Source organism: Zalophus californianus, chromosome 9, assembly GCF_009762305.2.
Source record: "Zalophus californianus isolate mZalCal1 chromosome 9, mZalCal1.pri.v2, whole genome shotgun sequence".
NCBI classification, from domain to species: Eukaryota; Metazoa; Chordata; class Mammalia; order Carnivora; family Otariidae; genus Zalophus; species Zalophus californianus.
In genome coordinates this window covers 94,400,383-94,472,471 of record NC_045603.1, presented here as the reverse complement: position 1 = coordinate 94,472,471, position 72,089 = coordinate 94,400,383, and the positions used below count along the sequence as shown (strand labels likewise).

The 72,089-nt window shown below is 36.9% G+C and overlaps 4 protein-coding genes, 1 non-coding gene and 1 pseudogene across 5 annotated transcripts; all 6 read right to left on the bottom strand.

Moving 5' to 3' along the window:
* Positions 1–12,682: 12,682 nt before the first annotated feature.
* Positions 12,683–13,621, bottom strand: TAS2R7 (taste 2 receptor member 7). Its single transcript, XM_027595681.1, has one exon. It carries the CDS (start codon positions 13,619–13,621, stop codon positions 12,683–12,685), a length of 939 nt encoding a protein of 312 aa, XP_027451482.1.
* A 3,655-nt stretch (positions 13,622–17,276) lies between these two features.
* Positions 17,277–18,203, bottom strand: TAS2R8 (taste 2 receptor member 8). Its single transcript, XM_027595386.1, has one exon. The coding sequence runs from the start codon at positions 18,201–18,203 to the stop codon at positions 17,277–17,279; it is 927 nt and encodes a 308-aa protein (XP_027451187.1).
* A 1,893-nt stretch (positions 18,204–20,096) lies between these two features.
* TAS2R9 (taste 2 receptor member 9) lies at positions 20,097–32,811 on the bottom strand. Its single transcript, XM_027594243.1, is given in 3 exon segments — positions 20,097–20,913; positions 20,915–21,086; positions 32,694–32,811. Coding segments are annotated over 3 exon segments (1,107 nt in total).
* Positions 32,812–33,454: 643 nt separating this feature from the next.
* TAS2R10 (taste 2 receptor member 10) lies at positions 33,455–34,425 on the bottom strand. Its single transcript, XM_027591874.2, is given in 2 exon segments — positions 33,455–34,074; positions 34,077–34,425. Coding segments are annotated over 2 exon segments (969 nt in total).
* A 16,693-nt stretch (positions 34,426–51,118) lies between these two features.
* LOC113922280 lies at positions 51,119–54,137 on the bottom strand (annotated as a pseudogene).
* LOC113923244 lies at positions 52,296–52,399 on the bottom strand. Its single transcript, XR_003520245.1, has one exon. It is a non-coding gene; the product is annotated as a U6 spliceosomal RNA (small nuclear RNA).
* Positions 54,138–72,089: the final 17,952 nt, after the last annotated feature.

Genomic DNA, 72,089 nt, shown 5'->3' with positions numbered 1-72,089 from the left:
TTCCTTTTTGAATCTCATGTGGCTAGCATCACAATATTAAATGGGGTCTGAGTCTTTCCACAGTATTTTTCTTTAAGATTTATTTATTTATTTTAGACAGAGACGGAGACAGAGAGCACATTAGCAAGCGGGAGCTGCAGAGGGAGAGGGAGAGAATCTGAAGCTGACTCCCAGCTGAGCCCAGAGCCCTACAAGGAGGCTTGATCCCATGACCCTGAGACCACTACCTGAGCTGAAATCAAGAGTCAGACACTTAACCATTCATACACCTCAGATGCTCCCACAGTACTTTTTAAAACAGGACTCCCTTATTTGTAATAAGGAAGTCTAAACAACCTTAGGCTTCATTCAAGTCTTCTGTGTTGAAAGATGTATCCCCAGCAGGAACCCCAAACCTTTGAACTCTATATTACTCTGTTTGTCAATGTTACTTCCTACAAGTGAAATTCTTTAGGCCCATGATTCCTGTCCCCTAGAGGAGGCTTCTTTCTTGTCCCCAAGGTTACTTCTGCTAGAGAATTATTCTTACCTTATGCTTTTAATTACCTTTTTTATTGTTGTTTGGGGAATAATTTGTATACAGTATAGTGCATAGATCTTATAATTCTATAGCTTGATAAAATTTTACATATGAATAGACATGTATAACTACCTCCCCAATCAAGCTAAAGAACTCATCAGTTGATTCTTGAATTAAGCTCTTGATATTTTGGGAGCAAAGTCAGTGCCCTCAGGTCTAGGTGAGAAAGAGTAGATCCCTTTCTATAAGCCTCTCCTTTCCCCAGACAAGTTTTCTAGCTTCTGACCTTTTCAGGCCCTGAGTAAATTGTACTACATCAGAAGCAGCAGAAAGATTTCTGTTCCAACTCCCATCCTGAAGAAGTGGACTAGGTGTCTAGTGTTCTGTTTTCTTTTTCTTTTTTTTCAGATATTCCTCTATATTTTTTCCCCTGAGCATATATAACTTAATAATTTTAATTGCATTTCCATTATGGTTAATGAAGATGAGTAGCCTTTCTTATGTTATGGGCCATGTGGGTTTATTTTTTTGTGAAGTGTCTGTTCAAATCCTTTACCTATTATTATATGGGGTCTTTCACTTTTCTTACTGAGTTGAAGGAGTTTTCTCTAACTTCTGGATACAAGCCCTTCTCAAAGACTTGCATAGCCAATATCTTTATTTTTTGTGTTATGATTAGCACTTGTGGCCCTGTCAATTGATGTTTTCTGATTTATAGGTACCATTTCACAATTTTTTTCTGTATACAGTATCCAAAAGTCTGCCTACAATTCCCAAAGGGCTGTGATGGTCACTTAGCCGTTTTAAATGAGAGACAGAGCACAGTTAATCAGGCTTTGTATTCAAGGAAGCACTCAGATAGGGCAAAAGACCCCCAAGTTCTTTAGTGACACCTATTGCATATTGTCCTAAATCGATATGGCACATAGAAAGAAAGCATTCTTGGGAGTTAAGACCCAAGTTTTACTGCTCCTTTTTCTTCTATAGTGAGTTATATGAATGTGGAAGAATCATTAAAACACTCTGGACTTCACTTTCTTCATATTAAAAATAAAAATTCTAGAAAAATTATTCTCTGATATTAATTTTAACTTCATTTTATGACAAAATTTAGATTGATAAAGTTGATATAAAGATTTATGTTCTAAAGGAGACAACAAAAGAACTACATCTTATTAGGGATAACTGGTTTTATTATGTTATAGGTACATGTATTGATATACATGAGAATCAGTATTGTTTTATGAACACAACACAAGTGGTAGAAATCAGTTTAGAAAACACACCTTTGATTATCCATGGATGAAGCACGGTGTTCTTTCTCAAATTTGCACACCAGATGGTACCCTTGGAGGAGATGCATTTCAGGAGATGAAACTTTGAGGATTCACATTTGAAATGGAAGATTCCCATCCTCACAGATGTTCCCATTCCTACCACCCCCCCCCCCGCTACCCCCGCCGCTCCCCCCCCCCCCGCCCCGCTCTGGAAAGGTTTCCTTGTACTTAAGGGCTCTTCTAAATTGGTTTTGGATGAACGGGGTGTTAAGCCAGGCTGCTCATTTCCCCCTCCTTCTATTCCTACTAGTTCTACAAATTCCCTTTAAATGCTTGGTTGTTAACTAACAGCCCTTATAATTTTCTAAAATAAAATTCCAATAATCTTTTTATTCAAATTCTGTCAGATTCAGGGCAAAGAAACACAGCCCAGTTATTGAGTCTTTTCTTTCAGAAACATGGGGTGGAGAGCGCCTGGCTGGCTCAGTCCTAAGAGCATGTGACTCTTGATCCTGGGTGGTGAGTTTGAGCCTCACATTGGCTCTATTACCTAAATAAATAAATAAATAAATAAATAAATAAATAAATAAATAAACTTACTTTAAAAAAAAGAGTGAGGTGGATACTTTGAAATATCTCTTAAAGCTGTGGAGATTTAGATAGGAAGAGAAGGAAGGTTTGGGTTTGGTTTTGTTTTTTTTTTTAAGTTATATTTATTTGGGTTAGACAGAGAGAAAGAGCATGAGTAGAAGAGGGTCAGAGGGAGAAGCTGACTCCCTGTTGAGCAGGGATCCCAATACCAGACTCCATCCAGGGACTCCAGGATCATGACTGAGCCAAAGACAATCGCTGAACCAACTGAGCCACCCATGTGCTGTGGAGGAGAAGGAAGATGGTTGTTTTTTTTTTTTTTTCAGGAGGAGAAGGAAGTTTAACAAAGCACAAGTATCTTGGATTTTTCTTTTCTTTTTTACTGTAGTGATTATCATATATGTTTGGATAACTCTGAGCTTCAGTTTCCTAACCCATTAATGGGGAATATTTCACCAACCTTTGTGATTTTTACAAGTCTTAAGTGAGATAGCAGGGCTCACACATAGTAGTTACTTAAGAAATGCTAGTTTTATTTCCTTTACTATTTTCCAGCTTTTCTTACATTCATTGTTAAGTAATTCACGTACTCAGTACAACCAGATTAAGAGCTAAGATGCTTAAGGTTTTGAAATTAATGCCTGAGTCCTATAAATCCTTAGCTGTGCGACCTTTGACAAGTCTTAGTGTTCTTATTTGCAAAATGAGAACAATAATAGTACATACTTATGATATTTTGGTAAGGATTGAACAAGACAAGCTTATACCGTCCTTTGCACAGTGCATGCCCCATGTAAATGCTTAATAAATGTGGCCATTTGAAACAGCAAAGAAAATGGAAAGGTTGAAATAGATACTTGTATTAAGCTTTAGAAAATCCATAGGAGGGGCGCCTGGGTGGCTCAGTCCTTAGGCATCTACCTTTGGCTCAGGTCATGATCCCAGGGTCCTGGGATCGAGTCCCACATCGGGCTCCCTGCTTGGCGGGAGGCCTGCTTCTCCCTCTCCCACTCCCCCTGCTTGTGTTCCTGCTCTCACAGTCTCTCTCTCTCTGTCAAATAAATAAATAAAATCTTAAAAAAAAAAAAAAGAAAATCCATAGGCATTCACGTAAAGGGCCACATCAATATAAGAATGCAGAATTTAACAAAAGACAGTAATGAAACCGCAATGGGGAATTGGTCCATGTTTACAATCACTGTTGTTCAGTTACCTGCTGGGCCTCCTTTTGTGAGAGTTTAAAGATACCATAATGTTCATATGGTCACTGATCTCCAAAGCTCCTTGGGTCACCCCAGCAGTTGCCCCTGTGTCCTACCACCAGCTTCCCACCTCACCCCAATACTATACTGTTCTCAACACACTTCTTGACATGGACTATCCTGTTTAATAATTTCTGCCCTTACCTTATATAAAAGTTAGAAATAGAAGGACAGTTGGCTGTGTAGGGACCAAGGGCAGGCCACCCCAAGATGAAAATCATTGGTATGAAGATTATTTTTGAGTTAAAAAGCAACCAAAACTCAGCTGATTCAGGGAAATCTCATTACCTCCCCTTCAACAGTCTAAGAAAAAATTAGCTAGAGGACTTACTCCATGAAGAGAGTCATCACCAAAGATACCTACATAACTAAGTATGGAAGACACAGAAAAACCTAACAAGGCCTGTTTGATCAAAGTCCTCCGTGTCCCATTGTTTGTTTGTTTGTTTGTTTGTTTGTTTTGACAGAGAGAGAGAGAGCACAAGCAGGTTTCCTGCGGAGCAGGGAGCCCAATGCGGGGCTCGATCCCAGGACCCTGGGATCATGACCTGAGCGGAAGGCAGATGCTTAAAGACTGAGCCACCCAGGCGCTCCCCCCATTGTTTCTGAAAGGCTCAAACATTTGTTGACCAAACAGTTACTCTTTTTCATCTTCTGTAAATTGAATTCTGTCCCTTTGAAGTTTCAGATGCCTACTCCCTTCTTCCTAGTTCAGAATGGAATCTATATCTCATTTTGCCTGTGTTTGTAATTCTCATGTCTGTGTAAATTCCCCATGTGTAGAAAATAAAACTTTATTTTCTCCTGTTAATCTGTCTCATACTGATAGAGGACTTTACCACGATTTTGGCCTTAATCTGTACTTTCTAACTGATTAAATTTTTCTTTACAATTTATCTTTTAATTCAGGCAAAGGACCCTTTAGGCAAAGCATCCTGTGATGTGAACAGAAACTACCCCCTCAAATGATAAGGACTTCCCTGATGCCAGCAAGACCCTGTATGACTGACCCCAAGACAATGAATGGCCTCACCTTTCCTGCCCACATGCAGGTCCACCGACCTTTGTCCCACATTTGCCTCATAAACCAAGAAGCAGTTTTAGCACTTTGGAGATAGTTTTTGAGATTTTAGTATGTATCTTCCTAGTGTTGGCCTCACTGAAATAATTCCTTTCTTGTTTTGTCCCCACTCATTTCTTTGTGTTTGGGTTTTATCAGTGGCGAGCATCCGGAACTGATCTGTTCAGGACCCCTGTAGGCAGGTGCTCTTCACCCTTGGGTCCTGGTGACAATCTCAATTTGATTCTTAGTTCAGCTAGAAGGACGTTGAAGGGCAGAAGAAATCTTCCTCCCCAACAGCTGCCGTGTTCCCTCCTTGAGGAGGTAGCTCTGATTCTCCTTGGCCAATACCCCCAACCTCAACACATTGTCTTTATTGCCTTGACTCACATCTTTGTTTCAACTTTCTCCTTGACTCTCTGACCACCTCAACTCCCCACGCACCCATCCCCACCCCACACATACCTTATATACTCGTAGAGGCTCAGTATATGGGAAGTCATCCTCTTTCATCCAGCTGTTAACACCCAAAGAAAGAATTCATAGGTTCTAAGAAATAGCATGTCAGTATCATCATTCCTCATCACTAATGTTTATTGAACATTTCTGGAAGACCAGGATAAGCACTTTATATGGATTATCTTCCTCAAGTCTCACAAAAACGTTATAAGCTAATTACTCCTATTTTTCTTTTATAGACAAAAAGAATGAGGCTTATAGAGATTAACTATTTTGCCCAGATTACACTCTAATAAGTGATGAAGACAGATTTTGAAACCACATCTGACCAGGACACAAATTTAGCCCCTATATTTTGCTCCTTAGAACCAAAGGAGTTTCCTTTTTTAGGTGTATTCATCCAATCAAGCATTTCCATAGTTCATACAAAATAGGTTGGGTTTAGGATTTGTGGTGGGTTTTTTTTTTGTAATTTTCCATAGACAATTGATAAAATAGCAATTTCTATCCTTAGAACCTCTGTTAACACTCTCAGCACGTGATACATCGCCAGAGAGCATTTTGTTTAGCTCTTTAGGTTCTCTGGGTTTTTTGTTTTTGTTTTTGTTTTTGTTTTTTTTACTAGCCCTTCTAAAGACCTACCAGTCCCTTTCAATGTCTTTCCCTGGAGGATGCCTCCTTGATCCTCCTTTGAGCTCTGCCTATGCATTCTCTGCCTGGGTTCCCCCATTAAACAGCACGTTTTCAGCTAACGGATCTCTATAAAAAGACTCCAAAACAGTCATTCCCAGGCTCAAATTCTTGCCTGAATTCTGGTCTAGCATTCATTCATTCATTCATTCATTCATAAGACATTTATGGACCCCCTATGCTATGCCAGGCCCTGCCCTAGGCATCGGGCAAATAATAAGACAGATACAGTCGACTCTCACCGAACCTCCATCCCAGCTGTACTAGTGTTTTGTTTTTTTTTTAATAATTTTTTATTGTTATGTTAATCACCATACATTACATCATTAGTTTTTGATGTAGTGTTCCATGATTCATTGTTTGTGCATAACACCCAGTGCTCCACGCAGAATGTGCCCTCTTTAATACCCATCACCTCTCTGGTTTTTTTTTTTTAAAGATTTTCAGAATATTTTTAACTGGGATTGTTATGTTGACATTTGTTTCTCATTCCACCTCATCAACTGTTTAGGTTTTAATGCTCAATTTCAAAGAGAGAATAAATGGAGGAGTCAAGTCCTAAGTTCACGGAAATCACTGGAGTTGACATTTCATGTTTGTGCAAGAAAGCCAACTTTTATTTATTTATTTTTTACCTCCCTAATCCTCTTCCATGGAGGTTAGTTTGTCTTAAATTCCCTTCCAAGGTGCTGGGGAAAGTGCCATGCCCCATCAAATGATTCACTGGACCCTCTTTACAATGTCCAACTTCCCCTTTCCAACATTTTTGCTAAGGGAATCTGATGTCATACATTATCTTTACTTATTAATTCTAGTGCCTTTGGGTGCCTGGGTGGCCCAGTTGGTTAAGCGACTGCCTTTGGCTCAGGTCATGATCCTGGAGTCCCGGGATAGAGTCCCACATCGGGCTTCCCGCTCAGCGGGGAGTCTGCTTCTCCCTCTGACCCTCTTCCCTCTCGTGCTTTCTATCTGTCATTCTCTCTCTCTCAAATAAATAAATAAAATCTTTAAAAAAATAAAAACGGTAAGTGCCTTTAATTTAATTTAATAATTTAATGGTAAGTGCCTCTTCCTCCTCCTTCCCATCCTCCCCTTCTTCCTCCTCCTCCCGCTTTTTCTTCTTCTTCTTCTTCTTTACCTTCTTAAGCTATCCTGCTGGCTCTCAGCAAAGCCCAGCAAAAGGCATAAGGTCAAGATTGGTAAGTCTGATATAACAGGTATGGTAAAGTTCTGATAAGCAGACATTTTAGCAAGTAGACTGTCTCTCAGTCATTCTGTTTTATTTTAAGATTTTATTCATTTCTTTGAGAGAGAGAGAGAGACTGAGAGCAGGGTCAGGGGAAGAGGGACAAGCAGAAGCAGACTCCCTGCGGAGCACGGATCCTGACATGAGACTCAATCCCAGGACCCGGAGATCATGACCCAAGCCAAAAGCAGACACTTAACTGACTGAGCCACCCAGGTGCCCCTCTCAGTCATTATTTTTGCTTTCCTTTTTCCTAGAGCAAACAGGAACAAGAAGTGTCGGAATTAGATTAATAGCTCAGCCCCAACTCCAAAACAGCTACTGACAAGGAATAATTTACTCAGCAGATAATCTGTTTAACCATGATTTCACTTCATCTTTGTTCTGTAAGTCTCTTGATGCTTCTATCAATTTTATAGAATGTCAATTATTCTAATCACTAGGAAAGACTGAGTTCTGAACTTACTCTCATTGCCTCTCAAGAGTTGTGTTCTGGGCGCCTGGGTGGTTCAGTTGGTTAAGCGACTGCCTTCAGCTCAGGTCATGATCCTGGGGTCCCCAGATCGAGTCCCGCATCGGGCTCCCTGCTCAGCAAGGAGTCTGCTTCTCCCTCTGACCCTCCCCCCTCTCATGCTCTCTCTCTCTCTCTCTCTCTCATTCTCTCTCTCAAATAAATAAATAAAATCTTTTTAAAAAAGAGTTATATCCTATTACTTTAGTTATATGCTATTGAGATTTTAAGGAGCAATTTGTTTTATTTTGAATAGTATTTCTAATAAGTCATTGAAGTCATCAATCAAAGACAAGAGTTCTTATTGCTATACTTGTGACATTGGTCAAAAAAATAAATTTTTGCAATTTTAATAATTAATTTGATGAAAGAGTTTTTTTTAAAATATAATTTTAGAAATCCAGCCATCTTCAATCTTTAGCTTCATTTTTTTTTAAGATTTTATTTATTTATTTGACACAGACAGAGAGGGAGTGATCAGGCAGAGCTGCAGGCAGAGGGAAGGGGAGAAGCAGGCTCCCTGCTGAGCAGAGAGCCTGACATGGGACTTGATCCCAGGACCCTGGAATCATGACCTGAGCCAAAGGTGATGTTTGACTGACTGAGCCACCCAGGCACCCCAATCTAGTAGCTTTAAATTGAAGATGTGTTTATACAGAGGATACAAAAGAAATATGCGATGGAGCTTATTGCCCTCAAGGAAGAGACAATCTTCATTGGCGAGTAAGGCTTGATTATATACTTAGTAAAGTAGTGTATAATGAAGTACTAAATTCAACATTGTACCTCATGACTATCTGATATAAATAAGTGACACACATCCTATGGACCTGGAGTATTGAGGCAATGATTGGGTTGCTAGAATTAAATAAAAAGAGATTTAAAAAGGGCAAGAAGAGATGAGCAAAAATGGAGTATACATGATTGAATGACTCTCCCACAGCTAGGTTTGCAGTTACTCTAATATGTGTGCTATCAGAATGAATATGTAAAAAGAAGAATTGGATCCGATGGATAATAGCTCTTACAGTATCGTATTTGAACTTCTTAATCCTTGCGAATTCCATTATTTTCAAAACTGGTACTTCGTTTTTTTTTAAGATTTTATTTATTTATTTGACAGAGAGATAGAGAGAGAGCACAAGTAGGCAGAGTGGCAGGCAGAGGGAGAGGGAGAAGCAGGGAACCAGACGTGAGACCCAATCCCAAGACCCCAGGATCATGACCTGAGCCGAAGGCAACCGCTCAACCAACTGAGCCACCCGGGCGCCCCAAAACTGGTACTTCTTTTTAACAGAGAAAGAATATAACACATAATTTAAAAGATAATTTACTTACAAGTTGCCCTCATGGTGTGTTACAAAGAATTCAACTGAATTTTCAAATTTTATGTTTAGGTTTAGGTCTTGTAACCCATTTTTTTTATTTTTTTTTTTTTCATGTTCAAAATCGCTTTTATTTTGCTTTCATGCCCTGATAGAGGTTGAACACCTGGTCTTGGGATACCATGTAACTATGATACCCCAGCAGCTGGTTGATTGATTTTTTTTAATTTAATTTAATTTTATTTTATTTTTTAGTTTTATTTTATTTTGTTATGTATCTCTTATTTCAATCCTTAGTAAAAGATTCATATACTCAGTTATTTAGTTGTCATTTTCACTTGGTTATTTCATAGTTCTTCTTGCCTAATATGTTAAAAAATAGAATTTTTGATTTTTGTTCTCCCGTCCTTCATCAACGTTTGCCACTCAATCTTAGGTAGTAGTGTAGCCTCAATTGTTAAAGTATAAATGATCTAAAAGCTTTTGAATCTTCTTTTTCTTCAATTCCTTCCCTTTATCTAGTTGAGTAATAAGACCTATCAGCTTTATCTATACAACATATAGAATTCATCTTTTTAAAAATATCAGAACTCTAGAGCTGCCTGAGTGATTCAGTCGGTTAAGCGTCTGGTTCTTGGTTTTGGCTCAGGTCATGATTTTGTGAGGTGGAGCCCTGCTACATGCTCTATGTTCAGCAGAAGTCCGCTTGGATATTCTCTCCTTCTGCCCCCTCCCCCCAATAAATAAATAAATCTTTAAAAAAAAAGTCCTAACTTAATTACCACCATCCAAGTTGAGCCGCTATGATTTCTCATAGGGACCACTTACTATACTATAACTTATTAGCTGGTCCCCTTAATTGTACTCTTGCCCATTTCAACACAACTACATAGTACATCCATTGTTCTTATAACCAAAGTAAACCTAAATCTTCATATAAATCAAATTATGTTACATGTGGTTTCAATTCCTTTGATGTCTTCCCATTGCACTTAAACCTAAATTCTCTCTTGTGACTTGTAAGGCTTTTTCATGATCTTGCCAGTCACCCCTTGCTCAACATGCTTTGGTCACTCAAATCTCATTGCTCTTCTTCAAACACTTGCTCCTCAGGGTAGGGGCACTTGCAGTGCCATCTTTTGGGGAGATTATTTGTCCTGGATGGCACATGGCTGGATTATATCTGTGATTCAAGTGTCAGTTTGAAATCTCAGTTTCTCAAGTAGGTCTATTCTGACTACCCTCTATAAAGCTCTTCTTCTTCTCCAGTTATTCTCAGTTGTATCAATCATGATTTGTAACTCTGAGTTTGTTTACTTGATTAATATCTGTCTTCCATAATGTTTTCCATGACTGTGCATTACACAAGAGCACAGACTTTGTCACATTTTATCTGTATTTACAGCATATAGGATCATGTATAATGCTCAGATATTCAGTGTATGAGTGGATATGTACTTATTAAACAAGGAATAAAAACAAGAAGGAATTTGCTTGCATTTTCTGTAAACTGTTTGCTTCATTCTCTTAGAGTAAGCTTGAAAAACTCTACTCCCAACACTGGGAATAAAAGAAATAGTACAGGTCTTCCTTCAACCCTGAGTTTTTATCACTGTTGCCTTATTTCTCAGAATTAATATAATCTCAGAAGATAAAACACTTGCTTTGGTTACATCACTTTCATCCTAGATATGCCACTAAGTAGAATTATGTGCAGTAAGAGATTTCTAATATGGCTTCTGTTTCCACCTTAGTATTCTTTGCCTGGCTACTCTTCACAGAGAAATTGAATGTTGAGGTGTTAATGTTTCTAATGTAAGTAGATGATCAAATTTCTCAGGTCCACAACATAAAGACATCAAACATGGAGTTTCCAAGATCTCCCTTAGCTCTCAGGGGTTTTTTTTGTTCCCATGCTTAATAAATTCAAATATATTGGTCTCCCCATAGGTGGGAGGTGGGAGAAGGTATTCTTTAAGACCATATCAAAAAGAATGTAAGCTTCAGTGTATGCATCTAATTTTCTGTTGTTTCTTTAACTTACAAAGCACTCAATATAAATCTTTTTAAATTTATCAATTTAATCAATGTGTATCTTGCACTGTCAGATTTGAGAAGAAAAGTAACATATGAAACTAATGTAGAATTAATTTTTATTTTTGCCAAACTTATTGATGAGAATATTTGCAAACATTTTCTTTTCTACACACAAAATTTATAGCTATTCTGAGCTGGTTAGAAACAGAGTCAATCACTCCAAAATATCCTTTCTGCAACATAAATGATTTGCTTTTGTTGGAATTTCCCAAAGAGATATTTCATAGATAACATATATATAATCCAAATAGTATTCTCCTGGCATGTAGTGATGATCTGTATTGAATCATTATCTCCTTTGATAGTTTTGACATTTTAACATCTCAATACATAAGGTTTTGATTGAAGGTCTCATCTTATAAGGATATCTTGACATTCAATTATGCAGCCATCAAAAAAAATGAAATCTTGCCATTTGCAACGACATGGATGGAACTAGAGGGTATTATGCTAAGGGAAATAAGTCAATCAGAGAAAGATAAGTATCATATGATCTCACTGATATGAGGATTTTGAGAAACAAGACAGAGAATCATACGGGAAGGGAGGGAAAAATGAAACAAGACAAAAGAGGAGAGGGAGACAAACCATAAAAGACTCTTAATCTCAGGAAGAAAACTGAGGGTTGCTGGAGTGCAGGGGGTTGGGAGGAATGGGGTGGCTGGTGATGGACATTGAAGAGGGTATGTGCTATGGAGAGCCCTGTGAATTGTGTAAGACTGATAAATCACAGACCTGTACCCCTGAAACAAATAATACATTATATGTTAATTAAAAAAATAAATAAACAAACAAATAAATAAAAGGATATCTTGACATTCGGTGCCTGTTTCCTAGTCCACTAAAAGCAAACGTACACGTGTCTTTTGTGGAGAAATGTACTTCAGTAAGCAATCAATTATTCTTTTTTTTTCAGTTCTATTCTTTTTTCTATTCTTCTATTTCGTTCTATTCTTTTTATTCGTTTTATAGAAACATTCTATATAAACTCTCCTTCTCTCACACTTACAGAGTATCTTTCTTTCATTGATCTATAGTCCTAAAATAATTTTTGAACCTGTTGTGACAATATTTACTTTAATCACAATATATACCTTAACTGTGATTATAATCAGCATTAATTTCTGCCACATTCACAGAATTGCATAACATTTGATTAAGAACTGTCACCATATTGAGCTTTTTCCAAAGACGGAGTCTAGTTGGATGATCTGAGAAAAAAATCTAGGATTGTGGAGATGAGTGAGCTGCTTTTCATAGGGATGCAAATAATAGCTAGATACTATTACAGTTGTTCTGAACTAGTCGTACAATTTTGCATCTAGAGAAATGATTTAGAACTATGAAATACTCTCTCTTCTGACAGTTAATATTAAGATATTAACTTTTATATGTTCCAAAACATGTTAAAAAAAAACAACACTCTGAAGGGAAGGAGAGAGAGAGAAGAGAGAGACAGAGAGAAAGAGGCAAAATCAGCTCTACATGAGATTTCCTAGATTACATTATAGATATACTAAATACATTTAAGAGTAATTAACCATATGAAACCAACATTAATGCAAGAACTGAAGACAACTAAGAAACATCATGTCTTGCTTTGTCCTAGTAAATGATAGTTAGCCTTCAGATCTGTTTATGGTGTTAGAAATTTCTCCTGTTTAGGATATACTTTACTTTCCATAGCACCCTTAGGGATGCCTGTCTTAATTTATTGCTCCCCAGAATTAAGATAAATGAATGGCTTGAGGGATAGATTAAAGCTATCAACTCACCGATGATCACAGCTAATTCAGTCTCTGGCATAAAGTAGCTAGAGGTGGCTACGAGAAAGGCCAAACAGTAGGCAATGAAAAGGAGGAGAAAGGAGATGACAGCTTTCATGGCTCCCACGTGGGCTTCTATGCTGAAGTCTCTGCACCCTGTGGCACTGAGTTTCATCTGCCTCGTATGTCTCCAGAGGGAGAGGATCAAGAGGAGAAATGAGATCAGAGACACAGAAAAGGGGAATAGCGTTAACAGGTTGAGGCAAATCTTGATAGAAGCATATTGAGCTTTATTTACTCTGCATCTCACAGTTAAGTTTGTTTTCTTCTTTGTCTTAACACAATACCTGAAATCATCATTCAAATTCTCAGTGACAAAAAAGCTAATAAACACAGAGAGGACCAAGCACCCCAGCAGGATCCTAGGAATCACACTGTCAATTCTCTTCTTCATCCAGAGGAAAAGCGGATGGAAGAAATTCGCAATCTTGAGGAAATAGAAAATGCTGAGACAGGTGGCAAACCAGACACTTAAATGGTTGGTTAGTGTCCAGAAAAAGTCAATGATTCTCATTTGTTTACCGGTAGCATACACGTCTGGATACAGCACCAATATAAAACAATCTAATAGTATTATACATAATAGACAAATTCTGGATATGGCCAGACTTGTGAGGATTAAATCAATGGAGGCGATCTTCCTATTCTTGATCCAACCCATGCAGTTCACCAATCCAATGAATGCATTTCCTAAAATCCCCATTGAAAACTCTCCAGCTGCCATGAGCATTAAGGCGGTCTCCACTTTATCCGGCATGTTAAAATACAGAAATATCCAATTTGTTTCTAGTTGAACTGATATAGTTTGATAGGTACATCTACTTCTTAGATTTTGCTATAATTTTCTTTGCCTCTCTTATTGTAGTCTGTCTTAGGGTAGAGACTGGAGTGAGAAACGAAGACTATAACTATCATCATTAAATCCTAATTAGTCTTGAGAAGCAAATGTGGTTGGCAATCCCTGGCCTGGCCACTGCATGTATCACCTGTATGTAAAACCCGTATCAGCAGGCTTTATTTTTCCACATATGGTTAATTTAGGCTAAGCTGCATTTTAGTATGCAAATTAGACCTGTTCCCTTTCACGGTCCTGCACTGTCTATGTTTTGCAAGGCTTTGTTTTGCAAGTTTTGGATTCATTAATCTGCAACATATACTAGTAACCTCAATAAGGCTGCTAGATTTAACAAATAAAAATACAGGACACCCAGTTAAACTTGAATTTCAAATAAACAATGAATGATTTTTTATTTTTTTAGTGTATGTCCCAAATTGCATGAGATTAGCACTCCCATGAAGTACTAAAATTCAAATTTAATTGAGTGTCCTGTATTTTATCTCACAAATTTAAATTCCAGGGATTTTCTAGCAATTAGAAAACAGGCCAAAATTGAAATTTGTAGAGCAATCTTCATTTTGCTAAATGATAATATTGATTATTGCTAAAAATCCAGAGTTTGGGTTAACGTTGAGAACTATACATTTTCAAGGATTTAAAAAGTTAACACTAAATATAGCTTATTTGGGTCTAAAAAAATATTTTAGCTCATTTGTCTTGTTGTTCAGATGAAGAGTTACATGCACAAGGTCTCTTAAAATAATGCATTGTTTTCTTAGTCAAGTCAACTTAATGGCCATTTAGTTTGTGATGCTATATATGATAAGATGAAGGAGCCCTAATGGAGTATTGATTACCTTTATATTTTCCCTTTACATTTAAAATGTTCTCGAGTCCAGTTGTACATACGAGAGAAGAGATTAAAATCCTGTGTTTTGATCTACTCTCCACCTTCCACCATGCCAAACTGCATCTGAGAATCTAGATCCTTAGCCTTTCTAGACTATCAGGCAAGAGACTGATGATTAAGTTTACCTCACTCTTACAGGCTACTCTTATTTTGAAGTAGCTTCTCTAATTTAGAGTTACTGAGAAACACTTTGCTACATAGTATTTCCATGGAATAATTCTGCTTGCTGATACTTTCTTTGGGAACACATATCTTCCCATCCTTCCGTAAAGGACAAGCCTCCTAAAATGCAACCCTGATTTTTGGACACACTATCTCATTTTGCAGCCATGTTCAGAGATGACTGCTTTCTTCTGATCCTAGAAATGATCCCTGACCCAAGCACATCATTTTCTTCTCCACAGTGCCCTGGTAAATAAAGGGCCTCAGTAACTATTAAATACCTCTACCCAAATAAATTTTTATACATCTTTGTTTTTTGGGTTTTTTGCAGGTAAGTATAGATTTTCTGCATACTTGTATAGCGTGTAAGTTATAGTGCAGCTACTATGGAAACAGGATGAAAGTTCCTCAAAAGATTAAAAATACAGCTACCACATGATCCAGGATCCCCAAACCTGGGTATTTCTCTAAAAGAATTGAAATCAGGATCTCAAAGTGATATTAGCACTCATGTTTATTGCAGATATTAGCACAACAGCTAAATGTAGAAACACTATAATTGCCCATTGACATGTGAATGAATAAAGAGAATGTGTTACATACAGACAATGGAACATCATTCAGTCTTAAAGAGAAGAAAATTTTGCAATATACAAAAACCTGGGTGGACTTGGAGGACATTATGCTAAGTTAAATGAACTAGTTACAAAGGACAAATATTGCCCGATTCCACTTATATAGGTATCTAGAATAGTCAGGTAATAAAAGCAAAGAGTAAAATAGTAGTTGCCAGACCCTGAGGGGAGATAAGAATGCAGAGTTGCTATTCAATGAGTATCAAGTTTCAGTTACTCAAGATGAATAAATTCTAGAGAGATATGCTCTACGATATTGTGCCTATCATTAACAACACTATATTGTACACTTAAAAATTTGTCAAAAGCATAGATCTCATATTGAATGCCCTACTACAATAAAAAAATATAGAAAAGAAAACAGAAATAAAAATTGCAAGAGAGCATTTTGTCACCAGCTTACTACTTTGAACCCTTACTACTTTGAACCATTTTGAACTTTGGTGGTCAGTGGAGGTACTTCAAACACTGAAGATACAGAAAACTAAACATGGAAGGAAGGACTTCACACTAATGGAGGGAAACTTTCCCAGAAGTACTAAGCTTACAAAACATTTATTTCATCTAAACTTGCAGAAGAATGTAAAGTTCATTCCAGCATAGGATTAACAGGTATTTTGTAGAATATACTAATATAATCCATCAAAAGAATATCAATTCTCCTGTCTTATACAACAAATGGCAACTTAAATGCTAGGATATTAGAAATATAGTTGATGAAGTTTATGTAAGACTATAACTATTGGGACTTCCCAGAGTGAATTTTACATCACCATATGCAGAAAAGTGGATAATCTTCAGGTAATTAATATTTTAGTTATAACAAAACAAAATGAGTAGATTGAAATAGACCAGAATTTGACATAGCCCATCATAGGACCTGATATGCACAGCCATATCAGAACAGACGAATTTAGACGTTCCAGATCAAGTGTTTCAACACTACTCTAGTGAAGAAGGATTTGATGTTCACAGTAGAACAACAATTTAGTAGTGACTCTTATTTTTTATTATTTTTTGTATTTTACTCTATATGTGTTATGGCATACATTGCTTTTTTAGTGATAGCATGTAGTTATTCCATAATGTATGTTAATTTCTTCCCAATCAATTGCTTTTCTAAAGTCCTGAGTAAAAAGAACCCCTGCAGGTCTTATTAAGAAAGGAGCCTGAGTAGAGCAGTCTGACTGAAATTAATTGCCCCATCCTTTTATCCAGATTGTGAAAAGCACTTAGAAATGTCCGTAGAGAGAGATACTTGAATGGGATCTATTTCCATCCTATTGCTGCCTGAACAGCAAGTTGTTTGTAAGGAAATTTAATTTCAGGGAAATGAATAGGAGGTGCCAGAATAAAGTCAACCAGGAAATATTATCGAGAGCACCTAAAGCATCACTCATCTGGGAGGAGACAGATACATAACTGGGACACTGAACCAGAGATGGGACAGGGGAGATCTGAGTTCCTAGTTAATAAGCCAAATGAGAGTGACCCAACAGAGCCATGAAGGGAGCAAAATATAGGGTCGGCTATGAAAAAATGTATGATAGGAAAGAAATGAAAAAACAGTGCAGTTCAGTGCTCTTTATCATGGGCCTAACTAAAACCTTAAAGGAACTTAACTAGGCAGTACATGCCTAACATCTGCAGTAAGAAGGCAAAAAGGGAAGTGTGAGCTCTCAAACTCTTGGAGGAAAGGATGTGTGAAGATGAGAATCTGGAGTGTACACAGACAAAAGGGATATATACATTCACGTGCTAATAGGTCTTAAGAACACTTAAAGATGTTACCCAAAATAAACAGGATAACTGGAAAAAATGAGAATGTATTTTTTTATTAGCAAAGTCCATTTATAAAGCTAAGATTTTACATCATACAGACTGTTGTCTCGTAACTCAGCATCCTGATATATGTCTGCCTCAGCTTGTAATTTCTAATAATTAAAATAAGTGAATGACCAGAAGGATAGAGAATTGCTATAATTTCTCCTAACATCACAGCTAACTTGCTTTCTTTCATAAGATAGTTAAAAGTCGCCAAAAGAGAAGCCCCATAGTATACAAAAAGGAGGAAGAGAAATGAAGTCATAGTTTTCATGGCTCTCACATGGGCCTCTGTGCTAGGGTCTCCACAGCCTGCAACACTGAGTTTCACTTGCTTGATATGTCTCCATAGGGACATAATTAAAAGGAAAAATGAGATCAATGGTACAGTACATGGGACAATTGCCAACAGGTTAAAGAGAGTCAAAGGGTTGAAGTATTGACTTTTACTCACATGGAACATTTCAGTGCAGTTTCTTTTATGATTTATAATTTTATGAAACTCATAATCATAATTTGGTGTTGTTGCTAGTATAAGGCTGATCAAAGAGGAAATGGCCAAACAACCCAGCAGAATCCAGTGAATCACTCTGTCAATTCTCTTTAGCCAGAGAAAAAGCAGATGGGAGAAATTGGCTATCTTGAGCAAATAGAAGACATTGAGGCAGGTGGCAAACCATGTACTTAAGTAGTTGGTGAGTGTCCAGAAGATATTAATGACTGCCTGTAGTTTATCATTTTCATAAAAATCTGGGTAGCATACCATTATGATGCCATTTAGTATCAGTACACAGAGCAAACAAATTCTGGAGATGGCTAGACTGGTGAGGATATAGTCAATTGAGGAGATCTTTTTCTTCTTAATCCAGTCAATCCAGTTTACTAGTCCAATGTATACATTCCCTAACATTCCTATTATGAATTCTCTGGTTATAATGATCACAAAGATGTTGTCTTCCGTACTGAGCATGTTCGTAGGGAGAACACCCTGATCTCTAATATCACTGCAGATGAGCTAATTTACAGACTCTCAGTTGGAGCATGGTAAATAAGTTCTTCAAATCATGGAATAATATTTTCATCTCATCCACTATTTTGACTTTAATATAATTCCAGAAGTACCGAGCTCTCTTTTGAAATAGAATTGCTTCTCCATTCACGAGGACTAAACCAACTGCTTGCTCCAAACAGTTTGACTAGCTTTGAGCCAGGGCAAATTATAATCATCACCCTTTAGTGAGTGATAAGGGAAATGTTTGGTTGAAACTGCTCTCATACAAATTAAAAGAGATTATATTTCATGAATTTGCAACAGGCTTCTTGCTGTTAAGTTCTGTGTCTTTTGACCTGTCAAATTGAATTTCAAATACAGAGCCACAGAAAGCAAACAAAAACATGTATTCCATAAAAATCACAGTGTGTAAATGAAAGTCCATTTTCTTCACCATAAATTATAAATTAATCAAAAGTTTCCTAGTGGAAATGAATTTTAATTTTGGAAATGATCAGTACAATAAGTTGTAGAAAATTAACTTTCAGTCAGAGGATAATAATTTTGTTTTCATATAAATGGTTAATTAGAGAAAGGTATGACACAAATCTAATTATAAATGACGAATTATTAGGCAGGCACATGGCAATATTTACTAAAATTTCTTTCTCTATGGAGTTTTTTTTTTAATAGAAGTGAAAGATGCTAGATAAAGATTTGCTATGTTTGGTTTTATTTAATATGGGAAATGCTGTCCATGACAATTCATTTCCTGAAATGTTGTCTCTTGGATAATGAGTCTTTTCATATAAAATTAAGAAAACATACTTTATACTATTTACAATCAATGCCTTTTATAAGATTTATAATCTCGCATTCGACATTGTAGTCCTTTCTCTAGATGGGGCAATTTAAGAAATATTTAAGAAAATATTTACTGAATTATATTTCCAGGGAATAGGACTAAGTCTACTGTTAAATTGATTTATTCTTTCTTGGGAGACCTAGCCCACAAATCTAGGTAATACAAATCACATAAACTCGAGTTCTTCTAATTTTATTTAAGAAACATATCTAGTTTTTTCCTATTTCTTATGTGTGCATAGTATGTAATAGGAATGCATGAAGTTAATAATTTAAGGGAAACTAGTTATCTGTAAAATGTTATCAGAAACAGAATAGAAAAGAGAGTGATGCTAAAAAACAAACAAACAAACAAACAAACAAAAAAATACATGTCAAAGATTCTTGAATCTAGAAGGGTAAGAAAACCTTCCAAAGAATCTTTGAGAACTGACTCCTAAAACTGGCATCACCAGCTAGGGTGGTTTTGATATGCATATTTCTAACCGTACACCCCTTATCCCCTTTCCTAGTTAAACCTTTTCTTGAGATCACCCCTCTTTTCTTGCATTATATTTCACCCTAGGGAGGATCTCATCAGTGTTTTTTCTCCATCCTTATGAGGACGAGCCATTCTAGAAATGGAGAGGACAGGGCAGAAAATGTAAGTACTGACTTCCAAATCAAAGTAGATAGTTTTTTACATGACTGAATTTATAGGAAGGACAAATATGTTTTAAAATCTCTTCCCCAAAGTCTGTTTGCTTAAGATTCTTCTACTTTTTGAGTTCAAGGCCTTTCCAGATATGACAGAAATAAGTAGAATTTCTTTGCATTTAGGCAATGATATGAAATGTTAGCATGGGATTTGGATTCATTTTCTCCTGCAAAGACAAAGAAATATATGTGGTTCAATAACATTTCATTTAAAGTTAAACAGAACAGAAACGTTAAGGAACACAAAGGAAAATTTAGGATAATGATAGATATTAATGATTTCTAATAGCATGTATAAAAAAATGAATGTAATCAATTGGGAGAAGAGCAAAGGTCTTTTGTTGATTTCTTTCTCCTTGTATTCAGGATTCTCTGTGGAACGAAAGGTTTCCTTCTTTTGTGGAAACACTTCACAATCCTTAGCACTTTAAGAAAAGCCTCCCTCAGTTTGCTGTTCCCCATTATCAGGATGAACAAATGGCTTGATGGGAAAATGACAGCTATCATACCACCAAACATCACCACTAATTTTCCCTGAGGAATCAGTAAGCTAGAGGTTACTACAAGAAAGGCTGCATAGTACATAATGAAGAGAAGCAGAAAGATGATCACTGCCTTTATGGCCCTCATGTGGGCCTCTGTGCTGGGGTCTCTGGACCCTGTGGCATAAAGTTTCATCTGCTTGGTGTGTTTAAATAGGAAGAAAAGTAACAAGAGAAATGAGGTTAGGCAAAGAACAAAGGGAATGATAGCCCCCAGGTTCAGGATAACCAGTTTGAAAGCACTTGGGATTTTACTCACTTTGAATTCCCAAGTTATGTTTTCCTTATGATTGCCTTTGAAGGGATCCCAGAAGTCCTCATTCAATGAAACACTAATAATTATACAGGTAAGGAAGGACATCAGAAAAATCCCCAGGACGACTTTGTTAATCTTTAGTTTCAACCAGAGGAAAAACGGGTGGGATATATTGGCTATCTTCAGTAAATAGAAGATGCTGAGGCAAGAAGTAAACCAGACACTTGAATGATTGCTAAGTGTCCAGAAAACATCCACAATGCTCATCAGCTTGCTACCGGCATATTTATCCCGGGAGATACATATAATAACGCCATCTAAAGATATCACACAACAAACAGATTCTGGAGATGGCTAAGCTCACCAAGATAATGTCAGTCATGGAGGTATCTCTCCTTTTGAGCCAGCCAGTGCAATTAACCAGTACAATAAATCCATTTTCCCAAATTCCTATAGTCAATTCACCAGCGATCAGGATGGTATATATTACCTCCGTTGTACTTACTTAGCCTGTCAGCAGAGTTCTGATTTGGGATATCACTGACAATGAATTGGCTTTCAGCTGACCAGTGAAGAATGGTGTATAGGTCTGTCATTTAGGTCATGCCGCAGTTGTCTTTTTCTGTCCTCTTTGTCAGCTTTGATCCAGGTCACTGAGATAGCCAGTCTGCTCCGGCTGAGAACTACCTAAAGACTTCACTGATTGGCCAGTAATGTCTTTCATGTGCAGTGATGATTGAAAGCCTCCAAGATGAAAATAGGAATGGATCTGATTTCTTGGATTTGCACAATCTTTCTCATTTTAAGCTCTGTATATTTTGGAGTCATTGAATTTAAGCTTTTGACAAGGAACTTCAAGAAAAAAATTAATTACTTGGAAAATATGGGTCCAATGTAATTTGCAGATGTGGTGCATTACCATCTCTGATGACTTGCAAAGTACTCCCAGATTATGGTCCATTTGGTGCAAATGCATGTTTTGGAGCTTAAAAATAATTGTGGATTTAGAGTGTTGACAGTTAACATGACTAATTTCAGTCTTAAAGCAATGTATTCACTTCATTAATTAGGATAACTCAGGTAGGTCAGCAGTGATTTTCAATTTTCTCATAAAGATGATTACTTGACTTTTCAGCTCTTCCGTCCTGTAACAGGGAAGACTGAACACTGAAGATATTGCAGTTGTGCCTGTTATTACTCAGAATTTGACCTCAGAATCTGTATGTTAAAATCAGAGTGCAATCTTCTTTATAATGCTTTTATAATAATGGATACAAATTTCAAAGACAAAACATATTGGATCATATGTTTACTATTTGTATACTTTTTTGGTTGTTTCATGATTTAAAACACATAGCATCTAAATCCAGAAAACAATAAACCACACTATATTAATGTTCTCCCGCAATGACTTTAATAGTTCACCAACTTACTATGTAAGCTGGAGGTTTCTAGGCTTTGCTGTAACTGGAGAAGCTTCTCTGTCAGAGGGAAAGGACTTGGGGTGATGATCTCAAGCAAATGCCCAACATCATTGGCATATGTGTTTTAAGAATACTGGTGACAACAGACAATGAGTATAGGGACTGAAGAGGAAGAATCCCACCCATTAGGTGGGTTAGGAGTCAAATATCGTTTCATATATTTAAAAACCATTTGAATTTTTTTGTGGACTGTTTATATTTTTGCTCATTTTTCTACCTTTTTATGAATTTCTATGGTGTTTATATATTAGAGAAATTAGCATGTTTGTATCGACAATACTTCCCCACTTTGTCATTTGTCTTTAGCTTTTTCTTGTATTTTTTTAAATATAAGCAGAATCACAATTTTTGTCTCTAGGCCCATAACCAAAGTCATACGCAGCATGTTCCAGGCAATGGGGGGGGGGGGGGTGAGGAAAAGAGGGAAGGCAGTTACCAAGTCTGACCAAAAGGGAAAACATCAGTACTCCAAAAGAATTGCAAGATTTCACTCATTTATATTGGCAGACACTCCAAGAATACATGTGAGAATGGACTCTAAGGATTTTAGACCAAGAGGATAGATTATAACACTGGATCTGGGTCAATGTATTGATATAGCTGCCCCTTCATAGATTCTGCGTTCAATGTGTTAGTGTGGGTCATTTCTCTCATCTTTTGTTATCAGAAGTGATCAAACACAAACCTATGTAGGCAGATGTTTAAATTTATTGTCTTTTCCTTGTTGAAATACTGTTATACCATTCTTTAGAATCTTATATTTTCTGGTGACATTTTGTCTTTAGTTATGCTACTGATTATTTATGGTCAAGTCAGGCAAATGACTATACTTTCCACATGTATCAAGAACAGAATGCTGGGGTGCCTGGGTGGCTCAGATGGTTAAGCATCTGCCTTCAGCTCAGGTCATGATCTCCAGGTCCTGGGATTGAGCCCCATGTCGGGCTCCCTGCTCAGTGGGGAGTCTGCTTCTCCCTCTCCCTCTGCCTCTCCCTCTGGTTGTGTTCTCTCTCTGTCTCTCAAATGAATAAATAAAATCTTAAAAAAAAAAAAAGAACAGAATACTGTCATACTGGTCTTATTTTCAGACAACTCATAATCTGAATTACTTGCTGACTTCATCTCCCTCCTCACTCCAAATCCTTCAACATGTCCACTGCATTTCATAGTAAATCATCAGCAAAAACCTCATGTTCTCATCTATTTTTCTGACAGTTGCTGTACCTTCCTTGTTTGAACTCAGGGGGTCTTAAACTTTTTTGTACCATGGACTAATTTGGCAGACTGGTGAAGACTATGATGTCCTCAGAAGAATTTTTTTTTTTTATTTTATGTCACCATATATTACATCATTAGTTTTTAATGTAGTGTTCCATGATTCATTGTTTGCATATAACACCCAGTCCTCCATGCAATACATGCCCTCCTTAATACCCATCACCAGGCTAACCCATCCCCCCACCCCCCTCCCCTCTAGAACCCTCAGTTTGTTTCTCAGAGTCCATAGTCTCTCATGGTTCATCTCCCCCTCCGATTTCCCCCCTTCATTTTTCCCTTCCTACATCTTCTTTTTTTTTTTTTTAACATATAATGTATTGTTTGTTTCAGAGGTACAGGTCTGTGATTCAACAGTCTTAGACAATTCACAGCGCTCACCATAGCACATACTCTCCCCAATGTCTATCACCCAGCCACCCCATCCTTCCCACCCCCTTCCACTCCAGCAACTCTCAGTTTGTTTCCTGAGATTAAGCGTCTCTCATGGTTTGTCTTTCTCTCTGGTTTCATCTTGTTTCATTTTTTCCTCCCTTCCCCTATGGTCCTCTGTCTTGTTTCTCAAATTCCTTGTATCAGTGAGATCATATGATACTCTCTTTCTCTGATTGACTTATTTCGCTTACCATAATACCCTCTAGAAGGATTTTTTTAAGTGAATAAAATGAAAATACGTGGAATTTTAAAGGAATCCAGATAGATTGAAGTATATATATTTAAGGCTTATTTATTTAAGTAATGTCTAAAAAGAGAATTCAAGAAAGTCGTGGGGCTTGAACCCACGACTCAGAGATCAAAAGTCACATGCTCTTCCAACTGAACCACCCAGGAGCCCCAATTAAAGCCTATTTTTAAGTGATTTGGTAATCCCTGTGCTTCTCTTGTCACACAATACTAATATCTGGCAGAAAGAGCAGTGAGAAAGGTAAAGATAATTTGAGGTATCTGTAATAATAGTGATTTATGATTTCTAGAGATGGAAAATTACAGGTACTGCTGATGTTTCTGTGATTGTTACCTACCTTCATACCTAGAAGGAATGCTAGGGTTAAGGTAAAGGTTAATCGGAAAAGAGATATAATTTGGTGGCCATACAAGTTCATAGAGCCCTCAATTCTATCCATTGACCCCTTATATTACAAACTCACAACTAAATCCTGACTCTTCTCTATGGACATTGCTTTCCCTGCAGCCTTTCAAGAGGCAACAGTTTTCTCTCTCACACTCCATCATCCACTGAAGTGAAGCTAGGGGAAGTGTTTGTAACTTTCAGCTCATTCTCCCTACTTCCTCACAAGACATCCAGGTGGTGGAATCTCCTGTCTTCTGTCTATATATTATTGCAATGTAATGTTGCAAACATTCACCACTCCTCCTTTTATTTAGGCTTCTATCTATAGTTAAATATTTTAAATGTCACCACCATTCCTTTTCCCAGAGTTCCCCAAAATATCTCTTAATTAGATGTCAGTCTCTAACTTATTTTTCATGAATGGCTGGTAGATACAGTATTTCCCGAGTTCTTATGTTAAAAACATTCTCCCTTCCCCCAACAACCTTGGTACTTGAAAGACAGTGTGCCTAGATAAAAAATTATTGGCTCACACTTTTTTCCTTAAGCTTAGTGTTAATTTTGCTCTCTTTTTCATGTTGTTGATGAATGTTGTTGAGAAGTCTGATATCAGGTTTTTTTCTTTTCTTTTCAAGTGACTTCTCCTATTTGCCTGTTAACTCAGAGAAATTTATCTTCACATTTAAAGTCTGACGTTATTTAGTAGCATATGTCTCTGAGCTGAACTTTCTGGATCAGTTTTCCCATGTATGTTGTCATTCCAACATATGACTTCAAGTAATTTACTTTATCTTATTTTTTTCAAGTAATATTTTTTAAGATTTATTTATTTGTCAGCGAGAAAGCCCAAACAGGGGGAATGGCAGGCAGAAGAAGCAGGCTCCCCACTAAGCAAGGAGCCTGATGTGAGACTCAATCCCAGGACCCTGGGATCATGACCTGAGCTGAAGGCAGATGTTTAACTGACTGAGCCACCCTGCGTCCCTCAAGTAATTTATTTTCAAAAAGCTTTCTTGAATTCTCTTTTTAAGTATTAATTCATTTCCTTACTTTGTTTTTTTCTCTTCAGAGATCCAAGTATTTGTTTATCATGGCCTGCTTTTTAAAAAGATTTTTACTTAAGATCAATTTAATAACATATACTCTATTATTAGTTTAAGAGATAGAATCCAGTGATTCATCAGTTGCATACAGCACCCAGTGCTTATTACATCAAGTGCCCTCCATAATGCCCATCACCCAGTTACCCTATCCCCCTCCTCTCCAGCAACCCTCAATTTATTTCCTATAGTTAAGAGTCTCTTATGCTTTGCCTCCCTCTCTATTTTCATCTTATTTTATTTTTCCCTCCCTTCCCTATGTTCATCTGTTTTGTTTCTTAAATTCCACATATGAGTGAAATCATATGGTATTTGTCTTTCTCTGATTTATTTCGCTTAGCATAATACCCTCTAGTTCCATCCATGTTGTTGCTAATGGCAAGATTTCATTTTTTGGTGGCTGCATAATATTCCATTGTGTATGGACTATTCTTCTTCTTTATCCATTCATCTGTTGATGTACATCTGGGCTTTTTCCATAGTTTGGCTATTGTGGACATTGTTGCTATAAACATCGGGGTGCACGTACCCCTTTGGATCACTACATTTGTATCTTACTGGTAAATACACAGCAGTGCAATTGCTGGGTCATAGGGTAGCTCTATTTTCAACTTTTTGAGGAACCTCCATACTATTTTCCAGAGTGGCTGCACCAGCTTGCATTCCCACCCACAGTGTAGGAGGGTTCCCCTTTCTCCACATCCTCATCAACATCTGTTGTTTCCTGACTTGTTAATTTTAGCCATTCTGACTGGTGTGAGGTAGTATCTCATTGAGGTTTTGATTTGTACTTCCCTGATATTGAGTGATGTTGAACATTTTTTCATGTGTCTGTTTATCATGGTCTGCTTGTTATATTTGTCTTTTTCTTTTTAATATTATTGTCTTTTATGATTTCTGTGTTACTTTCTTCTTTCTCATTTCTTTTATCTCCTTTATCAGTACCTTTGACTGATCTATGTGCTCTTATACACATTAAAATTTCTCTTCATTTCTAAGGTGATTTTTATCTCTTTAAATTTTTTTCTTGATTTCTATCAGCTTTTGTATCCTGTCTTTCTGTTGTATGAACATGTCTTGTTTGAGTGTTTCATTTATGTTTCATGGTGTTTTTCACTTGTTTAATTCTCTTTTAGTCATCTTAGCATGTTGTATCAATCTTCCTCTATTTCATGGCTGTTACTTTTCTAGGGTATATTCACATACTGAAAATGCTGAAAAGGTTGGTTTTCCCTCTGTGTGTTTGTGTGTGAGTGTAGCCATATATGAATGCAGATATTTTATTTTTGCTATTGTGTTTTTGTGGTGGTGGTTCTTTAAATCTTATGGATATTCCTTCACCAACTACTAGCAAGATGATTTTTTTGACAGTTGAGAAGCTAAAGTTGAAGTTGGGTGGTTTTATTTATTTCTCAGCTCTGGGATCTTCTTGAGTTACTACAGTTTGGACATTTTCATTATTATATATCATTATTCTGTGTACAGACTTCCTGGTTATTTTCCAGTTTTATCGTGTTTCTGTCTTGCTTGGTCTTGGCTTGTGTCTCAAGAAGATACTGCTTCAGATTTCTGTGGTGTCTTCCTTTCTCTCCCTGAGAGGCACTGCCTTCCTGACTATAACCTCTTGCCCCATGTATTTTGCATTGCTACTTCATAGACCCTCTTCTGTAGCTAAATGCAGTTCAGACCCAGTGTAACTCATCTTTTTCTTAGGGTGTGGACCTTATGGATGACATCTGGGTTCTGCCATTTCTAGGGTCCTTCTAAATCCTCTGCTTCTCTGATTTTATTTTATTTTTCCAGAATTTGTTGCTAAATTTTCAGAATTCCAGATCAGCTGGAATTCTGACATCACTGTGACATCTGTTGCTCACTCTATTCACCTCAGGTGTTCTCCACCCATTTACACTGAAATTGTAATGAGTAGGTCTTGTTTTGTTTTGTTTTTAAAGATTTTATTTATTTATTTGACAGAGAGAGACACAGCGAGAGAGGGAACACAAGCAGGGGGAGTGGGAGAGGGAGAAGCAGGCCTCCTGCCGAGCAGGGAGCCCAGATGCGGGGCTCGATCCCAGGACCCTGGGATCATGACCTGAGCCGAAGGCAGATGCTTAACTGACTGAGCCACCCAGGTGCCCCTAAAAAGAGATTTTTATTTTTTTCATTTTTTATTTTTTTTATTATGTTATGTTAGTCACCATACAGTACATCATTAGCTTTTGATGAAGTGTTCCATGATTCATTGTTTGAGTATAACACCCAGTGCTCCATGCAGAACGTGCCCTCCTTAATACCATCATTGGGCTAATCCATCCCCCCACTCTCCTCCCCTCTGAAACCCTCAGTTTGTTTCCATAGTCCATAGTCTCTCATGGTTCGTCTCTCCCTCTGATTCCCCCCCTTCATTTTTCCCTTCCTTCTCCTAATGTCCTCCATGCTATTCCTTATGTTCCACATATAAGTGAAACCATATAATAATTGTGTTTCTCTGCTTGATTTATTTCACTTTGCATAATCCGCTCCAGTTCCATCCATGTCGATGCAAATGGTGGCTATTCATCCTTTCTGATGGCTGAGTAATATTCCATTGTACATATGGACCACATCTTCTTTATCCATTCATCTGTTGAAGAGCATCTCAGCTCCTTCCACAGTTTGGCTATTATGGACATTGCTACTATGAACTTTGGGGTGCATATGGCCCTTCTTTTCACTACATCTGTATCTTTGGGATAAATATCCAGTAGTGCAATTGCTGGGTCATAGGGTAGCTCTATTTTTAACTTTTTGAGGAACCTCCATACTGTTTTCCAGAGTGGCTGTACCAACTTGCATTCCAGCCAACAGTGTAAGAGTGTTTCCCTTTCTCCACATCCTCTCCAACATTTGTTGTTTCCTGCCTAAAGATACATCCATACTGAAAGTGAGGAGATGGAGAACCATTTTTCATGCAAATGGACCTCAAAAGAAAGCTGGGGTAGCAATTCTCATATCAGACAAATTAGATTTTAAGGCAAAGACTATAGTAAGAGATACAGAAGGACACTATATCATTCTTAAAGGGTCTATCCAACAGGAGGATCTAACAATTGAAAATATCTATGCTCCCAAACATGGGAGCAGCCAACTACATAAGCCAACTGCTCACCAAAATAAAGAAACAGATTGATAATAATACGTTAATAGTAGAAGACCTCAACACTCCATTCTCAGCAATAGACAGATCATCTAAGCAGAAAATCAACAAAGAAACAAGAGCTTTGAAGGACACACTGGGCCAAATGGACTTCATAGATATATACAGAACATTCCATCCTAAAACAACAGAATACTCATTCTTCTCGAATGCACATGGAACTTTCTCCAGAATAGACCACATACTGGGTCACAAATCAGGTCTCAACCAACACCAAAAGACTGAGATTATTCCCTGCATATTCGCAGACCACAGTGTTTTGAAAATGGAACTCAATCACAAGAAAAAATTTGGAAGAAATTCAAACACTTGGAAGCTATAGACCATCCTGCTTAAGAATGTTTGGGTCAACCAGGAAATCAAAGAAGAACTTAAACAATTCATGGCCAGACTTATCCAAAAGAAAAGAGAAAGGATCCAAATTAATAAAAATGAGAATGAAAACACATCAGTCCAAAACCTATGGGATACTGCAAAAGTGGTCCTAAGGGGGAAATACATAGCCATCCAAGCCTCCCTCAAAAAAACAGAAAAATCCCACATGCACAAACTAACTCTACACCTTAAAGAACTGGAGATAGAACAACAAATAAAGCCTAAACCAAGCAGAAGAGAAATAATTAAGATTAAAGCAGAGATCAATGAATTAGAAACCAGAAATACAGTAGAGTAGATCAATGAAACTAGAAGCTGGTTCTTTGAAAGAACTAATAAGATCAATAAACCACTGGCTAGACTTATCCAAAAGAAGAGAAAGGACCTAAATTAATAAAATTACCAATGAAAGGGAAGAAATCACAACTAACACCAAGGAAATAGAAACAATTATATATTAAATAATAGAAATTATTATCAACAACTATATGCCAATAAATTAAGCAACCTGGAAGAAATGGATGCCTTCCCAGAAACCTATAAACTACCAAGACTGAAACAGGAAGAAATTGGCAATCTGAATAGACCAATAACCAGTAACAAAATTGAAGCAGTGATCAAAAACTTCCCACAAAACAAGAGTCCAGGGTCTGATGGATTCCCAGGGGAATTCCACCAAACATTCAAAGAAGAAATAATACCTATTCTCCTGAAGCTGTTTCAAAAAATAGAAACAGAAGGAAAACTTCCAAACTCATTCTATGAGGCCAGCATTACCTTGATCCCAAAACCAGGCAAAGACCCCATCAAAAAAGAGAATTACAGACCAATATCCCTGATGAATATGGATACCAAAATTATCAAAAAAAGTTATCAAATACAGGTGAAGGAGTGAAAGTCTTTCAGAAATACTTAAGGACATATAAGCTATTATAAAAACATTGTAAATTTAGGGTGTTGGGTGGCTCAGTCGGTTAAGCGTCTGCCTTCAGCTTGGGTCATGATCCTGTAATCCCAGGATCAAGTCCCGCATCGGGATCCCCGCTCAGCAGAGAGTCTGCTTCTCCCTCTGATCCATCATTTCTCGTGCTTTCTCTCTCTCATGCTCTCTCTCTCAAATAAATGAATAAAAAATCTTTTAAAAAATTGTAAATTTATATACTATGGCTGAAAAGAGAGTAGATTTAACCAAAGATTTTACACCAAGAATTTGGGAGAAACTAAAATTAAATACTATAGATTTGTATTCATTGAGAAACTCTTCTACAGAGAAGTTGAATGTATGTTCTAAGAACAGAACATAAACAGAACAGAATGGAAAAAAGATCAAAAAAGGCTCATTTGTTTCACCTTTACTTAAAACAGTTGGATCAGAATATCATCTATTGCTGTTTCATATTGAAACATTGCTGAAAGAAATTAAATAAGACACAAATAAATAGAAAGATAGCCCATGTATGTGGATAAGAAGACTTAATATTGTTAAGATGTCAGTATGACCCAAAGTGATCTATAGATTCAATGAAATACCTATCAGAAATTCCCAGAGGCTTTTTTTTCAGAAACAGAAAAACTGATCCTCAAGTTCATATGGAATTACAAGGGACACTGAATATCTAAACAATCTTTAAAAAAAGAAGAACAAAGTTGGAAGACTCACACTAACTGATTTTAAGACTTACTACAAAGCTACAGTAGTCAAGACACATGGACCAATAGAATAGAATTCAAGGTCCTGAAATAAACCCATACACATATGGTGAATTGATTTTCACCAAAGATGCTAAAACAATTCACTAGGAGAAAAGTCTTTTTAAGACTGCACAGCATTGTGAATGTAATTAATGCCACAGAATTGTACACTTAAAATGGTTAAAATGGTATATTTTTTGTTTTATGTATTTTACCATAATAAAAAGACATTTTAAATGAAAACATAAATTTTAAAACTGGAAACTGCAGACCATAAAAACATGCAGCATAGGAAAGACTAGAAATAGATAAGCTAAACTTCTGTTTTACTTGGGATGGGGAATGCTCTTTTCATCATTTCATAAGGAAAGTTAACCAAACAGATTTTATTCGTGTACCTTGTTTTTTATTTAATTTTATTTTCCTGATTACATTAATTATTGAATAAATTATAGAAAATTTAGAAATTTACAGAAGACTAAAAGAAGAAAACAAAAATCATCTACAGTCTCATTACTTATGGATAAAGGACCTATCCCTCTAGTTTACATATAAATATAATCAAAACAGATTTTTAAGCCACATACCTATGAATCTATACCTACTTTGAAATTTAACTTTAAATCTATGTAGAAACATGTTAACACTAATTAGTTGAGCATCACAAATATGCACAATCTCAATTTCTCTTTCATGCCTTTCTGTGTTTTTAATTTTAGGTGCAGTGAAACTGTTTTATTTCATAATCAGACAAAAAATGGATTTATGATCAAAGGCATATGTATCAATAAAACCAAACCAAATTTTTGTAAAAATAGCAAAATAGCAGTAAAAGATAAATCTTAAAGGGAAACAAATGGATTTAAGTTCATATAAATTACAAACTTATTTCCCCAAATACCACAAACTAAGTTATTTACTAAACAGAAAATTAAGAAAAAAAGATCATAACACATATATGGCATAATGTTAACATATAAAGTATCAAAATTGGTAAGAAACATCATAAGGCATGAAAAATAGAAAGAAAACAAATGAATAATTCCCAAAAATTATATTCCATTGGTTAATAATTCTGTACAAATGCTTAACTCATTAGTAATCAAATATATGCAAATTAAAAGATGTTTTGTGATCAAAGTAACAACCGTAAACATAATAATCCTAAATGACTTTGAGATTGAAATTAGGATGGGTTATTTTCTTCACTATCAAAATATTAGTTTACTCTTTCTGCTGGGCAACTTATCAATTCTACAAGGAATTTATCAAGTTCTTCCATATTGAAATTTTTCTTAAAAAATAATTTCAAATACTGCACGCTCTATACACTAGTCATATTGGACCTTCAGTTCCTGCAATGCCCTCTACTCCTTCTTGCTTCAACACCTATGCACAGGTGCATTCCCTACCCTAAATCTCTCCTGCTCTGCCCACCTTACTCTTAGGCATTATTCAGATCTCAAAAACAAAAACAAAAACATTTCAACCTCAGCAGCACCTTCTCTTTTCCCAGGACCAAGTCAGATCATTTGTTTAGCACCCTTTAGTTTTTCTTTCCCAACTCCATAAATATAATTGTTTAAGTTATTATTTGCTATTTATTTGCTTTTTTAGTAAAATATCTTATTCATTACGCTGGCCTCTTGTTTAGTACTATATCCTCAGCACCTAGCAGAGTTAGTGTTCAAAAAGTATTTGAATGAATTAAGCCTTTATATTTAGAAATCTTCTAGGCCTCAGGCCATAGTATAAGGTCAATGTACTTTTGCAAGATGCCAGAAGAGGTTACTCGGTTCACATTCTGGGTTGGACATAAATATTCCTTTCAAAAATCAGCATTTGAAATATGTCTGTGAGTGTGAGTTTGTGTGTATTAACATAAGTAAGTGTAAGAGCCTAGAGTAGAACACCTACTTCGTACTGATTCTATCCTGGGTTCAGTCTTGTGTCCCTTGGCATAACTCCGGGACCATGTTGAGTCCTTTGGATCTGTACTTCTAGCAGAAGCTTTGCAAAACTCTAGTTGGTTCATGATTCTGCTTCATTTCCAATCAGTGGGTTTGAAGAATATAAAGACTCCTTCATCAGTGTTCTGATCCCCTGGCCCCCATGTAGACTCTGCTTCCTAGCTATTTCCTACAGAACATCTACTGCTATCACTATGGCTACTACATCAAACACATGTCAATTACAAACAAATTAAGATTTAAACACTGAAAGTAAAAGTGATCTTTTTTAAAGAATTAAAATTGCACACTCAAAAGACCCACCTCCGTCTCTGACTCTTACATCCATGTTCTAAATATCAAGACTGATTACAATTCCCTTTGTCTTGCTTTCTGTTTCTACGTGTCTTCTTGGTGAAAGGCTGTCAGTGGTTCAGGGAAGTCGGGTAAAACACAGGGCAAACTCTTGTTTGGGGTGCTTATTCTCACCATCATAACATTTACAGTGAAAATAGTCCCCAAGCTGGTTTTCCTCTGGGAGGTGTGTGGGAAGAAGAAATCACAGGGTGGGGAAGCTGCCCCAGCCACTGAACTGTCATATTGAAGAGTTTAATTTCCTATAATGTAGTCAAGATAATTATGGAAGATTTTAGTGATGTTCAATAACACAGTTACAACCAATGTATGTGTGTGTGGTGCAACTAAAACAGATCTTCAAGGACTTCTTCACTAGATTATTCTCCTAGAACTTCCATTTCTCCCCACGCAGGTCTATGCAGCTGTGAGCAGTCTCCCCGCCTCAGAGCACTTGAATTGCCACAGGGCCCTCAAAGAGGCTTGCTTTAGCTTGCTGTTTCCTAGAATTAGGATAAATGAGTGGCCCCAGGGATAGATGGCTGTGGTCATTATACCAAAAATAAACAGCAATTTGTTTTCTGGCAGAGTGAAACATGATATTTCTATGGCAATGCCTATAAAATACAAGATAAAGAGGATGATAAAATATATCAAAACTTTCATTGCTTTCACATGCGCTTCTGTACTGGGGTCTCGGGGTCCAGTGACATTCAACTGCATGCGCCTGTTGTGTCTCCAAAGGGAAATGATTAACAAGAAACATGTAGTCAGGCATAGTGTAAAGAGAAGAATGACTCCTAGATTGAGCAAAGTCTGTTTAGTAAAGAATTTACTTTTCTGCATGTTGAGGTTCCAGGTTGTATTTTCACTCTTCATTCTACTATCATTAATCATCTCCACAATTTGTGGAAAAGTAAATAACCTTGAAATAAACAAGGTTCCCATCAGAAGGTGAAGAACCCTATTGATTCTACCCTTCAACCAGAGAAAATATGGTGGGAAAAATTTGCTATCTTCAGAAAATAGAAGATGCTGAGACTGGTGGCAAACCAAATACTTGATTGGTTGATAATTACCCATAAGTAACTAATATAATCAATTAGGTTACCAGAGTAATACATATCTGGAGAGAATATCTTTATAAAACCATCTGTAATTATTATCAATATCAGACAAATTCTGGAAGTAGCTAAACCAGTGAGAATAAAGGCAATCATAGAAAACTTTTTGTTCTTCACACAGTCAATACATTTGACAAGGCCAATAAATCCATTCCCTAAAACTCCCAGTATTGATTCACTAACTGCTATAAAAATGAGGAGGCCTTCCAGTATGCTTAGCATATCTGCCAATTCCTAATATTGCTTCTGTTACATTTATTTTAGATTACCTTCTGCAGAATGAGACAAATGTTGGCTGTTTGATGGAAGAATTACTTTCTTCTCTTTCATTACATAAAGACTTAAAAGTGCCCCAATAACGCCTTGTGATGGAATCTGAAATGTCTTCACGGAGACGACCTCAGTTTCATCTATAACTTAGCTAGTCTGGAGAACGTGTGTCCAGACTGAATGCCTATATACAATTTGTTAAGATGCAAATGAAAGTTTCTGTTTCATGGATTTCACTGTCTTCCTGAGACTATTTTGCATTTGTTAATCTGACTTGTGGAGTAGGAGTGCCAAATGTATACTCACAGGAAACAAAACATAACAGAAACAAAAATTGGACTTACTCTTTTAAAAATATCAACTATAACATCATCATTTATGTTGTATTTATGCCAGCTTAAATATATAAAGGAAAAATAGTTTATAGAGGTGACAAATGAATTTAGCCATTGTAGACACTTACTCTGAATAATTAAAGATATAAACACATTTTCGTCATTTTCCTGATAATTCAGGCAAAGCACATTTCAAGTTTCAATATAAAGAGAACAAGAGATTATGACTCAATTATATAGAAACACTGAACAATTGCCACTTTGTGCTGGAAATGGACTGATCTGGCAGGCATAAAATCAGTAAGGACATAGCTGGAACTCAACAACACCATCAATCAACAGGATATAATTGACATATATAGACTACTTCATCCAACAACAGCAGATTATACATTTTTCTCAAGCTCACCTGGAACATTCATGAAGATAGACCACCTCCTGGGCCACAAAGTTCACCTTAACAAATTTAAAGAGTAGAAATCATACAATATCTGCTTTCAGACTGGAATGGAATTAATAATCAATAACAGAAAGAAACTGGAAAATCTCCAAATAAAGGAGCTTAAACAACACATCTCTAAAGAACATGTGGGTCAAAGAAATAATCCCAAGAGAAATTTAAAATACTTTGAACTAAAAAAAATGAAAACACAACTTATCAAAATTTGGGGGATGCAGGGAAAGCAGTGCCTAGAGGGAAATGTGTAGCATTGAATTCATATACTAGAAAAGAAGAAAGATCTAAAATCAATCATCTAAGCCTCCACCTTTGGAAACTAGAAAATGAAGAGTAAATTCAATCCAATAAGCAGAGGAAAGGAAATAATAATTTGAGCAGAAAGCAATGAAATTGAAAACAGGAAATCAACAGACAAAATAAAACAAAATGCCACTTCCTTGAGAGGTCAGTAAAATTGATAAGCTTCTTAGGTTAACAAAAAAAAAAGAGAGAGAGGACACAAATTACTAATATCAGAAATGAAAGGGGACATCACTACCAATGTCATAAAGATTTTTTATAAAAATCAAAATGAAATCTGAAGAGTAGAGAATTTGCTTTTAGTTAGCATTGCAAAAGTTATTATTTGATGTTTAAATGAATCAGAGTACCTACAGTTAGGACACATTGACTCAAACTCGTTATACACACATAGATATACACAGATTTTTTTAAATTAAATTTGAGCTACCAGGAAAACTTCCAAGGCAGTTCATCTTCATTTGATGCATTTGATATGAGAACAACTATTCTATCAACAAACATTTATAACTGCTCTGACATTATCAGATGCTATACGGGGATGCTCTTAGTACAAGGGTGATTTTATTTCAATGTGTGGAGGAGGTTTGTTTCCCATACCTCCAACAAAAAACTCTCCAGACATCAAGAGTTCTACAATTCAACTCAATTCTCACACTATTTACTAGGAGATGTTGTCAGATTCCACCAGGGTCAGGGCTCAGCCCTATATGACTACCTCCCTCCACCCCCACTTCAGACACACAGGCTGTTACCTGTGCCTCTGAACTAACTACAAATCCGAGAGATTCCCACAAGTTCCTCCTTGGATTTGATTAGTTTACTAGAGCAGCTCCCAGAACTCGGAGAAACATTTTACTTACTATATTACCAATTTATTCAAAAGGATATGACTCAGAAACAGCTAGATGGAAGAGATGCATAGGACCAGGTTTGTGGAAAGGGTACAGAGCTCCTGGGACCTCCCCAAGCAGACCACTGTCCCCACACCTTCAGGTGCTTACCAAACACGGAATCCTGTCTTTTTCAGATAGAGAATAATGATTAACAATTGGGAGTGCTTCTTACATTATTTGGTAAGATAACATTTATTAAGTAATAAGTTAAACAATGTTTTTTTTTCAACTGGTAATTAAGAACATTAATAGATTCAAGTGACCTTGATGATGAAACACTTCTTGGATGGTAAATAAAAATTCCACTCAAATGTTATTTTCAATTACATTATTAATATAAGTGCTCTGAAATTTTATTAATATTAATAATAACTAGAATTCTATGGCCAGAATCCAGAAATACCTGCTTTGGTTAGGTACTCAAAGTCTTTGATAAAATATGAAACATAGCATATTACTATGCCTGTCTTTTTTCTATTAAGCGTATGGGAGAAGAGGAGCATATAAGATAATTACTTCATTCAGTTTCTTACAAAAATGTTGGAAAGTAAAAATATATTTGCTTGAGTCTGTATAAAGAAACACTAGATACACAAAACAACTAAAAGTAATTATTTCTGGAGTTGGGCTTCGTTATTTGAATTTACACTGAAGATGCACTTCCAAAAACATAAAAATACCTTAATATTGTAATTTAAAATAAACATGTATTTTTGTCTTCCATCCATGGTTCCTGATTCACAGTTCCCAAAACCCTCAGAATTTCCTAAGTGAGAAAATCAGTGGAAGCATCTCACATTATAATATCTAGTCTCTTGTCTCAGTTCCTGACATTGCTTCCAGAGCCATAAAGGTGAAATGAATGTCCTGTTATCCATGACAAGCCCCTTTCAACCACAACTGAGTTAATGTTAAGGAGGTGACTTTTGGAAAGCCCATGAGGATAGGGGCTAGTTGCTGGGGCATCAACCAGAATTAGAGGGTTGAAACTTTCAGTCCCATCCCCTGATTTCTGGGGTGGGGGGACTGGAGATAGAGGTGGAGTCAATCACCAATGACCAATCATTTAATCAATCATGCCTATGTAGTGAAGCCTCCATAAAACACCAGAAGGATGGGGTTTGGAGAGCTTCCATGCTGGTGAACCAGAATGCTTCCCTGAGTCACTGCCGGGTCCCAAGTTACACCAGGACGGAAGTTCCTTGTTCAGGACCTCATTTTGCATATCTCCCCATCTGAGTTTTTATTTGTATCCTTTGATATCCTTTGTAATAAACTGGTAATCTGCTGTGTAAACCAGTTTCCTGAATTCTGGTGAGCCATTCTAGCAAATTAATAGGCCCGTAGAAGGGGCTTGTGGAAACCCCGGATTTATAACCAGTCGGGTCAAAGCACAAATAACAACCTGAGGCTGGGATTGGTACCTGACTGGCTGTCTGGTGGTACTGAGCCCTTAGTCCATGGGACCTGATGCTATCTCTGGGTAAAGAGTGTCAGAACCGAATGAATTACTTGATGCTATAGGAAACCTCTCCCCCCCCCCCCCCGACACACACACACTGGAATTGGGTGTCAGAAGCATTAAACACATATGCACAAGATTTTTCATAGCAGCATTGTTTGTAATTGCAAGATATTGGAAACAAACAAATATAAACATAAGAACTTTGTTGAATCCATTCTGGCACTAGGAAGCTATGAAAAAGAATAAGAAATAATTTTATAAATGGATGAAGCAATTTCTTACATATTATGAAATAAAAAAAAGAAAGTGCAAACTATCATTTGTATAAGAAATAGGGGAAAAAGGAATATGCACATATTTTTTTCTTTTCTTTTTTTAATTTTTTATCTTAAGTAAACTCCATGCCACACACGGGGCTTGAGCTCACAACCCGGAGATCAAGAGTCACATGCTCTACAGCCTGAGCCAGCCAGGGGCCCCATATTTGTTTACTTTTTCAAAAATACAAATAGGAGGGGCAGTCCCCACAGCCCAGCTGCGAGCTGAGGAGGCGGCGCCGCGAGGTGGTAAGGCGGCCCCCTCCCCGCTGCCAGAAAGCAGTCTGCCAGCACCCCAGCCCAGACTGCGCCCCCCCATCCTGCTCACCCAGGACGGTGACCCCTGCCGCCCCCCCACCATCGCCGGACAGAGACACACACATCTCAGATCCCTGCCCTCCATCCCTGGGACCCCTTCCATCGGGCAGAGAGCCCACACACCCGTGTCCCCCGCTCCTGGCGGAGGCGCCCAGGAGATCCCCCCGGGGGCGCGCCTGGGGCCTGACGGCTTGGGGTCAGCTCCCTTCGCGTCGATCTTGGGGGCACACTGAAGATCTGTCCACCCCCTTAAAGTCCGGTTTCCTGCCCCTTCTCTCCACTGCTGAAATCACCCCCAGGCGCAGTGATTGTGGACCACCTTGGAAAAATCAGGAATTCTCCAAAGTTAGTGCAACATTTAAATCAATTTATGTCTCACCAAGGTCACACCTGCCATTCATCGGTGAACCACTGAACTGAGTGAGGGTGAAGGAGCGGAAGCTTATTCCTTGATTTTCACACAGCTCGTGGGGCTCTTTGCTTTTCCAAAACATTTGAAGCAGCATAATTAAAAAGCGAGTAAAACAAACACAATACAAATAGGAAGAAGAAACCAGAAATAAGTGAAATTGATTACCTACAGGGAGTGATTTAAAATGAGAAAGAAGTTATGGAAAGCGGATAACACTATTATCAGTATGCCTTTTGTGTAGTTTTGAGTCTTGATGCTAATGTTTGAGATAATAAAATAAAATAAGGGCTGGAGAGAAAAAACCTAAATTGCAAAATGCAATTAAAATACAGCCCTTACTTTTTCAAATTAATAAAATATCCAATGCTGAAGGGAAAAAAAGAGAACCAACCAAAATAACTTTTTTTTCCAAAATAACTTTTCAACAGATTTTTGACTATATGTCCGCACATAGGCATACATGAACTGTAAAGAAGTATCGAAGTGTAGTTACTACTCTTTCTTTTTCTTTCTTTCTCTTTTTTTCTTCCTACAAGTGGTATGTGTTAGCAAATCTGAAACTACTTTCAGTGTGTTTTAGGATTGAACAAACGAGTATATATACTGAAAAAAAATGAGCTCCATGTTTTTCATTGTGAAAGATAGGATTTACAACATGGAAAGAATAATCTGTATTTTTTAACTGGATTAGAGATACCAGTATAGATTCGTCATAAACATACATACATATATATATATATATATATATATATATATATAAAAACAGACACACGGAGAGAATAATAGGTGTGTATGTGTGTATGCAAACAAATCTTGGTTTTTAAATACACTTCCGCACTAAAAGAAATCAGGACTCCTTGGAGAAATAGTAAATCCAGGAAAGGATTAGAAAAAATACAAAATGAGCCTAAAATATTTTGTTGTGCAAGAATGTAAGGAAACACTGAAAGCACTATGAGGACATGTCGAAAGGACGCAAGAGTCAACTTGAGGTGGTTTTTACTTGACAAATCTAGACCAGTGTAGGCATTAAAGTAAATCATGGTAGTAATAAGTAATAATCCATTGAATAAAATATGAATCATGCATCTATTTTATATATAAATGTATATTTATTCATATAAACAAATGAATAAATAAATGGTTGATTTCAAGGAAGTATTCTTTATCAGGCAAAAGAAGTGTTCTACTTGTTTAAGAGTGTATGACAGGGTACCTGGCTCTCAGTCAGTAGAGCATGTGAACCTTGATCTCAGGATCATGAGTTCAAGCGCCACACTGGGCATGGAGCTTACTTAAAAAAATAAAATATAAGTTGAAATTTTTTTTAAAAGGGGTATATGTCAAAAGACCGTTAAATATAATGTCTCCCTTATACACGTTAACAGTGTATTTAGAAGACTACGTGTTAACAACTTGATCCTGGTATATTTTAATAAATAGAGTCTCTTCTTCTCCTCCCTCTCTCCTTCTCATTCTCAAAATCTGTATTAAAGACTCAGCTTTATACAGCCAGCCCTTTGTTAACTTTTGTGTGGGAAACTGCTCTTAGTTCTCGAGAGACACGCAGGCGCTTCCCGGAGAATAAAATCTTCAACATAAAATGAAGATTTCTACCAAGTGCTGTCTTCTTGACTCTGAGACTCATATCACCATCTGAAATTAATCAGAAATCTTACCATTTGGGGGCGCCTGGGTGGCTCAGTTGGTTAAGCATCTGCCTTCGGCTCAAATCATGATCCCAGGGTCCTGGGATTGAGCCCTACATCGGGCTCCCTGGGCTCCCTGCTCAGCGGGGAGTCTGGTTCTCCCTCTCCTTGCCATTCCCACTGCTTGTGCTGTCCCTCTCTCTCTGTCAAATAAACAAATAAAATCTTTTTTTAAAAAAAAAGAAATTTTACCATTTTTCTATAATGCCCTTCTCTTGGGAGGATGACATGAGAAAATGACAAAGTCTGCATTTTTGTGTACAATATAGTGGTCTTCTCTATATTAGCAACATTGTTCTGATTTTTACTGGAGGACTCCTCCTTAAGGGTCAACTACCAGGTAGGATTGTGCATGGTGAATATATAGATGTGGTAAAAACAATCAAAACACTTTTTCATACTTTTACCTTTCCAGGCATAACTTGTAAAAAAATATTTCCAAGAAATTAATTGCTTTATTGGCCCCTTATCATATTTTCCCTCCTTCATATCTACATTTTATGCCAGCAAAAGACTAAGATCTAAACAAAGAGCATTTCTCTTCATTTTCTATTTAACTTTTTATTATGAAAAATTTCTTTCTTTTTTTTTTAAGATTTTATTTATTTGACAGAGAGAGAGACACAGCGAGAGAGGGACCATAAGCAGGGGGAGTGGGAGAGGGAGAAGCAGGCTTCCTGAGGAGCAGGGAGCCCGATGCGGGGCTCGATCCCAGGACCCTGGGATCATGACCTGAGCCGAAGGCAGACGCTTAACGATTGAGCCACCCAGGCGCCCTATTATGAAAAATTTCAAGCATAAACAAAGGCAGAGAGGACGATACAATAAGTCCCCTGTACCCATCACCTACGTTCAGCAGTTACCAATGTACGGCCACTATACCCTTACTCATCCCACTCCCTGTGGGTTATTTTGATAGGCATTCCAGATATGATAGCTCCACATCCATCAGGTTGTACGCTACGCTATTATAATAAAATTTCCACCAGCAATAGCTGGCTGATATGAAAGGATTTTAACAGCTTCAGTGAATTCTAGACTATTTGATTTCTGCAGTTACATCAGTAGCAAAAATACTCTCAAATACAGTTTATTGCAAAAGATTATCAAAACATGAATTAAATGGCTAAATCTGTATTACTCCAGAAACCAGGTGGTTATCTAGAGGACTTAAATAGTTTTAGGTAAAAGCACATTAGTATGATATTAATATCCCTGAATGACAGCTTATATCACAGATCCATACTGGCCTCCTGTTATTTGTGAATGACTCAGTGTTAATGATAGTGATTTTCAGTTGGTCTTGGAATATTTTTTTTCTATTTAGCTTTTTCTCTCTGCCATATCTTATTATACCTACCTGTTCAGTTTTGATTACTTGTGTTTAATTTTTAACAACATCTCTCTTCTCTAGGTCTCTGTGAGTGGAATGTGACTTATACACACATACACAGAAGTTATAACATCTGAGAGGTAATAGTTCCTCTTTATATATATATATTTTCTTGGGGGGGGGCGGTCTGAATATTAGATTAGAGGTCTGTCCAGGTCTAGGAAGAATTTAAATGATACTCAGTGAGACAGTATGTATACTAAAGGAAGAATCCAATGAAACAAGGAAGATTACACAGATTTCTTGTTGACTTCTCTCATAGGCCTATTGATGTAGCTGAAAGTACCTTTCCTTTCAGACCATGCTTCAAGTGCCAAAGAATCCCCAAGATTTTCCTCATTTGGCTGTTTCCAAAAATCACAACATATGCGTGACCTGAAGGATGGGGATTTCTTATACAACCAAACATCCAAACCAAGCCAGCTTGTTCTGTAGCAACAATGCCCCCAAAATGTCATGAAAAAGGCAAATTGATACAGGACAAAGAACACAAGAAAGAAAAAGGTTAGTTTTTGCCACTCTGAAATGGGCCTTCATACCGAGGTCTCTGGAATCCCTGACGACCTCAACGTGCTTCACGTGTTTCCACAAAAAAAAAAAAAAAAAAGGAGCAACAGAAAAAAGAAAATCAAGGAAAGAGAGACAGGAGGGAGGAACCTGAACAGGCCACAGCCAGGCCACCCCTCAATGTGCCACTTTGGCATCCTGATTATTTCAAATAAATGTTACTTAAGAAACAACCAGCGCAAAAACACTCAGACCCTCCTCTGTTCCCCTGAAAGCAGAAAAGAATCTCCCAAATAAAGAATATCCTCTCTGAGCTAAAGTAAAAAGACATCCTTATCACCAGAGATAGGGACTTTAAAACTGAGAAACCTGTAGAAACAAGCATTTTCACTTTTTTTTACTCATTTACTACTTCAGCCCAAATTTTGCTTAGAATTACTTACCAATTAAAACTCCCAAACACTTGTTTTCCTGTTAGTCTGTCTCACATAAATCTAATTCTTAGTCCAGCTGGGAGACCTTGAGGATAAAGGAAGAATTCTCCCTCCCAACAGACCCAATAGTAAAGATAATCATATAATTTAAATTTTTTATTTTTATTCACATTGAACATCCCAGTTACATTTCTCTCCCTCCCTCCCTCTTTCTCTCTCTTTGTTGTTGTTTTTGGAGATGATATCAGAAGACATCAAAACTATATGGCAAAGAAAAGCTTATGAACAGGGAGGTCACAGATACCAGCAGAAGGATGAAAACTACCTTGTTAATTCCCCATGTTAGCCAAAGGGAAAGTGAATAGGAGAAATTGGCAATCTTCAGGGAAAAAAAGACAGTGAGACAAGTAGTTAACCACGTGCTCAAGTGGTTAGCCAGTATCCAGACACTAGTTAGGGTATGGTTTCTGTCCATAGTAACAAGGATTTTCTGACATAATAGCACTGAAAACAAATTGATGATTGTTAGCCACAATTGACTAATTCTGTCAAAGACTAAACTAATAACAATAAAGCCAATCAAGCATAACTTTTGATTTCTAATCCAAGCAATGCAATTTGTGGAGTCCAATGAATTCATTCCTTAAAATATCTATTATAAATTTCCCACGTGTTACAACCATGAGAACTTTCTCCAAGGTATTGGACGTGGCTGCAAAGAAAAAACTCTGATCTGCAGTTTGTTGACTAATCTGATGACTTACTTGAGTAGGGTATAGGTTTTGTTTAATCATGCAATAACATTCTACTTTTCTTTTTTATTGTGGCTCTTCTTCTTAGCTATGAAGCCCACTAATCTGCAATACAACTATGGAATCACTCTCTAAACACCCACTGAACATTTCCAGCCAGCTCTGCTAAGGATTTCCAGTCTTGGTCCAGATGTCAGCTAGAAACTGTAACATCCTATGTAAAGAGATTTACATTTACATTTAAAATTTGTACCAAATGGAATGAAAGACCAGATTCTCATTTGCTAATATGTAAATAAAGGCACAGATTAATTTTCACTCTTTTGAATAAAAATTCCTCTCTTCTCTCAAAGAACTGCTTCATTTGATATACAAATCTAAATTGTGAAATAGGTACCTCTCTTAAATAACAGAAAGTCAACTGAGTAAATTTTAAGATCTCATTGGCTTTATTAATCAATTCATGAATCAAGCAATATCCTATCTAGCAAGTAGAGGGGAGCTCCAAAGGGCTACAGAAAAGGAAAAGTTTTTAAAGGTAGAGAAGGAGTGGAAGAAAGGGAATTATGAACAAAGAATCCGTTGTTTTAGGCAAGGTCACCCTCCTAAGGGGAATGGAAGGGGCCTATCAGTAAATTTCCTAGTGCTGACCAGGAAATTCCCATGTTGATTGGTTCAAGGTTACATTTCTGGGGGGATTGAAACGTCAATTAGGTTGGGTATTAAGTCTTGGTTTATTGACTTGGGACCTTAACCTAAATGACACCATTTTGGACTTGTGATTTTCTTTTCCATATCTCAAACACTGATTTTCACCACATTAAAATATTTCCACCTGTAGGTAAAACTAGCAACCTCTGCATTACTGATTACTAGACACTCAAAGTGCGGGTCACTGTGTTACAGAGTAAGGTACAGGGTTTGAAATTTTCAGAAAACTTGGCAATCTAACCTCATTATTATAATTCCCAAAGAAATGTGTTTTTTGTTTTTCTGTAAAGACGTGGGCCTTTCAGGTCATCTGTCAGTAGCATTTTAAATACTTTTTTTAAATGCTAAGTCTTTGCATGAAACATGAGTACCCCAAACTATACATGCCAAAACTGAACTTCTCTTGTTTCTTCAAAGGCTTTCTTGGGAGTATAGAAGAGTCTTCAAGACTCTTCAAGAACTTTTTTTATTCTTGAGAAAGTAGGGGGGACAAGGAAGAAAGAGAAACGTTAACTAAAGCGTGGAAATTTTTCCACAGAGTATTAAGATTACTGTATGTTGGCAAACATGCTTGTAACTAGGGGTGCCTGGGTGGCACAGTCGGTTGAGGGTCCATTTCTTGGTTTTGGCTCAGGTCTTGATCTCAGGGTTGTGACATCGGGCCCCTCGTTGGCTCCACACTCAGTGTGGAGTCTGCTTAAAACTCTTTCTGCCTGTTGCTCTGCCCCTCCCCACTGTGCTCTCTCTCTCTCCCTCTCACATAAATAAATAAAATCTTTAAAAAAATGAGTAACTGTATTTAGAATTATCTATTGGGCATATTTCGGCTTAAATTACAAGATGCCTGAGGGATATCTGTTCTGATCATTTGAACTTAACTAGGAAAATATTTTAATGTATTGTCTTTAATGCACTTGAATCAATAGTAATTAGATGTCATTCCCACCCCTACTTTCTGACTTGGTCTTTCAAGAAAATTAATAGTAAAAAGATTCAAATAATGACATAACTAACCCAAAGGAGGAGATCCTGTGAGATCCTGTTCTGGGGGCGGGAACATGAAAAGGCAGTCCTGCAAAGAAGCAGCTAGTTAGTTCGCTAGTTTGCTAGTTAGATGATGCTTTGGGACTAACTGAACCTTGGTGCTTCAACCTCTGAGAACAAACAAATCTACCATAAAGAAGAGCCCACCAACAATCTAGACACAATCCAAGGAGAGTTTTATCATCATGCTTGTTGCTAGAAAAATACATTCAGAGGAGAGATGCACAGACCTTAATCATTTCATACCCTAAGGACTAGAGGTAAAATAAGAGAATAGGAGATGTATGACACCCTTTTATTCCCTCCACTTTCCAGTGTATGCAAAATAAATCTTTTTCTTTCATATTGTCCAGTGTTGAATTAGTCATTCCATAGATGAGGGAGAATTCACAAAGGCTAGCTCTTGATCTCTCAAACAAATCCAGTAGCAATTCTGCAATTATAGCCCTAGATCCTTTGTAGGTCATCTATTCACAGAAGCCAGAAATCTGTGCCAGGCTGATTTTACTTTTACTCACTACCAAATCCAGTCAATTTTATGATCTTACTAGCTCTCAAATCTATCCCCCCCTTTTTTAAAGATTTTATTTATTTATTTGAGAGAGAGAGAATGAGAGATAGAGAGCACGAGAGGGAAGAGGGTCAGAGGGAGAAGCAGACTCCCCGCTGAGCAGGGAACCCGATGCGGGACTCGATCCCGGGACTCCAGGATCATGACCTGAGCCGAAGGCAGTCGCTTAACCAACTGAGCCACCCAGGTGCCCAATCTATCCCCTTTTTACCAAGTCTATGGCTACTATCTTAGTTCAGAGCCTCATCATTTTTGCCACAGACTGCAAGAATAGTCTCCTTATTGTTCACTCTACTTACAGTCTTATCCTTTTGTAGCAATTCTTTCCATTAAGTATGTAGAGGTTCTTTAGTGAAAATCCAGTCCTTATTTTCAGGATAAAGTCCAAATGCATCAATATTTTCATGCTTTATTCCCGGCACTCATCCCTTTTCTGACTCTTGCAGACATTGTTTTAGATACAATTCCTTCTGGAAAAATGTCCCTCATCATCTAAACTTGAATTTGGTGTCTTTTTTAAATTATCCTGTGTCTCTTTAATTATAGCATTTTTTGCCTTATTACGACTGTTTTCTGGGCTGAACTTTTTTATTTTTATTTTTTTTTAAAGATTTTATTTATTTATTTGACAGAGAGAGATCACAAGCAGGGGGAGTGGCAGAGGGACAGGGAGAAGCAGGCTCCCCGCTGAGCAGGGAGCCTGATGTGGGGCTCAATCCCAGGACCCTGGGATCATGACCTGAGGTGAAGGCAGACGCTTAACTGATTGAGCCACCTAGGCACCCCATGGGCTGAAATTTTTTAGAAGGAGGAAATATTTTACTGTTTCACTGTCAAAATCCTCTTAGTAAAAGCAAAACCTGACAATTAGTAAACACTTAATAAATATTTGCTGGATTGGAAAAAGCACAATCACAGAAAGTTTTAGAAGTATATAAAAATAGATAAAAATTTAAATACCAATAATGTGTTAATATTTATACTGATTTTCTTCCAGTATTTTAATATTTAACTACTCATTATTTATCATTGCACATAGTTATAATCATGCTATTTTTGTAATGCTGAGGTCTAATTTTCAATTCCTAGCTTTAGAAACTAAGGTCTTTTGTAAATTTTGTAAACTCTCCACAACAATGATTTTAAGAACTTCATAACATTATATCAAGGGCATATAATATTTCTACTTCAAGTAATCCCTTATTACGGGGGTACTTTTATCTCTTTCTTTTTCTACTTTATTTTTTCTACTATACACAATACGGCAATGGTTATCTAAGTATATGTAAATATTTCTCCACTTAGATAAACTTCAGTACAGGGGATTACGAGTTTAAATGTATAAGCATTTTTAGGTTTTCTGGTACGTATTTTGCATTCCAAATTGTTATCAGCCTATACAAAGTATTATGATTAATTAATACAAAACTTTTTATTTGAAAAGTAGAACATGATATTTTCCATTGTGAAGTATCTGTTCATATTCGTAAATTGCTTATTTGAGGAGCCTTACTGGTTTTCTTACATATTTTCCCCAATTCTTATCATTTTGAAATTATAAGCACATTTCCTGTTTTCTGAATCAATCAATCAGTCAATCTCAGTTGTTATCTGCTTTTTAACTTTAGAAGTTAAAATAGAGGAGGGATGGGGTCACTGGGCGATGGGCATTAAGGAGGGCATGTGATGTAATGAGCACTGGGTGTTATATGTGACTGATGAGTCACTAAATTCTACCTCTGAAACTAATAATACACTATATGTTAATTAAATTGATTTTAAATTTAAAGAAAGAAGTTAAAATAGAAGTCATTAATTTATATTTTAAAATTTGTACCAAATGGAATATTGATCAACAACTATACTCTTCTCCTTCCAGACAAAAAATCTTTAATATCTCTTTACTTGCAAACCTTTTACCCCATGATTTCCACTGTTGCAATAAGTTGGAATTCAGTTCCAGGTTATGACTATTGTAACTTTCTGTACATGTTCGTCAAACTGCACAGGTTTTTTAACAACACCTCTCTAAACAAAAGTTTTGTTTTTCTCATCTTACATGTAAGACAAAAAAAAAAACAAAACCATGTTTAAAATTATCCAGGAAACTAAAACAGACTTAGGAATAGAGTCAGTAGAAAAAAGCATAATACCTAAAAGGAAAGAATATCTATGAAATGTTATTGAATAACCTTAGAGATGGCTTAGGTAAACTAATTTGTATGTTATATTCTTAGAAAGAAATACATTATGTTTTATTTATTTATTTTTTTTTTTTTAAAGATTTTATTCATTTATTTGAGAGAGAGAGAGAGAGAGAGAGCACATGAGATGGGGGAGGGTCAGAGGGAGAAGCAGACTCCCTGCTCAGCAGGGAGCCCGATGCGGGACTCGATCCCGGGACTCCAGGATCATGACCTGAGCCGAAGGCAGTCGCCTAACCAACTGAGCCACCCAGGCGCCCAGAAATACATTATGTTTTAGAGAAATCTGTAAATTCACTGCAAGTCCAGTCAAAATCCCAACAGTGTATTTTCTGGGATTCGAGAAGTTGATTCTGAAAATCCCCTAGATTAGTAAATGTTGCACAGTAGCTAAGAAATTGAAAAAGAAGAATAGAGGCCACAAACTGGCAGACTGATCTGACAGTGACTGTTTAAAACATAAATTTGAACGTAATTATGAGGAACACACACACAAGTTCATCACGATTAGCTCTACTACCAATGTCTTCACACATTTATAGACATTCCTGGTCCCTGTGGACACTGGAGTTTGCTACCACTACATAAAGGTATTTTACTTAAAACAGCTTATTGGCCATCCATTCAAATTAGTCAGATTCCCTACCTCCCAAAATATACAAAATTAAATATGAGTTTGATTAAAGACCCAATTGTACTAAAACATACATATAAGCCCCCCCAAAAAAGTAACAAAAAACAAAACCAAAAAAATGGGGAAATGTTTCTTAAAAATTGAATATGAAAGTTTTCCTAAGAGTTCAATTCAAAATTCCAGAAATGGGGAGATGAGTAGGGGATGGGTGAAATAGATAAAGGGAATTAAGAATACACTTATTTTGATGAACACTGAGTAATGTACAGAAATACTGAATCATTATATTGTACACCTGAAACTAATATAACATTTTATATTAATTATACTTCAATGAAAAAAGAGAGAAAAAAAGAACAAAATCCCAGAACTATAAAAGAGGTGATAAATTTTGCACATATAATAGTAAAATAATTCTATGAAAAATGATATCATATGTAAAACTTTTAAAAATAAGTAATTTATTGGAGAATATCTGCAACATTTGAAACACACAAAGAGATAATATTCATTTTTCATAAAGGGATCTGATGAGTTAATAAGAAAAAGTCAAATAGTCCTGTAAAAAACGGCATAAAGTTCATGACAAGACAAATAACTAAATTAAATAAAAATAGTGCAGTACCTCAAGGTGTAAAGATGCCATGTTTCCAAAAACAAGTAGTCCAGTTACCATCAGGAAATTTGCAGTCATTTCTCCATGCCTCTGTCTAACGTAATTACCAGATCCAGGGGTTCGTAACCATGATGCTCTAGTTTTTAGGCAACTGGTGATTTTTGCTTGGACTGAGAAAATTGACTTTAATTCCATCTACCTATTAAGGCATATCCTTGACTAAGGTCATAAAATCAAATATCTACAAGTGCTGGATTTCATGAAAGTATATTGTTGCTGAGTGGTAGACCACTGAAGGTTGTAAGTGTGGAAAATCAGAGACACAATAATTAAAATTATAAAACAGTATGTTGCTCAAGACGAAAAACAAAAGCAAAAAAAAAAGATAAGAAACAACAACAATAAAAACCACGTACATGGGCTAACTCTTGCCCACTGATTTCATCTGCACATATAGATATTAAAAATTAATATTGAGGAAAATCAAAACAATGAAAAAGAAATACTAGATTGAACAAAAGAATTAACCTTCAAGAAAATGCAGGAAACACAGAGGACATAGAATATTAAATCAATATTAAATAAAGCACAATTGGTGGATCCAGAGTAATTTGATAGGTTTTCATAAGTATACACCAATAATATTATCCTCTAATAAAATGGCAAACAGAATACTTAGGAATTAAAATCACATCCGTTTCTTTATCAGTATAGTTGTACTAAATAAGGAGTAGACTCCCAAAAATCAAGTTAGTGAACTGGCATTTCCAGCCTAATAATTTATGTAAAATATTTCAGAAGAAATAAGAAATAAAAATTCTGACAGAATAATGAAGAGACGTGTAGATAACAATACGTGCCTACAATATGTGCCTACATATTGTTATTTTAAAATTTAAAAAACAAATAAGCAAACTCCACACATACATCTTGGGGAAATTTATAAATTGCAACAATAAAGATCGATGCTTCAAACTTTCAGAAAGAAGGGCATCAGCCCACTAAAATCCTGCTTAATCTATATAACACAGAAAAAATTTCAATTCTTGTGATCAAAATCCTAACTTAGGTTGCTACAAAAGAGAGCCACAGTCTCTCACCAGTTTGTAACTACTGTTTCAGAGATCATATCTGTATTGGAGTAAATTAACACAGCACAAGCAATTGTTGATCTATCAATGCTTTTTTCTTTTTTCTCTAGCACTGTAATAAAGGATAACTGTGACTATAACAGCTTTTCTGAATTCTTGAGTATTTCTCTGAGTCATCAAACATGAGGGTGGCCTTGGGGACCCCTGACATAGATGCCTACAGAAGAATGAGTCTGCATTAAAATATCTGGTGAGATTGCCAGCTTTCCTTAACCAAGAGAGAGCTATAGGGGACACTAGCTATCACCCAGCTCTTTTGCAATCATTAAGAAACCAAAATAGCATGAATACTGAGGAGAAGAGCAAGAATCAGCAACGAAACAACCTTTCCTATGTCAGATTTTCGAGCTTGAATAGGATCTGAAAAAGGTGAGGGAGAGAAGTTTGATATTAAAGGACAGATTTAAGCTTTGGTTTTAGTCTGGATTGGACTTAATATATGAGTGACTATAGCAGCTGTGGGCTCCACCTAAGGTTCTATCCTGGAAAAAGACAACAAAAAGGGTTGTAGGAGCTGTAATGAGAAAGAATAAATTTGCTTTCTGCTTTCATGCTTCTAAGTCCAACTTTTTAAAAATAAGCTGCATTTATATCTCACCTACACAAACCTTTTGTATATTCTACCCTCTTAAAATGTCGGTATCCCGTATCTAAATTAAACTCCCCAAGGAAGGAACCAAAAGCAAGTGATCACTCATTATGCTAAGTGAGATAAGTCAGACAGAGAAAAACAAATACTGTATATCACTTATTTGAGGAATCTAAAACAGCTGAGAGTAAAATGGTGGTTACCAGAGGCTGGGGTTGAGGATACTGGGAAATTGTTGTTTAACCGGCAACTAGTAGATAAATAAGTTCTTGAGGTCTAATGCACAACATAGTGATTATAGTCAACAACATAACATAAACTTCAAAGCTGCTTAGAGACCAGATCTTAATTGTTCTCAACACACACACACACACACACACACACACACACACACACACACACACACACAGTTATAATTATGCAATATGGTAGAAGTATTAGCTAATGAATCACGGTTGTAATCATATTGCAATATATAACTGTATCCACCCAACACATTGTATACCTCAAACTTATGCAATGTTATATGTCAGTTACATCTCAACAAAAAAAAATTAGTTCCACCCTATTTATTTTTCTATGATATATTCTGTAGACCTTTAAAACAACATATTTCTGAAAAATAAATACATTTTTTCTCATATACCAATGGAAAGTCAAACAGTAAACCCAAATCCTCTTGCTTAAAAACTAAAACATCTATGAGAGCAAAAGGTGAAATAAATAAAATAAAGTTTTATTTACTGGGGGGAAAAAAAAGCAAGTGATCTCTGCCAATACATGGGATTCCTGATAACCCAGTATTAATGAGTAATACTTACTACCCAAACTGGCACCATACCTGAGGAATGAGAAAAATGTAAAACTGTTCTGCATTGTATTTTCTGTATTTTTTACCCACAAAATAACCTCTACTGTACCTTATACTTTGAGCCTTGTATTTTGCGGGGGGAAGGGTACCAAGTTACTTTATTTGAAGGAATGGTACAAACGAAAGAGGTTAAAAATATATGGAATGCTTCACGAATTTGCGTGTCATCCTTGCACAGGGCCTAGCTAATCTCTGTATCATCCCAATTTTTAGTATATGTGCTGCTGCAGTGAGCATACCTTGTATTTTCTAATTCATAAGTTTTTCTCTCTTATTCATTCATTTACTTATTTGAGACAAACTTTGGCATATGTTTAAGAAATAGTAGGGTTCTCATCGGCTCTGCAACTGGACTTCTAGGCACATATTCTGGATAGTAGCCAAAAATTTGTCATACCAGTTCATTCCATGTTCATTCTTTCCCAAATACAATTTTAAGTCATGGTTAGCCAGCAGCCACAGGTAATAAATTGTTAGAATTTTTAAATATTCATTTCATGAATTCTGGAGTTTTTCTGTGTCTGAGACTTGCTACACTTAATTTTTTAGTTGTAATCTAGACACAAGTAAATTTCTATCTTCCTAAGTCTATTTTTGTATTTCATCAAATTCCCATTGTCTTGGTGATATATTCTAATATTACTATTATTTATACCATCATTATTCTGATGGAAACATAGCAAAATATTTTTCTTTTAACTTATTCTAGACAGATATGTCCAGTAAGGTTCAGTGACCTACCACAGAACAGAATAAAAGAAGTTGAGAGAAATGAAAGAAATGTACATGGAGTTTTATTCATGATCTTCATTCTTGAGAAAAATCACAGTCATTTCAGGTATGTTTTATGGGTATGTGGGTTTCCTTAGATTTCTGCACCACCTCACCTTCCTCAGGGCACAGAGAGAAGCCCCCCTCACTTTGCTGTTCCATAAAATCAGAAGAAATGGATGGCCACATGGACAGGAAAATACTAACATATTAGCAAACTTTTTTGCCACCAAACTGTCTAGACTGATATCGGCCAAATATATTATAATATTGTTCAAGTAGTACATAAAGAAGAGTAGGAATGAAATCACAGACTTCAGGGCTTGCACATGGGCCTCTGTGATAAGATCTCCAGAACCTGTGCCCTTCCTCCGCCTGGCGTGGTTCCATAAAGAATCGATCAAAAGGACAAAGGAAGCCAGAGACACTCCAAAGGGGATGATGAACATTATGTTCAGGACTATATTTGAAGTTAATAAATCATATTTTCTCACTGTGAAATTCAATGTCCGATTGCTTTCAGTGTTTACCCTGGTTTTGATCAGGTTCTTAAATACTGTATCCTTAAAAAGCAGGGACAGCAGAAAGAGAAGAGCACCCCCAGGACAATAATTTAAGCAGTCTGTGAATTCTCTGTTTTATCCAGAAGAAAATGGGATTGGAAAAGTTGGCTATCTTGAGAAAGTAGAAGACCCTGAGGCAGGTGGTACAGGTTGTGCAGAAATAATTGGATCCTGTCCGGAGGATTTTTTTTTTAAGATTTTATTTAATTATTTGACAGAGAGATAGCAAAAGTAGGCAGAGAGGCAGGCGGAGGGAGAGGGAGAAGCAGGCTCCCCACCAAGCAGGGAGCCCGATGCGGGACTCGATCCCAGGACCCTGGGATCATGACCTGAGCCGAAGGCAGCTGCCTAACCGACTGAGCCACCCAGGCGCCCTGTCCAGAGGATTTCAAAAAAGTCATCAGTTGATTATCATTGTACCATATTTCCTCACAAATTATATCTACACCTACGCCTAGCATTATTACGCACAGCAGAAATATTCTGGAAAGAGCTAAGCAGGTAAGAATAAAGTCAATCAGGAGGAACTTCCAGCTCCTGATCCAATCAATATAGTTAATCAATATAATGAATCCATTTCCCAAAAGTATGAATTCTTCAGCAAAAATCATCGTAAGTATATTCTTAAATGTGCTTGCCATGACTGCTGATAGGAAATCTCTGTCTTCAGTACTCCACTGATTTGTAAATTAAGTCATATGTAAATTACAGAATTGTGGATCCAAAACCTTAATGTTCAATACGTTTCTTTATCCACTGGCAAAGAGAAGAATGCCTCCAGTACACTCCCAAAGTCTTAGTTATCCTTGAGGAAACCTCTCTCAAGATCCAGGCTAGTGATTTTCAAGGTAGATAGCATATTACCTGAGGCCATGACATTGCTTATAATTTGTATGTAAAGCTATTCATTAGGACTTGAATCCTGGTTCGTTAAAACACAAACTAGAGATAGATTTTTACAAAATTTTTACCATGTCTTTTTTTTCTTTAAGATTTAGACATTTTTTGATTGATTCACCTTCGTCATAAGCTAGAAACAGTAAATGCCAATCCAGAAAGTAGAGTGACTCAGTCTGGCTGCTCTGAGAAGCAAGCAAATGAGCAGGGGAAATGCCTGAATGGAAAAATCAAGAAGGGAGCACGAAAATCAAGCTGCGGGAGATGTTATACACAACATGTAAGTCTGAGCCCTGTGGAGGCAGAAGGCAGGCAAGAAGGTAGGTCTTGGTTAGCAGTGCAGTCCTAAGAGAGTTTCAAGAAGTCCAGTGGAAGTTTGCAAGCCCATGGCGCCCATCAGAGGTGTCCTGAGCCTCGTGGGAATGATCCTGCCATTGACACTCTGCCCAGCTTGGTCATTGGCTGGGAGCCGCTCATGGAAGGGCTGCAGAGCCTAGGAACATCGGCAGGCCGGCTGTTCAAAGCAAAATCTCCTGCCAACCCAGAAAACCTCTCCACAAAGGTAATAGAAAAAGAAAACTGCTTTATTATCAAATAAGCATTAAACCAGAATCAGATGCACTGCTTTATTATCGAATAAGCAATAAACCAGAATCAGATGCACCTCACTGCAACTTACAAAAGCAGAAAGAACTCTCACCCTTTTATATAGTGCAACAGATACAATCCATATGTTCTCAAGGTAAACAATAACTAGTCCTCAAGAAGAAGACTTGGCAACACTGTTTAATATAGGCAGTCTATCCTCAATTTACCTGGTAACTGGGTTGACCATCTATGTTAGTTAATTGGCTTTCTACAAAGGAAAAATAAATTTATATATTTATGACAGGAGGTGGTTTTGCCACTTGGAGTCAGGCACTCGCTGAAGTGAGGCTCCTGTCCTCCCATAGAAACTGGGAGATATTGTAAGCCCTCAGGGGTAACTGTGGAAGCAGCTGAAACGTCAGCAGTGTTCCTGTTCTCGGGCTATTGAACGCAATGGCGAGGTAGGAGCAGGATCCCACGATCCCCAGGGGCAGGGCATGAGTTAGGAGCTATGAAAGAATGTGACCTTCAGCCCCCCCTTTCTGCACCTGGTGATTGCCAGCCCAAGCATACTACTCCTCCCTTATCCCATGACTGACTTCCTGCATGCCTACACGTAGAGAAGAAGGCAAGCCTGCTTCAAGATATTTGCCATCGCTTTGTACTCCTTTCCCATGCTTGGAGGCATCTGTCCTTGGTGTTCTGATAAAAAGCAAAATAAAAGCTATGTGCAGGATTCAGCAGCTGCTGCCCTCCCTTGCAGAGGCAGCCCTGCACGGCTGCTCAGATTGGTGTCTGAGAACTTTATTTCAGTGCATGATGACAGAATTAAACCTCTCATTCTAATTGGTATTTGCCCTTACATACTGATCAGGCTCCCTTAAGTCAGAGATTTTAGAGGCACATTTTCCTAATCACCACACCTTGTAGTCAGAGTTTAATTTTACTATTCACCTTACCAGCACATATTATGTATAAAATACTCAAAGTTTATGTAAATACAGAAAATCTGCTGTCTAAAGTTGCACGAGGATCTCTCGGGGTCTAGGGCAGTTTTGAAACACGGCTGCAAACTCTTTAACCCTCTTCTTATTGAGATCTGGGGTCTGCAACCCTTCCTCTGGAAGCTGATTGGACTTGTGACTGCTTCAGCTAATATATTATAGTGGAAAGGACATTATAGGACTTCTAAGGCTGTCCTAAAAAGCCATGCAATTTTTGCCTTAGTCACTAGAACATTTTCTCTTAGAGTCCTGAGTGCTCTATAAGAAGTGTGACAAATTTGAAATCAGTATGCTGTGAGGAAATCCAAGCCACATGAAGAGACCACATGTAGGCAATCTGGTCAGCCATTTGAACTGAGCCCAGACTTTTAATCACCCCACTCCAGTGACAGATCTGTGAGTAAAGAATCTGTTTGCTGATTCCAGGCCCTTCCATCTGAGTCATATTCAGCCGTCTAAGTATTCTGAGGTTGAAGTTCCAGACATTTTGGAGCAGAGACAAGCTGTCCTGCTGTGCCTTGTCTGAATTCCTGATTCACAGAATCTGGGAGCTTAAAAAATAATCGCTGTTTTGTGTCACTGAATTTTTGGATATTTTAAAGAGCAATGGGTATCAGAACAGAATTATTCAGCATATAGATAGAAAAAGTTTTTTATGATTCCAATTGTCCATCTATCTCTCTCTTTTTTTTTAAAGATTTTATTTATTTGTCAGAGAGAGAGAGAGAGAGCACAAGCAGGGGGAGCAGCAGAGGGAGAGGGAGAAGCAGGCTCCCCTCTGAGCAGAGAGTCCGATGTGGGGTTTGATCCCAGGACCCTGGCATCATGACCTGAGCCTAAGGCAGCCACTTAACTGACTAAGCCATCAGTCAGTCCATCACTCTCTTTCCCCCAATACAAATAGCATAATTTTTATATTATGCAAAATTATGTACAATTTTTAAAAAATAGGCAAAGGATCTGAATAGACATTTCTATAAGGAAGATATACAAATGACCAATAAGCACATGAATAGATACTCAATATTACTTGTCATCAGGGAAATGCAAATTCAAACCATAATGAGCTACCACTTCACATCTACTAGGATAACTAGGATTCAAAAGTCAAATAATAACAAGCATTGGAAAAATGTGGAGAAATGAGAACCTCATATATGACTTTTGAGAATACAACGTGGTACTGCTGCTTTGGAAAACAGTGAAGCAGTTCCTTAAGAGATGAAACATAGAGTCACCATGACCCAGCAATTGCATACCTAGGTTTAAACCCAAGAGAAATGAAATACATGTTCACACAGAAACTGGTATGTGAATTTTTATAGCAGCATTATCTGTAACAGCCAAATGATGGAAACAGCTCAAAATGTTCATCAAAGGATGAATGCATAAACACAGTGTGTTATATCCATACAACAGAATATTGTTTGCCGTAAAACGTAATGAAGTAGTGCGAGGTGCTACAACATAGATGAACCTCGAAAACACAATGCTACGTGAAGGAAGCTGGTCATAACAGACCACATGTTATGTGATTCTAACATGAACATTTAGAACAGGGAAATCTATAGATGAAGGGAATAATTAGTGATTGCTTAGAGCCAGGGTGGGGTGGGTGTGGGATAATGAGGAAATAGGAAGGTGATAGCTAAATGGTACAGGTTTCTTTGTGAGGTGATAAAATGTTCTAAAATTGATGGGTGGGGGTTGCACGTATCTGTGGGCGTACTAAAAACCATCAAATGTACACTTAAGGGGTCCCTGGGTGGCTCAGTCAGTTAATCGTCTGACTTCAGCTCAAATCATTATCTCAGGGTCCTGGGATCTAGCCCCACATCGGGTTCCCCATTCAGCGAGGAGTCTACTTCTCCCTCTCCCACTGCCCCTCTCCCTATTCATGCTCTTGCTCTCTCAAAAAATAAATAAAATCTTTAAAACAAAAATGTACACTTAAATGGGTGAGTTGTATGGCATGTAAATTATATTTCAATAAAATTGTTTAAGAAAAAAAGCAGATAAGCCAAGATGTCCATCGACAGATGAATGGATAAAGAAGAAGTGGTATATATACACAATGGAATATTATGCAGCCATCAAAAGGAATGAGATCTTGCCATTTGCAATGACGTGGATGGAACTGGAGGGTGTTATGCTGAGTGAAATAAGTCAATCAGAGAAAGACATGTATCATATGACCTCACTGATAGGAGGAATTCTTAATCTCAGGAAACAAACTGAGGGTTGCTGGAGTGGTGGGGGGTGGGAAGGATGGGGTGGCTGGGTGATAGACATTGGAGAGGGTATGTGCTATGATGAGTGCTGTGAATTGTGCTGTGAATCTGTTGAATCACAGATCTGTACCTCTAAAACAAATAATGCAATATATGTTAAGAAAAAAAAAAGAAGAAGAAGATAGCAGGAGGGGAAGAATGAAGGGGAGTACGTCGGAGGGGGAGACGAACCATGAGAGACGATGGACTCTGAAAAACAAACTGAGGGTTCTAGAGGGGAGGGAGGTGGGGGGATGGGTTAGCCTGGTGATGGGTATTAAAGAGGGCACGTTCTGCGTGGAGCACTGGGTGTTATGCACAAACAATGAATCATGGAACACTACATCAAAAACTAATGATGTAATGTATGGTGATTAACATAACAATAAAAAATTTTTTTAAAGAAAAAAAGCAGATATATAAAATGCTTTCCTCACAAACCATGAGTACAACATCTGTGTATATTTTTCATAACTTTCTTTATACATTGGAGTTATTCTATTTGCTTAGTTATCTTTAATTCTGACATATAAATAAAAATTCTTTATTTCTGAGTTATAAATAAAAATATCAACAACCATATTCATTTCACTTTTGTTAACTATTATTAATTATGAGGGAGGTTTTTACCGCTCCTATGCAACATGATAGGATAGGCTATGCTGTAGCATCCAAAATGTCAGTTTCCTACAAGTTTCATTTCTGGGTGCACTTATATAACCAATATAGTTTAAAATTGCAGGGTGGAATAGGACCGTTCTTCTCCGTGTAATCTCTCAGAAATGCAAGCTAATGGGATATGTAACACCCAAAATGTGGTCTTTGAAGTTCTTCACTGAGAAAGAAAGGGACATGGAAGCTTCTGCTCAACCTCTTAAATAAATCAGTCCCAAAGTGGCACATTGTTTTGCTTCAAGCCCATTGGCCTGAACAAATCAAAAACCCCATTCTAATTGCAAGAGCCTGGGAAATCTGAAATAACACAAAAATGTTCAGCAAGGAGCACATCTCTCTTCCAGAGTCCACACTTGTAGCCATAAAATATAATCTTATTCCCTCTTCATTGGTATAGGACCCATTTGACTCATCTCCCCAAGAAAGATAACCCAAAGACCAAAGCTCAAATATGTACAGCTCAAATTCTAGGATCTCTGGTCTGGACTTGGCATCTCTTGATATAGAGATTTATAAAGTAAAATGAGAGATTTCCTGTTCTCATCCACTCTCCCCCACACCCATCCAGTGTGCAATGGTGAAGTTGAGACAGACCAACTGCAAATAAACAGGCATCTTTGTTCGTAGTGCCTTCCTAGGTCTCAGATATGTCCATTTCTTTGTTTTGTTTTCCTTATACATTCCTCTAATAGAGACTATCTTAATGGTGCTATGGGAAGCTGACCTTTGCAATGAATCATTTTTACCCAATTTAGAGATTTCACGGGAAGACACACGTTTAGTTTTATTTTTTACCCTGAAGCACCCTACTCAATGAAGAAATTTAAACAGTAAGTATAGAGCCCAAATACTTCAACTGATTTCAAGATTTTTACTTGGTATCAGAACAATTAGTTTTATCTTTGTCCTGAACTACTTTAAATAAACTGAGAGATTGAACAATATAAAGTCTACATGCTTTATTTGAGATTCTCTTAATGAGATATTTTAAAAAGCTTTATTGAATTATGATTAACATGCAATAAGTTGCATACTTTAAAATCACAATTTGCTGAGTTTTGACATGTGTATACACCTGTGAAAACATCACCAAAATCAAGGTAATAAACATATCCATCATTTCCCAAAGTTTTCTCCTGCCGCTCCGTGGCCTTGTGACTCTAGCTGTTTCCACCAACCCCAGGCAAAAACTGATATGCTCTCTGTCACTGTAGTTTAGTTTGCATTTCCTAGATTTACTCTTTTTTGTCTGGCTTCTTTCACTATTGATGCAAGAAAGAACCTGGATGGATATCAAAGCATAATTATTTTGATGTTCATCCAGGTTCTTTCTTACATCAATAGTTCATTCTTTTTTATTGCTGAGTAGTATCCATTGCATATAAACCAGAGTTGAGCTATTCACCTGTTAATTGACATTTGGGTTTTTTCCACTGTTTAGTTAATTACAAATAAAGCTTCCATGAGCACTCATTTCTAAGTCTGCATATGGATAAATACCTGGAAGTAAAATGACCAGGTTGTATGGGAGATGTATGCTGAACGTTTTAAAGTCTGCCAAACCACCTTTTAAAAGTGGTTGTTCCATTTTATATCCCCCCCTAGAATTGCATGAAAGTGCCATTTGCATCATATCCATGCCAATGCTTGGTATGGTCAGTATTTCTGAACATCATTTCACCTGCTTATTTACCATTCCGTTTTGATAGAGTGTCTATACAAATCTTTTGCCTATTTTTAACCGGGATTTTAGTTTTAAGAATTTTTTATATTTTAGATACCAGTGAGTTGTGAATACAGATTCCTATTTTTGGCTTGCCTTTTTATTCTCTTAACAATGTCATTTTTTTATTTTTTAATTTTTATATTTCAGCTTTATTGAGGTATAATTGACAAATAATATTGTAAAACATTTTAGTTGTGCATCACGGTGATTTTATATACATATATATTGTGAGAGGATTTCTCCCATCTAATTAATTTAACATATCCATCATTTCACATATTTAACTTTTTTGTGTGTGGGTTTTTGTTGTTTTGTTTTGGTGAGAATATTTAAGTTCCAGGCGCTTAGCACATTTCAATTATACAATGCAGTGTTTTCAACTAGAGTCACCGTGTTTTACATTAGATCCTTAGAACTTATTAATCTTATAGCAGGAAGTTCATACTCTTTTACCAACCTCTTCCTATTTCTCCAACCCTCTGGCCCCTAGCAACCACTTTTCTTTTTTTTTTTCCTTTATTTATTTTTGGTGTGGAGGGATGGAGGGAGAAGGAGAGAGAGAATCTCAAGCAGACTCCCCACTGAATGCAAAGCCCAACATGGGTCTCGATCCCTCAGATCATGACCTGAGCCGAAATCAATTAACTGACTGAGCCACCCAGGTGTCCCACAACTACTTTTCCACTATTTCTATGATTTTGACATTTTTTTTCTTTCTTTCTTTCTTTTTGTTTTTGTTTTTTTTTAGATTCCACATATAAATGATACCATGCAATATCTTTCTCTGTCTGGCTTATTTCACTTAGCATAATGCCCTCAAGGTCCATCCAAACTGTTGCAAATGACAAGATTGCCTTCTTCCTCATGGCTAAATAATATTCCATTGTATGTATATACCATATCTATTTTATCCATTTGTCTGTTGATAAACACTTAGGTTGTTTCCATATCTTGGCCCTCGCGAATAATGCAATAAACAAAGGGATACAGGTATATCTTTGACATCCTTAACAATGTCTTCTAAAGGTAAGAAAGTTAAATTATGGCTTATTTAATATATCTAGAGGCACCTGGGTGGCTCAGTCGGTTAAGCGTCTGCCTTCATCTCAGGGTCCTGTGATCCAGCCCCACGTCAGGCTCCCTACTCGGCAGGGAGTCTGCTTCTCCCTCTCCCTCTGCCTGTGCCCCCCCTTCCCGCCCCCTATTGCTCATACTCTCTAGCTCTTTCTCTCCCAAATAAATAAAATCTTTATTATATATATACATATATATTTTTTTTTTAGATTTCTAGATATAAGTATATCTAGAAAATCATTGCCTAATCCAAGGTCACAAAGATTTTCCTTTATAGTTTCTTGCAGAAGTTTTACAATTTTAGGTTTTATATGTGGTTCTATAATCCAATTACAGTACACTTTTGTATCTGGTGCAAGATATAAAGTTTCTTTCTCTTTTGCATGTGGGTATTTAATTATTCTGACATCATTCATTGAAAAGATGGTCTCTCTCCACTGAATTGCCTTTTCATGCTTGTTAAAAATGAATTGTTTGTCTATGTAACTCCTTCTTAATTCTCTATTCTGTTCTATGGTTCTGTCAATGTATTTTTACACCAATGCCACATTATCTCAATCCATGTAGCTTTATAAGTCTTGCTATCAGGTAGAGTAAGTCCTCTAGATTTGTTTTTCTTTTTCAAAGGTTTTGTTTGTGTTTGTTTGTTATTCTGTTTCTTTGCATTCCCATATTTTTTAGAATTAGCATGTTAATTTCTGTAAGAAAAGTCTGCTGGAAATTGATTGAGATTGCACTGAATCGATTTGAAAAATGATGTCTTAAAAAACACTGAGTTTTTCCAATGATAGTCAAACATAGTTTGTATAATGCCAATTATTTTAATTACTTTTTAAGGTTTGTTTTATGCCAGAATATGTCTATCATGGTGAAGTTTCCATATGCACTTGGAACACGCATTCTGCTATTTTTGGGTGAAATAGTCAATTAATGACCTTCTGTCAAGTTAATAGTGTTTTTCAGTCTTCTTATGTCCTTACTGATTTTCTGTCTACCTGCTCTATTGATTACTTAATGAAGACTTGTAGTTCCCAAGTGGGTTGTGGATTTGTTTTTGTCTCTTTTCAGTTCTATCAATTTATATTTCATGTATTGTGGAATTCTCTAGCTAGATGTGTACATGCTTCTTAGGAATTGATCTTTTTGTCATTTTTTAAATGCTCCATTCCTAGTAATTTTTCTTCTTCTGAAGTCTGCATTATGTGATATTAGTATCTCAAGTTTACCTTTATCAATGTTTTCGTGGTATAACTTTTTCCATGCTTTTATTTTCAACCTATTTATTATATTATTTTTTATTATTTTATTTATTTTTTGACCTATTTTATTATTTTATTTGTTATAGTAAAGTGAGGTTTTTTTAGACTGCATATAGTTGGGTCTTATTTTTTATCCAATCAACCTGAGAATCTCTGTTTTCTTCCTTGGTTTGTTTAGGCCATTTATGTTAAATGTGTTATTAATATATTGGGATTTAAATCTATCAATATATTATTTTTTTAGGTTCGTTCCCTCTGGGTTTTATTCCACTGTTCCTCATTTCTCATCCTTTAAAAATACTCAATTATTTTTAATATTCAATTTTCTTTATTAACTTTTTGGTTTTAGTCTTCATATAATTACTTCAGTAGTTGACCTAGAGATACAATATTCTTAGCCTGTCACAGTCTACTGAGAGTTAATATTTTATCACTTCAGGTAAAACTTAGAACTCTTACCACTACAAAGGACCCTGTGCTTTCCCCTTTTACATTATAGTTGCCATATTATTATATTTACATTCATTGAAAGCTCTCAGACAATTGAATTCTTTTATTGCTTTCTACAGCATACATATTTAAAGAATTTAATAGAACTAAAATAGTCTAATCTTTATGAATATTATTTACCAATCCTATTGCATTTTCTTTCATTGCTAAAGTTACAAGTTTCCCTCTGGTATCACTACTTTTCAGCCTTTAGATGTTCTTTTAGCATTTCTTTCAGAGCAGTTCTACTGGCTGCTAATTATCTTAATATCCCACCATTTGAGAATATAGCTACATCACCTTCATTCCTGAAGAATATTTTGAAAGATAAGGAATCCTGGGTTGAGAGTTCTTTATTTTCAGAACTTTAAAGACATCACATTGTCTTTTGATGTCTATGGTTTCTGAAAAGAAAATTGTTATTTGAATCAGTGTCTTTTGTATATAATGTTTCATTTTCTCTGGATCCATTTGTTTTTTTCTTTAGAATTGGTTTTCAGCAGTATAATTATGATTTGTCCAGGCATAGCATTCCCTGAGTTTATTCCTTTTGGAATTTGCCCAGCCTCTTGGATCTGTAAACTTATGGCTATTACCACATTTTGGAAGTTTCAGGCTTTTTTTTTTTTTTTCCAGATATCTTTTCTACAGTACACCTTTCTCCTCTTTCTTTGAGACTTCTGTGATATCAGTGTTTGTCCATATCTAATCTGTGAGGTCCCAAGGCTAGCGCACAATATTTTTATCTCACTCTGGGCTTTCAGTCCCCTAAGGGAGAAACTTGAGTCTTAGTCTCGGGAGATTGCTCCCTAGGTGTGTGTATGTGTGTGTATGTTGGTGGGAGGAGGGGGTTGGATCATTTGGAGTTTGGAATGAAAGAACCACCTTGCCCTGGGTCAAATACCTGGTTCCATGTACCAAGGTACTTCAGAGTTCATGTTTGTTGGGGATGGGAGTTAGAAAAGGACGGGACACATCTGCAGGATATCACTACCAGCTCAAGTCACTTGCTAGAAACCGGTCTTACTCTGGAGGAGGTAGATGCAAAGGTTTTTGGACTTCTTTAATGCTGTCAGGAAAGTTTCCATACTTTCTACCAAGTCTACTTTTTAGTGTTAATATACAAATCAATTTAATATAATTAAATTAATGCCACATATTTCCCAGAAGGAAGAATTGTTGAATTTTTCTTCTAATCTGATCTAATATGTAATAGTTTGTTTTAATTTTAGTATTTCCTTTTTAGAAAACCATAAGTACATGAGATAAAGTCATTCATTTATTAATTTGTATATAATATAAATATATAATATTTATATATGATAAATAATAGCACCTCCTATGTGTTAGATTGTACTATGTGTGGGGTAAATTTGAAGGAGCAAGGTAGGAACAATTGTTGTCCTTAAGAATTTACACTTTTTAAGATGGTGAAGAAATTTGAAAGTAAAATAATAATTGCCTTTGATATTTAAAAAGGGAAGAGAGACCAAATTTTATATACATGATCCCCAAGAGTAAGACTGAAACAAACAGACTGAAATTACAGGAAGGCATATTTTACCTAGTGGACAGAATAATTGTTCAAAGATGAACTCTTCTCAAAGTAATGAGCTCCACATCACTAAGATCGCAGACCATTTGACAGCGTGCTATATAAGGAAAAATTACCCTTATATTTACAACAATATTTAAAACAAAAACAAAAAAACCTCAAATGTATGACTGAGCTGTATAAAATTTAAAATATCTTCAAAGATTACATGATTCTATAACACTGGTTTACATATATAAAAAGCAAATTAAGTAAAAATATTATATTAACATAATGACAGAACTACAACTCCATATTAATTCTTTGTAAAACCTTACAATTGTAATGATAATTTTACTAGATTTCATCCTAACATCCCCATGAAGGGAAACCACATTGCTCCCATTTGGCAACCAACATAGTAGTAGTCGCCAGGCAGCTGTATGTACTTTAACTGCTTCTGATAGAAACTAGGCACGTAAATATGGTGCCGTGACTCTTAGATGAATATCTAAAAGAGTGTCCTAGAGGAAGTAGGTTACTCCCTCATATTCAACACCTTCCTAACCCTTAATCCAACCTTCTTCAGGGTGTGTAGATTCAACTTAACACATTTAGAAGTCTATTCTAACCTCTTCTGGGGTAGGAAATAATCTCATATTATGGCTCATGCAGATAAAACAATCCTTTCTTCTATGATTTATTGGATTATTGTCTCATTTGACTCCTATGTTTGCCGGTGTTATTTGGCTCCAAGTTTTTCACGGGCTTCTTGCTTCCCAAGCTCCTGACTGCTATGGTTGGGTTATACTTCATTGCACAGGAATTGTCAAGGAAATTTAATTTCCAAAAAAGAAAATGTTCTCTTGTGTGTGTCTGTGTGTGCGTGTTTGTGTGTGTGTTTTCTCCACCTTTAGGATGAAGCCTGTGCAGTGCCACACTTCACAGAACAAAACTGGCCATGAAGTGGTCAGGGCCATAACTGGGCTGAGAGATGAATAGTAGGGTGGTTGAGAGCATCAGCCCTAGCAACAGACTGCCTGCAGATTTGCTTCCTGATTCTGTTAACACTTACTGTGTGACCTTTTGTAAGTTCCCTAACCTCTCTGTGCCCTGGTTTCTTTATCTAGAAAAGGAGAATAATAAAATTACCTTAGGTTTGGTATTGGATAAAATACTATATGCCTGTGAGTGGCACACAGTTAAACACTTAGGAAGTGTGAGCTGTTATTATTACTATTACTGAGAGTTCTCTCCCAATGCCATTGTCATCCCTGTGGTTTCTGAGGAGCAGGACTCAACTGTGACCTTTTAAGTAAAGAAAACTGAGACCTACAGACCTCACGGGAGTTTGACCCCGGGATGGGAGTCGTGCATCTGCGATAAAGACCTCCTTTCCAGGTAAGGGTCGTGACTAGTAACTGAGCGCCCAGGCTGACTTCTGTGAGCCAGCCCCACCCTCCTGTCTGTTTTCAGTCTGCATCTCCTGGGAGGGGGTCCTCCAGTCAGGGCTGCCGCGGAGAGCGCATGGCAACTTACTACTGCCCCCTAGAGGCCTGGGAACGTCAGTAGCAGAAGCCAGTCCTCACTGCCAAGAAGTGCTTGATATTAATGACTTCCCCTCAGAAGGGTGAATTTTTCCCGTGCCTCTCTGAAAGGCAGACAAATGAGACTCATGGTAATGAGTCAATGAAACCTAATCTCGCAAAGGACCTTTGCAGTGTTTCTTTGCTTCTTCTCTCCCAGTTCCTTCTCCTGGAATTCTCTTCAGGGGCGTTCTCGTTGTGTGGTCCAGGCCTTTCTTTTTCTTCATCTTATTACCATTTGGGAATGCCACCTTCAGAGACCTGGGACTAAGGGATGTATAAAAGCCCAGGGGAGCTCTTGGTCCAGCACACCCAGGGCTTGTCACCTGCCTCTTCAACCCTGGAGATGCTCCTGTGCTCCCTTCCACCAGCACCATGCTCAGGAAGACCTTGGTCCTCTCTTCCTGGTCCTGCCTGGCTGTGACTTTCCCCATCCTATGCCAGCGTAAGTGGATCATTTGGAAGTCTTTTGGAGAACAGGCCTAATATTCTTTCTTTCTTGGTATGTGCACGTGTATGATGAGTACAGAGAGAAAGACAGAGACAGAGAGACATCTGCAGTGAATCTTGTGAAGTGAAATGAGTGAAAGTATATGGACTTTGTGTTAAGATGGGGATGGGTGGGTGGCTGAGCTCCGAAGCCTTGGACACGTCGAGTGGCTAGGCTAAGATGTGGAGTAGGTGCTTGAACTGACCTCATAAAGGTAATAAGGCTGGGCCAGATGGGCTTAGGATGGGTGACGGGAGAACTACTGAGGGTTTACCGGGGTCCTATTCACTCTTGGGCCCTAAAGAGGCTTTATTCTATTTAGTGCAGGTTGAAAAGTCCTAGGCTGAATCCTCATTTTACAATAGAGTACAGTTCAAAGTGCTTCAGCGGCTCATTCAGTCCGCACAATGGAAATCAGTGGGTCTGGAAACCTGTGAATCGCACTGAGAAAGGAAAGAGACTAGTGAAACATAGGTTGTCATTCCCAGCCCAGCAGAAGTCTTCCACTACACAAGAGAGCACTGAATAATCATAGAAACCCAGGGAAACATAGGTTGGTGTTCCCAGTACAGGAAAAACAGCAAGGCAGTGATCCTGGGCTGGGTGGAGGGAATTTGACACAGTTGGGGAAAGGAGCATTTTTTTAAACGTTTCTTACTTAGTAGGAGTTCAGTAAATATTCATTTGAATTCTGTTTTGAGAGTGTATTTTATTTCACAAGGGAACAGATTACTTAGTTGCCTTGGATTAGTACCAATAATATTTTATTTCCTTCAGGTAGAATTTTATACCCAGCCTCCAAATTTTGACAGGACCACAGTAAAGCATCAAGCGAACCTGTGGGCAGTCTATTTCTATATTACTGCTATAGTTCATCAATACAAATTTATTAGCTTAACACAAAATAAATGTGTTATCTTTCAGTTCCATAGTTCAGAAGTTGAAATTAGGTCTCACTGGGCTACAGTTGAGGAATCAGCAAGGCTATATTCCTTTCTAGGAGCCCTGAGGAAGAATCCATTTTGGAGGCTTGTCTTGTTCTGTTTCACCTTTTCCTCTATCTAGAGGTTGCCCACACTTTTGGACTCTGGTCCCCTTCCTGCCTCACAGCAATGGCTGTTGGGATTTTCTCACATCATTTCACTCTGACACTCACTCTTCCACATTTTGTCATGCCTCCCTTTTCCACATGTAAGGATCCTGGTGATTACATTGGTCCCTGGATAATCTCACTATTTTAAATTTAGTTGATCAACAACCTTACTTTTCCTTTGCCTTGCAATTTAACACGTTCAAGTCCCAGGATTAGGATGTGGACGTCTTGGGGAAACCATTTTCTCCCCAAAATAGACAAGACAGGAAATCTTACTCCTTTCAACTTTGCTTCACTGGGGGATAGAGATGGTTAGCCATGCTTCGGTAATGTTCAAACTAGATTTTTGTAAAAGGATATGGATGAGTTTAGGCAAAATTAGTTGGTATTTCGTGTATTTGTTCCATGGAGTATGTATATGCCGTAGTATAAATGGCAAACTAGAATGATAGAAATTTACTTTGAAGTTGCTGTGCATTTAAAACCTGGAATGATGAGTCCCTTGCAACTGTGTACAGACTTTGGAATGGGAAGATGTGAATTCTAGTTCTAACTCTACTACTTCCTCTGGGTTAATCACTTGCAAACCTCAGCTTCCTCTTATGAAATGAGACAGCTATACCAAATTTGTCAGATTCTTTTTGCTCCTTACTATATTTCAACAAATAATATGACAATGCTGGGAGTCATTAACTTACAGAATTAACTAATCAGCTTATCTCAGAGAGAAACAGCCCATGTTCATCAGTGCTTTTAACACAAGGAAAAACCTCTCACTCTTATAATGAACTTCTACCAAAGAACATCAGATTTTAAGATTCCTTCTCCTGGCTCTAACAGGTGACTGTCTCAGTGCTTTTCTCCTAAATAGAAAGGTGCTTTAAAGGTCTCTACTTTAATTCTTTTAGGACTAAAAAACTACTTCAGTTCCACCAATCACTATTTTTCCAATTTCTCTTCCCCATTTCCTCTTAATTTCTAACAGATTTTAGCATGGAATATTATGATAGAGCATTAGGATGATTAACAAAAGTTAGCCAGAAAAGAGTGTTAACAGACTCAAAATAAGCACTATTTATCCAGGATAGAAAAAAATTTTTTTTTACTTGAAGTATAATTGACATGTAACACTATATTCATTTCAAATGTACAACAACAATTGACATTTAAATACATTGCAAAATGGTCATCATAATCAATCTAGTTACCATCTGTTACCATACAAAGCTATAAAAAATTTTTTTCTCATGATGAGAACTTTTAAGATTTACTTTCTTAGCAACTTTCAAATTTGCAGTACAATATTACTGACTATAGTTACCATGCTGTGCATTACATCCCTATGGCTTACTTATTTCATAACTGCAAGTTTGTACCTCTTGATCCCCTTCACCAATACCACTCACCCACCCACCCCAGGCTCCTCTGGCAACCACCAATCTATTCTCTATGAGGTTTGTTTTGTTTTGATTGTTCATTTGTTTTGTGTTGTAGATTCTATGTGAAAGCATAAAGGATTTGACTTTCTCTGTCTGATTTATTTCACTTAGCACAATATTAGTAAAGTCCATTCATGTTGTTGCAAATGGCAAGATTTCATTCTTTTGTTTAATGGTAAAGTACTACCACATCTTGTGGTATATATATACCTACATATACATATATATAATGGAATACTATGACATTCATTCACTGATGGACACTTAGATTGCTTCCATGTGTCAGCTATTATAAATAATGCTGCAAGGACCATATGGGTGCATATGTCTTTTCAAATTATTGTGTTTTTTTTTTTCAGATAAATACCCAAAAGTGGAATTGTTGGATTGTATGGTAGTTCTATTTATAATATTCTGGAAAACCCCCATACTGTTTTCTATAGTGGCTGCACCAATTCAGATTCCCACCAACAGTGTATGAGGATTCCCTTTTCTCCACATCCTTGCCAACATTTGTTATTTCTTGTCCTTTTAAAAACAACCATTCTGATGGGTGTGAAGTGATATCTCATTTTGGTTTTCACTGGCATTTCCCTGATGCTGAGTGATGTTGAGCATTTCTTCATGTGTCTGTTGGCCATCTGGATGTCTTCTTTGGAAAAATGTCTAGTCAGATCTTCTGTCCATTTTTTAATCAGAGTGTTGGGTTGGTTTTTGTTGTTGTTATTGAGCTATATGAGTTCTTTATATATTTTAGATATTAACCCCTTATTGGATACATGATTTGCAAATATCTTCTACCATTCAGTAGCATGGGTACTGTAGGTTGCCTTTTTATTTTGTTGATGGTTTCCTTCAATGTGCAGAGGCCTTTTAGTCTGATGTAGTTACATTTGTTTATTTTTGGTTTTGTTATCATTGTTTTTGGAGTCAAATCCAAAAAGAAAATATCATCAAGAGCAATGTCAAGGAGCTTACCACCTATGTTTTCTTCTAGGAGTTTTATGCTTTCTGGTCTTTGATTCAAGTCCTTAATCCATTTTGAGTTAATTTTTGTGTAGAGTGTAAAATAGTGGTCCAGTTTCATTCTTTTGCAAGTGACTGTCTAGTTTGTTTAGCACCATTTACTAAAAGATATTCCTTTCCCTATTGTATATTCTTGCCTCCTTTGTCATAAATTAATTGACCTTATGGGCCTGGGTTTATTTCTGCACTCTCTATTCTGTTCTGCTGATCTATATGTACATTTTTATGCCAATACGATACCATTTTGAGTACTACACCCTTGTAATATAGTGTGAAAGCAGGGAGTATGAGGCTTTCAGCTTTGTTCTTTCTCAAGATTTTTCGACTCTCTGGGATCTTTTGCAGCTACATATAAATTTTGTTTTGTTTATTTCTGTAAAAAATGCCATTAGAATTTTGATAAGGATTACACTGAATCTGTAGATTGCTTTAGGTAATATGAACATTTTTACAATATTAATTCTTCCAATCCATCAGCATGGAATACATGTATTCTGCTGCTTTGGGATGGAACGTTTTATATATATCTGTAAGTCCATCTGATCTTTTATGGTAAGTCTGTTGGCAGCAAGTTCTCTTAGTTTTCTTCCACATAAGGAATTGATTTCCTCTTCAGTACCGAAGGATATTTTCACTGGATACAGCATCCTGGATTGATAGTTCTTTTCTTTTAGTACTTTAAAAGTACTCTGTCACTCCCTTCAGTCTTCATGGTTTCTAATGATACTTCCACTGATATTCAGATTGTCTTCCCCCTATAAGTAATATATTATTTCTCCCTTACTGCTTTCAAGAATTTTTCTTTGTCTTTAATTACCAGAAATGTGACAATGATGTTTCCTGGTGTAGATTTCTTTATGTTTATCCTGGTTGGGGTTTGCTCAGCTTTTTTAACCTGTAGGTTTATGTCTTTTGCCAAATTTGAAAAGTTTTCAGACATTATTTCTTTGACTGCATTTTCAACCCCACCCTCTTTCTCCTCTCCTCCTGGGACTCAGATGACAAAAATGTTAAATTATTTGTTATGGTCCTTTATGTCCTTGAAGCTCTATTCTTTTTTTTTTTTTCAATTATTTTATCTTGTATTCTTCAGGTTATATGATTTCCATTGATTCATACTCAAAAGCACTGACTCTCGTCTCTGTCACTTCCTTTCTGCTATTGATTAAACCTGTCATTTTTAAATTTCGGATTTATAATTTTCAGTTCTAAAATTTTATTTCATTCTTTTGTATAGGTTCTATTTCTCATTGAGAAAGTATTTTCTTTCCATGTATTTAGAAAGTGTCTATTTTACTGCATAGAGGATAGCTGTAACAACTGCTCCTTGCTCTTTGTCTGATAATATCTATATCTAAATTACTTGAGAGTTGGCATTGGTTGATGGTTTTATCTCTTAAGAATTGCTTTTTTTAGTATACAGGGATTTGCTCTCTTTCTAAC

Bases quoted from the DNA above. Each gene is read 5' to 3' on its own strand.
- TAS2R7 (XM_027595681.1), bottom strand. From the start codon at position 13,621: ATGCCGGATAAAGTGGAGACCGCCTTAATGCTCATGGCAGCTGGAGAG.
- TAS2R8 (XM_027595386.1), bottom strand. From the start codon at position 18,203: ATGCTCAGTACGGAAGACAACATCTTTGTGATCATTATAACCAGAGAA.